The following is a 61,574-nucleotide window of genomic DNA, read 5'->3' as shown; positions in this document are numbered from 1 at the left end:
TTTTTCTGTGGAGGAAAATAAATACGAATGGATATTCAAATCTGAAATGATTCATCAAGGGTTTTAATTAATACTTGTGGAAATGTGATACAGAAACCAAAAGGATAAAGATTCGGGGGAAGAAGGAAAAAAGGACTCAAAAAGATACAATCAAATAGAGTAGACAGTTATAGTCAGACAACAGGCAAGGATGCAAGTGGTTTAGATACTGTATCACTAATGGGTTCAGGACACTGTAATACCGCCCAGCCCTTCTCCATGCCTCTGTCACTTCTGACATCAGTATTTTCATTTCCCTATTTGGGGCAAAAGAATGGCAGTGTTCCTCATAGGAGATTTCTGTATTTTATTTATATATGGAGCCCATTTTTCTTTTTTGAAAACCCCCTTTCAATTTTTTTTTTCATTTCATGTTATGCCATTTGATCGATAGGCTTAAATTCTGAATGACAACAGAACTGGTCTGTAGCAGTGGTTTCAGCTATCCATATTTTAAAGCTGAATTTAAATTACAAATGTTAAAATATTAAGTGAGAAACATATAATTAAAATACATTTTGTAAATCAAGATCAAATATCCACTTGATAGCTACTACTTTACTCAAGTGAAATTCAAATAATTCTTAATCTGTTAGTTTTCTTCATTTATTAATGTAAGACATAAAAAAGGGCCCAGTGTTTTTTATGCCAACGTGAATGGACCTAGAGATTATCATACTAATTGAAGTAAGTCAGAGAAAGGCAAATATCATATGATATCATTCTATGTGGAATCTAAAAAAATTGATACAAATAAACTCATTTACAGAACAGAAACAGACTCACAGACATAGAAAACAAACTTATGGTTACCAAAGGGGAAAGGTGGGAAGGAGAGATAAATTTGGAATTTGAGAGGAACATATACATACTACTATATATAAAATAGACAAACGGCAGGGGTCTGCAGTATAGCATGGGGAACTATATGCAATATTTTGTAATTACCTATATGGGAAAGAAATCTGAAAAAGAATGTAAATATTCTTTTATATATATCATATATAAAACTGAATCACTTTGCTATACACCTGAAACTAATACAACATTGCAAATCAACTATATACTTCAATGAAAAACGTTTTTAAAAGAACCCAATGTTTCATTTCCCTAAAACATTTTTGAAGTAACTATTCAAAGTATAAAACATATGTTAACTATTCCAATCTATTTAGATTGTTTAAAATATTGATAAAAGTATAAATAGAGAAGACTGTGTGCAGAAAAGATATTGTTAAAAATTTATCCTGGGCCAACCTATAGTAGTTACTGAAATAGGAATAAACTAATCAGAAGACTATATTCTGCAAGATAACTTGATCTCAAATATGTCCAGCCCTAAACACCAAATACATTAATAGGAATATATTATACTTTGTTCATTATAATGAAGTTAAAATATCTATAATAATACAAATTTTATAGATGAAAAGTGGTATTTTCTTTACAGATATTGTGACTTTGATGGTTGTAATATATATCAAAGAATATATAGTGTTTAATATATCTAACGGATTGACTTTATAACTATAAAACAGTGTTAAAGCTAAAAATAAACCTGAAATATATCTCATCAAACACATTAAGGATGTGAAACCCAGACCTAAAAAAGTTAAGTGATTGCCACATGTCTTGTGTGTGTGTGTGTGTGTGTGTTAGTTGTTCAGTCATGTCTGACTCTTTGTGACCTCATGGACTGTAGCCCACGGTAGGCTCCTCTGTCCATGGAATTCTCCAGACAAGAATATTGGAGTGGGTAGCCATTCTCTTCACTAGAGGATCTTCCTGATTCAGGGATTTAACCAAGGTCTCCTGCATTGCGGGCAGATTCTTTATGTCTGAGCCACCAGGGAAGCCCATGTCTAGCATCAGTCTTCTATTTTAAAAATTCAGTGTTTGGAAGATGGAATCCAAGACCCTTCTCAGTGGGGTCCCATCTATATACATTTAACAGATTTTCTCCTTTCCTTTTTGTAACCCTCCTCCTTAGTCTAATCTCATAGCACAACAGTATACTGTTCACCAAACACACTTTGAACTACGGTATGTCTCTGGCTTTGCTTGTGCTTTGTTCAAAATTTTATTCTATTACCACCCTCCACCCTCCTAGTAAACAATCTCCACCTCTAGGATGCCATCCTGAATTCTGCCATCTTCTCCAAAATTCATCATACTCTTCTGTGTTCTCAGAACATCTTACCACTGAAATATTTATCACATATTATTGTTATATTATTTCACAAGTGTCTCTCTTCTTCTGTTAGACTCAACAGGAATAAGGTAATTCTTGTCTTTTTAATCCCTAGAGTTTAGTGCAGTCTTGAGTTGTAGACACTTTGTAAGAATTTGTTGAAGAGTGAATTAATGGACTGATGGGTAGATTTATCCATCTATGCATAAACTTATATATGTGAACTATTTGATGAATGAACTGACAAACCAACAAAGGAGTGAACAAATAGGTCATTTTTTTATCTTAGCACTATCAATATTTAGGAGAGGATAATTCTTGTGCATTGTAGAGTGTCTAGCAGCATCCTTGACCTCTCCCCACTAGATGCCAGCAGCAGCAAACCCCTCAAGTTGTGACAATCAAAAATGCCTCTAGTCTTTGCCAAAGGTAAAATTGCCCTTGTTAGGAACAGCAGGAGTAGATGGAATGATGGCTGGAGGTGGCAATTCAAATCAAAGGCAGAGATTAGAACTCTGGTCTCTCTTTCATTCCAGTACTTTTCCTATTAAGACTTATCCCTGCTGAGATCCAAGTTCAATTCTTAGTCCTCTCCAAAATATTCTTAAAACCCGAGATCAATAACAGAGTTAACGGAAGTATAATCTATGGGATAAATTATTAAAAAGCAATATGAGGAGTAAAAGTATGCCTTTCTTATATCAATGGATCTGGTTTTGCTTTTTTTAAAAACAGTATATTATCTCTAGTGGATGTTATTAAATGGTACTTATTTGGCCTTGCCTAAAAATTGCTCCTAGAAGGCATATGGTTTTTAAAATTTTTCTAAATGCCGCTTCATAGCACCATCTTGTGGATTTTAGAGGAATTCACTGATTTCAGTTTGAAATGTCTAGTTATAAATATTTCTCTAGATAGGGAGAAAAAGCAAATAGAGACACTATTTTAAAAATTTCAGACATTTTGTGCTTATTGAAATGCTCTACTGAACTCTGAATTAGAGACGTAGTTGAAATTTGACTTCGACTTTTGATATCTGGCCAAAATTTCTATTTGGCTTCAATTACATCCTGCTCTTTGGCTTTTGGAAAGTCAAATAGCCATATACCTACGTCATCATTGTCATATCTGCATCTGAACAGTCAGCAAAGGAGTGCACAAGGTCAACAAGGAAGGACATTCTAACACACTGGTTAATATCTGAATATTAACTTTGAATGTACAGCTACAACTGGCATTAAAAGTTCCTTGTATGCTGGAAGTACTGGAAGAGCAAAGTGTTACAAAATTTGGGAAGATTGTAGAAGCAGATGACCTTATGTTAAAAAAAAAAAAACTTTTAAGTTGTTAAATGGAGAAATGGGGACTAGATTGATGATAATATGAATATTTGTTCCTATACCATGATGTCAAATTTATAAAATTTTATTACTGAGATTTTTTATTGTAAAAGGGTAATTGCAAGTACACTTCACATTTCTTCTTCTATCCAAGAAGTTTATTCTATGATGATATCCAGCTTCAGCCTCTGAAAATTGTTGATATAATACTAAGTCATTGGGCATTTGAACTAAATATGTACTTATATGGCTCTATTCTAAATCTAAAAAGAGTGCAAAATTGAAAGATGACACAATAGACTTAAAGTTTCTTCCTCTTTTTCAAACATGTGAACTTTTCTCCTCTGACTTGAAAAAAAATATTCAAGCACAAACTGTGAGGCGCATCAAATGCTAAGGGCAGTACTGGGAACCTACATGAGATTATTGATGTAGAAAAAGCATTTCTACTAACAGATGTAATTAAAATCTAATCTTATAGACAAAATGTTTAATTGGCTATAATTCTTATTCGTTTTTCCCATCCCAATACACAATCTTCTTCTCTTCTCCATGAGACAAACTTAGCATAGCCACATACTAAAAGATTCCGTTACTTGATCATCTCCTTTGTTCACCTCTTCAGATGTAAGAATTGTCAGTGGGGTTCAGCCCAGGACAATTGGATACCCAAGCTCCTTTCTTCCTAAGAAAAGGTATTATTACCTTGGGAAATGGGAGAAGGCAAGGTGTTAAAAAGGGAAGAAATTCTCCTGCAGGAAATTTCACATAACTGTTTTGATCCCAAAGTAATTATTTTATCATTCAGGACAGTGGACTGCTTTGCCTGTCTGTGTAGCTTAAAATAGAGCCCCAGCAGGTGGATCAGGAAGTGAAATCTAACAACCACAACGACAATAATTGCAGTGGCATTTAGCTCTCTTTAACCCACATTATCTCTGTAAGTAGGGAGCCAATGCTATGAATAACACGTTTTTGGCTTTGAGTAGATACAGAGATTAGTCAGTATTGCATAGTGGAACAAACTGCAGACCAGAGATCAAGTAGCCATAGTTTTATTCCCTTCTGCCACCAATGGTATGAATTAGACAAATGACTCAGATTTTCTGCACCTGGGTTTCCATATCTGTAAGTTGAAAGAGCTGGATGAGGTGTTCTGTAATGTCATTTCCAGCCTAACAGGTTGATTCTATGAATTATCCAATTGGGTAGGAGCACAACCTCACTTCCATATTCTCTTTCTAGGAATAGTACTGAGGGATGATTTGAATAGTGTTGCCTGGCACCATTTAGGGATCTAACAAGACCATCTCTAACTTCTCCTCATAGTCACCAAAGGTAGAAGATGTTACATTTAAAGCTTAATACTATTTATTTTTTATATGTAACACATCTCCATAGGAAGAATTCATTTTACTTGTAAATATTTTCTTCAAATTTCATAGGATAGCACCTACTTCTAACTATTCAAAAATCTAGGTTTCAAATTTCTGAACCTTTCTATAGATCACATATCTTTTAAACAGTCTTTTCCTGAAGAGGACCTACAGAATATATCTTCCTTGAGATGCTAAGTTTTCCACAAAGAAAATGAGTTTGGATCTCACCACATGGTATATTGTTTTCTGGGATATTCACCATGCCCATTATAATTTTAATGATTATGAAATCCACTTCTATCTTTATTTTCTGCTTGTTTTTATTTAGTTTATTTTGGTTTGGTTAATCTGGCAGAACTTTTGGTGGGGGGGGGGGGTTGGGGAAAGCTATTGTTGAGGGAAATGGCTTTATCTTTCTAGACCAACTTCAGCCTGATCCAACACAAAAGCCATTCCTGGCAAAACATGTTGCTTCTAGATAGACTTTCCAGTTTTTTTGTTTTTTATTGTATTTAATTATTTCTTTATAGAAACAAGAATTCCTGAACTTTCTCTTTAACATGAGGATGACCTTTTGGTAGAGTACATGAACTACTTAAGTCCAATATTTCAGTTCAGTTCAGTTCAGTTCAGTCGCTCAGTCGTGTCCGACTCTCCGCGACCCCATGAATCACAGCACGCCAGGCCTCCCTGTCCATCACCAACTCCTGGAGTTCACTCAAACTCATGTCCACAGAGTCGGTGATGCCATCCAGACATCTCATTCTCTGTCGTCCCCTTCTCCTCCCACCCCCAACCTTTCCCAGGATCAGAGTCTTTTCCAGTGAGTCAACTCCTCGCATGAGGTGGCCAAAGTATTGGAGTTTCAGCTTTAGCATCAGTCCTTCCAATGAACACCCAGGATTGATCTCCTTTAGAATGGACTGGTTGGATCTCCTTGCAGTCCAAGGGACTCTCAAGAGTCTTCTCCAACACCACAGTTCAAAAGCATCGATTCTTCGGCGATCAGCTTTCTTCACAGTCCAACTCTCACATCCATACATGACCACGGGAAAAACCATAGCCTTGACTAGATGGACCTTTGTTGGCAAAGTAATGTCTCTGCTTTTTAATATACTATCAAGGTTGGTCATAACTTTCCTTCCAAGGAGTAAGCGTCTTTTAATTTCGTGGCTGCTATCAGCATGTAGGTACTATCAAAGATTCAGATATCTCTGCTTACTGAAACTATCCCTGCAGGTAATTCAGAACTAAGGTAATACAGGTAACTAACAACATGCATGTGTGTGCGTGTTCAGTCAATAAATTGTGTCCAACTCTCTGCGACCCTGTGGACTGTAGAACACCAGGCTCCTCTGTCCGAGGGATTTCCCAGGCAAGAATACTGGAGTAGGTTGCCATTTTCTCCTCCAGGGGATCTTCCTGACCCAGGAATTGAATCGGAGTCTCCTGCATTGGCAGGTGAATTCTTTACCTCTGAGCCACCTGGGAAGCCCAAACTAAGAATATTTGAAACATATTTGGTGGGTTCCGTCATGTTCCTTGTTCAAACATGGTTTTGGTCATGAAAATCCATGTCTGATATTCACTGGAATAAAAAGTACTTGTAGTGTGAGAATTTCTAAAGAATATACGTACATACAGAAAAGTTACATATTTACAAGAATGAGATCAGTTAAGGACTTGGAATCTGCCACAATAAGAAGTAAGAAGGGATAACATTTCTATTTAATGCTAATTTCCTACGCTAAACCCTCATCTACTGAAATAACATACTAACTCAGTGAAACCAGAATCCTGACCTGATTTATGTTGAACATTATGCAACAGTTGTAGCAAAGGTGAAGAGTGACTCAGTTAATCTCAAAGTCAGGCATGGTTTTAAATTTAACCTATAAACACATGATGATAAGCAGTGTTGGGAAAACTAATATTATTTATTGTCATTGTACATGATGTTATCAAATATTTTGATTAAAATAACCAATCAAAATAGTTTTGGTAAATGAATTTTATACCATTTCTGTATCTTAATTAATGCCATAATATGGTCCCACATATTTTAGTATCTTATGACAATTGTCACTGTGCTTATCATTAGTATCATATCATTACTAATGATAATTTTGCTTCTATTTAATATTTCAAGAAAAGATTTTTATGTTTTTCTCTTAAAGTTATACACATTCATATTATTTTTACCTTATTTACAAATTAAGCACATTTAAATTACTAATCTACTTATACTTTTAAATGAGAAATGCTTTTTTAAAAAAGCAACAGGAATTAGAGTGCCCAAAATATTGAAAACATAATCCCTTTAAAAATATCCACCATCCCTCTCCTCTTTCTCTTTCTAATTCAAACTAGTTTCCTTTGAAGACGTCTTTTGCCAACATTTCTGCAAACTATTTTTGTTTGAAAATTTCAGGGTGGAATAGTTTTTAAGATGAAGGAAACTGTATTTGCAATTACAGCTTATAAAGAAAACCATGAACTCCTTTTGGCATCAATTTGACTGAAGGTCAAAATTAGATTTCCTCTTCCTATATTATTTGAATTATAAACCTCTCTTCTTGTAAGGAGATTTGAGGGATCAGCTGGAAACTGCAATATATTGTGTGAATACTAGAGTTAAGGTACCATTTAAAGGGAACAGCTCGCTTAATTTTGACCTTGTTCTGTTACAGTAATGATTTTTCACTTTTAGTACAGATGCCATTGTGCGTGCATGCTAAGTCACTCCAGTCATGTCTGATTCTTTGCGATCCTATAGACTTGTAGCTTACCAGGCTCCTCTGTCCATGGGATTCTCGGGACAAGAATACTGGAGTGGATTGCCATTCCCTCCTCCAGGGGATCTTCCCAACCCAGAGACTGAACCCGCATCTCTTTAGTCTCCTGTATTGGCAGGCGAATTCTTTACCACTAGTGCCAGCTGGGAAGCCCATGCCATTATATATTTTCTTAATTCAATAATAAGACTGGCTTTTAAAATTTCAGATTAATACTATTAAAGATTGGAATCATTTCATGTCAGGCTATATGTTGATAGTGTTGGTAATAATTGCAAAGAAAGGTGTTGGGATCTATCATTTAGCAGAATTATTTATTAGGTGCTATGAGAAAATGAAAAAGGTACTTATGGAGAGATAATTCCTGCCCCTTGGAGTATGTAATAAATAGCTGGGTTGTTTTTTATTTTTTAATTTCTATGCCAAACACTTCAAATCAATCTTAGTGAAAATGTCCTTTGAGTAGGAAAAAAAGTCACCTCATTTCCTCTCATCAACTCTTATTTGAATGCATCACCTCACTTGTGATGGTGCCAAAAGATAAACTGAAAATTCACATTTATTTTACCTTAATTACTTAATATCTATTAGGCTGTTTGTTTATGAAGTCCTAAATCACTGAGGTGAATAGACATGAAAAAACCCTCTGAAGAGGCAGGAATATGCGTGTGTCACTTGTTAAGCAGTTAGATTTTAAGAGAAATGGTAAATCACTGAAGGGTTTACCGTGGTCTGAATATTTGTGTGCCCCAAAAATTCATATGTTGAAAACCTAGAGCCCAAGATAATAGTATTAGGAGGTGGGGCCTTCCAGAGGTGATTAAGTCTTGAAGATGGAGGCCTCCTGAATATGATTAGTGCTTTTATAAGAGGAAACAGAGAGCAATCTGCAGTCTGCAGCCTGGAAGAGGACCTTTCCTAGAATCCAAACACACAGGCACTCTGATGTCAGACTTCCAGTCTCCAGAACTGCGAGAAATAAGTTTCTGTTCTGTATAAGCTACCCACTCGATGGTATTTTGTTGCAACAGCCTCAATGGCTTAAGACTGAGTCCAGCACCTGATTCTCTTAGGCCACACTTAAGTCTTTTCTGCGGATGGCCAACAGCAGATGGGTTATCAAGGTTACCGTTATTTAGTTACTTTTCCAATAACTTAAGTTATTGGATTTCCTCAGCCCTCATCCAAGTGAATGTGAAGTTGTGCTGAGGATGACTTGAAATTCGTGTAAAATAAGCCTATGCATAGCTCTTTAACTTTCCCCCAAGATTATTAAAAATCTGATATTAGCAATATAGTAACAATTAGTGGGGCTTCCCTGGTGGCTTAGACGGTAAACAATCTGCCTGCAATGCAGGAGACACAGGTCTGATCCCTGGGTTGGGAGGATCCCCTGGAGAAGGGAATGGTTACCCACTCCAGTATTCTAGACTGGAGAATCCCAGGGACAGAGGAGCTTGGTGGACTACAGTCCATGGGGTCACAAAGAGTCAGACACAACTAAGCAACTAACACACACATCTTTGCCTGTGCAGTGGAAGCATGGAATCCTCACACCTGGACCGACAGAGAATTCCTTTATCTATAATTTTAAGAGGAGGTTTTTGATGTCAGTAGATCACTGGTCTTTCCATGACTTATACCTGCTTTTCCCTCAAGAATCCCCGATCCCATTCATGGTTCTGTTCTCTCAAATATTTTCAGTGTGTGTACTTTCTGTCCCACACACCAATCAATGGGATTACCTTCAATTTACCCATGACTATTAATGTTAATTTGGTAATTTGACACCAGAATGGAAATGGCTACCCACTCCAATATTCCTGCCTGGAGAATCCCATGGACAGAGGAGCCTGGTGGGCTAAAGTCCATGTCGTCGCAAAAAGTCAGGCACAACTAAGCCACTTAGTGAAGTGGTACAGTACTGAGCAAATTAGACAAAGAACTGCCCTCTGAACTTATTTTTTAGAGTTCTGAAAAAGAGGCAACCACTGCTTGGAAGACTACCCCTTTGCATGGGCATTGGTGTTCCCGATTCTACTTTCTTTTCCCTCTGGGAAACTCTTTATACCCTCACAACAAGCCCACACCTTTCATATACAGGTTAACAAGCTTGACCTGTGTTTAATATCACCCCAGCCCCCAACTCCCGCCCCTGGCCCTGCATATTGCTCCAGGAAGCTCTGGGAAAAAATGTGAATGGTCACATTTTCATCTCAAGATAAAGTATTAATAGAAAAAAATAAAATAACCTGTGTCCCAAACTCATGGTTTTGAGAATACAGTTTCTAAATAATTATATGACAGCATGCAAAAAAAAGTATGTCTTTACATAAAACTACTGTATAATTTAGTAACTATAATGTATTATTTTAAAATGAGTGATTATGCAAAATTAGTTCCCTTATATATCAATCTCTAATTTAAAACTTGTGTTTAAAGCTATAAAAGTTATCATAGCTTTTTGCAACATTGAATACTATCTAATTTGAATCCCTTTAGAAAGCCATCTGTAGTATTTTGAGTTTTGGCTGTTTCAAAATGGACTTTCTTTCTTGACAGGTACCTGATAGAGAAAAACTCAATATTTAAGCACACAATCTATGTTGTGAAAAGAAGTGAAGTAATAAACTGTCACATAAAAGTTTTCTCCCTTTTTAAATTAAACTGGGTTCAGCTATTTATTTTTATTTCCTCAATCAAAAAAATTAAATTGTAATATGTTATAGTATAAGGTACTTTCTGTTGTTGCTTTTTTGGAGAAAGAAAATGGAAATGATTTTTAATTTTAAAGATTGAAAAGATTTAATAATTGGATGAATTATATTTTTAAATCCCCATTAATTTATTTTCAAATGAGGAAAACCCATAACTTTGAGAAACTGATTATTATGGGGAAAAAACCTTGATTTGCAATTGTACCCAAATATGAAAGCCTACATTTTGTAAGCATAAAGATTACATTCTCTTCAAAAGATTTGCAATTCTCATAGGCCCATAACTTAAGAGAATGAGAGGATTGTAATTTGAAAAATTACAGATTTCATTGTTTTTTTGATGTGTGAAACCTATAAACAAATATCAAGAGATTGTATTGCAAGACTGAAAATCCCTTGTTTAGTTTTATAAGGGACAGTGCCCTGTGTGGCTTATAACCCTGACTTAAAAGAAAAATGCAGAGTAATGCAAAAGACACTCTAATCATTGCATCTAATTACAAAGAAGAATAACTCTGTAAAAAATATAAGTATCCTTGGGCAGGCATGTGGTCTGGTGGTCAGAGCATGGGATTTCAAGTCAGTAGTCTAAATTTCTATTTTAAACACCAGTTCTAAATTTCTCCATGATTTTGGGGATGACATTAACTTTATTTTTAAATACAAATTTGAGATTTGTGCTTGATAATTACAAAGTAGCTTTTAATCCTATATCAGAGGTATAAGTCTAATCCTATAGAAAAACTGACAGGTGTTTTCTTGATTTCTTGGTGGTAAAAAACTTACTTGACAAAAATAAAGGTCGGGTAAATATAAATGAATTCAGAATTTTTTCTTTACCATTTGCCAGTAGCATTGCTATACCCTGTGCTATTTCAAAGTTAGCTCAGGTCATTATTTAACAATCAACCTACTGATAATGGGGATATTTTGTACAGTTTTCCTCCAAACTGCTCCTTTGTTTTTGAGGAAATGGTAGTCCTCAGTGGAGCCAACACTGCTCTTTTTATACTAATTGTTATTATTACTCTAAGGAACTTGTACTCCACAGTGAGGAGTCTGCTTTGTATTTTTGTTTATGTGTAGTGTTTTTTAAGTGTTCCTCCAAGTGTAATAAGTACAGATAAATTACCATGTAAGTTTTATTTAAATTACTGATAGATTTCTAGGGATAAATGTAGGTAAGTAATTCAAATTTTAACACACCTCTATAAATCAATTACCACAGTAATTTTCACTGGGAATAATTAACATGTGAATTCAAGGAATGTGACCTGACTTACAGGGTTGTTCTATTTCTTTCTGTTTTAAAAACAGTTTGAGTACTCTGTGGATTTTTTTGAGTATGATAATATTCTTCTATGCATTTTAGTCCTTAGTTTAGCTAAAGATTATGCTTAATTGTTTGGAGAATACACCCAGTCTAATTTGCTAATAGTCAATGTACAAATTAGAAACAAAGAGCCAAATCAGATATAGCGTGGAGTATTGCTACAGCAGGCAGGGAGGTTGCAAAACATGTGGCCAAAATCTCAACCCCAACAAGAACCTTCAGTGCCTGATCTATTGCACACTTTCCAGGCAAAGAGTGATCTTTAAAAATAGCAATTTATCAAGATAATGCCTCATGAAAGGAAATGGAAACCATTATAAGGCAAAGTAAAGCAGCTTAAGGACAGATCTTGTTTTATGTTTCTCTGATTAGAAATGCAGTGTAAGAATGCCTTGTTAAAGTACTTAAAGCACTATTAAATGGTCCAAATCTCAGGTAAGAAATCATGGAGTCAAAGGATCAAATCCCAACAGGGTCAGTTTGGTCTCCTGCTTTTACACAGGAGGAAAATTAGAATTGAGCTTTCCTTAAATTTGTCCTCTAGGGGAGATCTCAGAATGGAATCCTTGTGTGGTGGTTTGCAGTAGCTCTAATAGCTTCATGGAGTGCCTGTAGGTTCCATCTGAACTTCTGTTAAATAAAAAAGGGAAAAATCCAACTTCTTAAGTTCATAAAATTAAAGTTATACCTATTAAAAAAAAAGAAAACTCTAACATGTAGGGAAATAATAGTATCTACGCAAAATACCAAAATTTTGTCCTGTATTAAGTCCACTTCTCAATTCCCTACATGGGTTGTTCAATGCATCTTACATTCAAAAATAATAGCAAGAAAGGGAAGATTCTTTAAAATTTGTTACTTTAGTTATAAAATACTAGATTTCCCCTTTTTAAATCAAACTCTGAGTATGTTCTCTATGGTTTCCCAAATCAACCCCACTTTACTTCCCCATTGCCTAAAGATACAGTAGAAATAAGTTGAAAACAACAACATTTCCTATACATGTGATGCTGCACCTCTGAAAAGGGAAAAAAGAAAAAAAAAAAAACACAACAATATTTAAACCATTGGATAAAAGTCTACCATAACAGAGTTAGATACAATGGGTCAATTTCTAGTACTGAACATACATGACTTTGACCTTCATTCCTCAAATATCCTTCATATCCAACAAATAATGTTGGGAAGACATTTGTCTAAGTACCAATTATAATGATAAACTGTAATTCTTGACTAGTTTAGCTGATACTTGAACTTTCTCCAAGAGTTCAGACTTCCTCCCATTAGCACATTTTACCCAGTATTACAATGTACTTTTTGCATTCCAATCCGAAATCTGTTAGAGTACTTTATATGGATATGGGACATTTGGCTTGGTGTAACAGAGCCAGAAACCTGGTTGGAAACTTTGGAAAAAGAGAGAGTCCCTCTGTTGTCCCAATGTATACTTCATCCTATAAAACTCAAATTTTATTTTTGACGTAGCAAAGCTGTCTCTAAAAGGTTACCATAGAATCAGAAATAATCGCTAAACAATGGATTTATATCACTTTTATCTGAGTTTATTTTAAACTGAAGTGTGCTATGAACAATTCTTATGTTGGATTGCTAATTACAAAACATACTTTTAATGACTGTAACTGAGAACCTATAAAAATGGCAACGTGTATTAATCGCCATTAAAATACCACATTCTTATTGTTGGGTTAGACTTTTGAAATGGTATCAGATACAACTTTACTAACTTTTACAGTCATTATTTATAACAGTTTTTTTAAAATAATAAATATAATAAAATAACAGTTTTTCATGATAGAATTTTATAACAGAAGTAATTACTGTTTAGGATTAGGTTCAACTGTGAGAGACAGAAACCCCAAATTACCAGGTTTAAATAAGAGAAAAGTTTCTATCTCTTATAAAATCCAGAAAGCAGTTCAGGGCTGGTATTATGGATGCACATTCAGACTCAGGCGCTTCATACCATCCTCAATATTCACTTTCCAAGTGATTCAAGGTGATTGCTCTACCTCATTATTGTATTCATGGTCCAGGTAGTAAGAGACAAAAAGGGAGCATGTTCTACCCAGAACACTGCTTTGTCATTTTTATGACTAGTACATGATTCTATATTGTATCAAGTATGACTAGCACAGATTCTATAGTGTAATTAGCAACTTTGTAACTTTTAATTCTTTCATCATTATGTTTAATTATACATTTCTTACATTAGATGATAAATTTTAGGAAAAGCTAAAATAATGACTCACAGCAAAGCAGTCTTGAGAAAGAGGAACAAAGTTGTAGGCATCATGTGTCCTTATTTCAAACTATATTACAAGGCTATAGTCATAAAAACAATATGATATTGGCATAAAAACAGACACATAGATCAATGGAACAGAACAACAAGCTCAGAAATAAACCCATGCATCAGTTAATTAATGATGAAGAAGCCAACAATATACAATGGGGAAATAATGGTCTTTTCAACAAATGATGTTGGGAAAACTGAATAGCCACATGCAAAAGAATGAAAGTGGACCACTATCTTACACCATACACAAAAACCAACTCAAAATGCATTAAAGACTTGAACACAAGACCTGAACCATAAAGCTCCCAAAGAAAACACAGGCAGTAAGTTCCTTAACATCAGTCTTTATGATATTTTGTTTGGATTTGACAGTAAAAGCAAAGGCAACAAAAGCAAATACAAATAAGTGGGACTATATCAAACTAAAAAACTTCTGCTCAGCAAATGACATCATCAATAAAATCAAAAGGCAACCTACTGTGTGGGAGAAAATATTTGCAAAACATTTTTCTGACAAGGGCTCAAAAGATAAAATATATAAAGAACTCACACAACTCAATAGCAAATAAATTCATTTGAAAAGTGGATCTGAATAGACATTTTTCCAAAGACAAATAGATGGCCAACTAGAACATAAAAACATGCTTAACATGACTAATGATCAGGGAAATGGAAATGAAAACCACAATGAGATATCATACTTGTTAGAATAACTATTATCAAAAAGATAAATAATAAGTGTTGGGGAGGATATGGAGAAAAGGGAACCCTTGTGTACTGCTGGTAGGAATGTAATTAGTGCAGCCATTATGGAAAGCAGTATAGCGGTGCCTCAAAAAACTAAAAACAGAACTACCATATGATCTAGCAACTCCACTTCTGTGTATTTATCTTAATGAGATGAAAGCACTAACTCAAGAAAGATACACACACCTCCATATTCACTGCAGCATCATTTACAACAGCCAAGATATATGGAAGCAACCTAAATATTCATCGATAGATGAATGCATAAAAAATGTGATATATGTAATATTCTATTATACAAATACATATGTATGAATATTATTCAACCATAAAAAAGGAAGTCTGCCATTTATAGCAACATGAATGAACCGTGAGGTCATTATGCTAAGTGAAGTAAGTCAGTCAGAGAAAAACTAATATCTCACTTGTATGTAGAATCTAAAAAAAAACCGTTAAACTCATAGATACAGGGAACAGATTGGTGGCTGCCAGAGGTGGGGGGGGATGTGGATGGGTGAAATGGGTGAAAGTGGCCAAAAGGTACAAAATTCTCATTATAAAGTAAATAAGTCCCGGGAATGTAATATATAGCATGGTGACTTTAGTTAAGAATACTGTAATGTATATCTGAAAGCTGCTAAGAGAGTAGATCTTAAAAGTTTTCATTATGAGAAAAAAAAAAATTTAACTATGATGATAGATGTTAACTAAACTTATTGTGGTAGTCATTTTATAATATATACAAATTGATTTCCCGGTGGCTCTGACAGTTAACGATCTGCCTGCAATGCGGGAGACCTGGGTTCAATCCCTGGGTTGAGAAGATACCCTGGAGGAGGGCATGGCAACCCACCCCAGCGTTCTTGCGTGGAGAATCCCCATGGACAGAGGAGCCTGGCGGGTTACAGTCCATGGGGTCGCAAAGAGTCAGACATGACTGAGCGACCAAGCACACACAAATATTGAATCATTACGTTGTATACCTGAAACTAATGAAGTTATATATCAATTATGTCTTAATGAAAAAACAAATTTGAATGTGCTTAATCAGTTTGTCTGTTTTATTGTTTGCTGCATACTATGAGATTAATATAATCCTATATACATCTGGTAACATTTATTATATCTAATAGCTATTTATGCTAAATTTAAAACATGTGTCACGTCATAGTTCCTAAAATCCAGGGTAATGAAGTCAGATGTGGACTCTTCTAGACTGCCTCTTCCAGTTACCAGCTAAGTAGCCTTGGGCAGTTTCCTAATTCAAATCCCAGTTTCTCTCCTATAAAGTAGATATTAGAAAACCTACCTCAAAGGGTTTTTATAGGAGTAAATCAACTAATGGCATGTGTATGTAAAATTAGAGCATAGCATCAGACACATAGTATGTGCACATAAATGATTAATTCCCTCACTATTTTTAGGTAGCAGAGCCAGAGTTGTGGCTTTTTTAAATTTTACCTTGCGTAAGAAGACCTTGGGAGTTGTTAAAATGGAGATTCCTGGGCCATGTCTCCTTAATCTGTGAATCCTCAGTTTGGAGAAGAAAAGCAGCAAGAATGCAGATGGTTCTTAGGTCCCCTCTTGAAAAAAATATAAAGGTTCAGGTGATAAGGGCACCAGGTGGTGGTAGATGTGAGGACAATTGCTCTCTAACCTAGTTTGGCTTTCTAACAGACTTAACACATGGTTTAAGGCAAGATATTTTCCTTTCTCTCCTTCTTTTAGCCATTTGTAAAATGTGGATAATAACTACTTCTTCACGACAAAATACTAAATGAGAATTTTGAGATCAAATCTATTGCTTTTATCCCAGGTGAAGCCTTTGTAAATAGTGACTAAGAAAAGGAGAATTAAAGTTTAAAAAGGAATAAAAGAAAATGTCTTTGGTAAAGGGCATAAAATTTGTTTGGAATGAGGAGGGAGATGAAGAAACAAACTGAAAAGGGACTGGAGACAAGCAGCAGAACACGGGGCAAATCAGCAGCAAAAACTAAGATTTGTATGTTTCTTTTGGGAATTGGGAAATGGATAGTTAAACTCTCAGAAAAGGGAAGGAGTTAAGAGGAAAAGTGACAAAACGTATAGAGAGAAAAGGAATGAATACACAGGGGAGGAAAACTGAAGGTCCAATGCAAGAAAAACAAGGAAAAGTGGTTCTGGAATGTATATCTTGCCTAATTGTTCCCTTAAGATCCATGAGAAAAGAGAATTCTAGTGAAGGGAAAGAACTAAGCAGAATTTCTGAAGGGAAGAGCACAGAACCCATAACCTAAAAGCCAATTTGTAGTTGGGAGATTTTTCTTTTAAGCCAGCAAATACCCACACAAGGATTTCATTGAAGGAAATTTGATTATGAAGTCACTAAGGATGATTTATGGTTTTTTCATTGACTCAGATGCCAGGATGGAAGACTGAATTTCAGGAATAGACCAATTTGAAATAAACTTTAAAAAGTATTTGGGAGGGAAAAAAAAATCTTCTGGCTATTAATGCTGTTTAAATAGGATATAGAGTTTTTAAATGAATATTATTTATAATAAACTGATGGGAAGGAATCAGTTTGGTTAAATATTCTGAAAAACATTGAATATGGAATGACAAATTATATAAAAGTGTAACAGAACATCTATAACAAGGTAATTTAAGTTCTTAATTTACGCTTGTCCTCTTCATATTTCCCTATATTATTCTCTCCCTCATTTCAAGCAGACAGCTATGTTTTAGATTCCCCTTGTCAGGGGAGTTTTGTAGCTGGTTTAGTTTAAAACCAAAAGTTGTTCTTTCCATCTTTGGTAAAAGCCAAGATTCATCAAGATATTATGTTAGGAATGCCATTGGAAAGGGGAGAAAGGGCAGCTAGAAAGAGAGGTTATCAACTGTACCAACTGAGTTTTGAAACGTTCTAAAGGACTTTGATGGTTGAAAAGGAATGCAGTACTTAACTGTTGTACTTTCAATAGCACCCAATGTCTTCAAGTTGTAAGTATAAAACTAGTTTTTCTTAAGACTTGAAACACAACTTAGAACTCTAATAAATTCACTTTAATCTGCGGATTTGTTAAAATTATAAATTATCTCATATTTATAAAAGAATGTGTGCATATATGTGTGTATACACACATACAATGAGATATAAAATAATATACATGGCTCAAAGAATAATAAAATACATATCCATGGAGCCACAACCCAGCTCAAGGATAAGATTATCACCCTTGAAGCTTTTTGAACCTCTCCCTGATCAAATCCTCTTCCCCTACCATCTCTTCCAGAAACAACTAGCTATTTTGTATTTACAATCCTCTCACTTTCCATAATAGTTTTATCTACAAATGAGTGTGCATATGCTGAAATCATATTGTTTAGCTTTATGTTTTTGAACATAGATGACAGCATGCTTTCTCTGTGATTTGCTTTTTTTCTTTATTTCAATTAATTTATTTTTTAACTGAAGAATAATTGCTTTAGAGAATTGTGTTGGTATGATTAGAGTTTTTGCTCAACACTATATTTCTTAGATTTATTGCCACTCATTTTCACTGCTGTATAATATTCCATAATTTGAAAAACCAATAATTTACATACCCATTTGCAGTCAATGTACATTGCGTTGTTTTCAGTTTTTCTTCTGTTTTATTTTGCTATTATGATCAAGGCTGCTATGAACATTCTTGAAACATATCTCTTAGTGTATACATGTAAGAACCATTCTAGGATAAATACCTAGGTATAGAATCATTGAATTGTGAGGAATGTCAAATTGTGTCTCAAAGGATACCATCACTTTGCATTCCCTCAAGCAAAGAGAACTTCATCTTTCCAATACTTGATATGGTTAGATTTTTCATCATTATCAATACTGTGGGACATAAAAATACATTATAAATCACTTTTATTCATTCTTTGCTGAATGTTTAATTAATACGTAAGTTCAACAGATTAACATTCCTTAAAAAGTTAACTCTCCATTTACAAGGGAATGCACTGGTCATAGCAAACACCCTCTTCCAACAACACAAGAGAAGACTCTACACATGGACATCACCAGATGGTCAACACCAAAATCAGATTGATTATATTCTTTGCGGCCAAAGATGGAGAAGCTCTATACAGTTAGCAAAAACAAGACCAGGAGCTGACTGTGGCTCAGATCATGAACTCCTTATTGCCAAATTCAGACTTAAATTGAAGAAAGTAGGGAAAACCACTAGACCATTCAGATATGACCTAAATCAAATCCCTTATGATTATACAGTGGAAGTGAGAAAGATTTAAGGGACTAGATCTGATAGATAGAGTGCCTGATGAACTATGGATGGAGGTTCGTGACATTGTACAGGAGACAGGGACCAAGACCATCCCCATGGAAAAGAAATGCAAAAAAGCAAAATGGCTGTCTGAGGAGGCCTTACAAACAGCTGTGAAAAGAAGAGACGTGAAAAGCAAAGGAGAAAAGGAAATATATAAGCATCTGAATGCAGAGTTCCAAAGAATAGCAAGGAGAGATAAGAAAGCCTTCTTCAGTGATCAATGCAAAGAAATAGAGGAAAACAACAGAACAGGAAAAACAAGAGATCTCTTCAAGAAAATTAGAGATACTAAGGGAACATTTCATGCAAAGATGGGCTCGATAAAGGACAGAAATAGTATGGTCATAACAGAAGCAGAAGATATTAAGAAGAGGTGGCAAGAATACACAGAAGAACTGTACAAAAAAAGATCTTCACGACCAAGATAATCATGATGGCGAGATCACTCACCTGGAGCCAGACATCTTGGAATGTGAAGTCAAGTGGTCCTTAGAGAGCATCACTATGAACAAAGCTAGTGGAGGTGATGGACTTCCAGTTGAGCTATTTCAAATCCTGAAAGATGATGCTGTGAAAGGGCTGCACTCAATATGCCAGCAAATTTGGAAAACTCAGCAGTGGCCACAGGACTGGAAAAGGTCAGTCTTCATTCCAATCCCAAAGAAAGGCAATGCCAAAGAATGCTCAAACTACCACACAATTGCACCCATCTCACACGCTAGTAAAGTCATGCTCAAAGTTCTCCAAGCCAGGCTTCAGCAATACGTGAATCGTGAACTTCCAGATGTCCAAGCAGGTTTTAGAAAAGGCAGAGGAACCAGAGATCAAATTGCCAACATCCGCTGGATCATGGAAAAAGCAAGAGAGTTCCAGAAAAACATCTATTTCTGCTTCATTGACTATGCCAAAGCCTTTGACTGTGTGGATCACAATAAACTGTGGAACATTCTGAAAGAGATGGGAATCCCAGACCACCTGACCTGCCTCTTGAGAAACCTGTATGCAGGTCAGGAAGCAACAGTCAGAACTGTACATGGAACAACAGACTGGTTCCAAATAGGAAAAGGAGTACGTCAAGGTTGTACATTGTCACCCTGCTTATTTAACTTATATACAGAGTACATCATGAGGAACGCTGGGCTGGAAGAAGCACAAGCTGGAATCAAGATTGCCTGGAGAAATATCAATAACCTCAGACATGCAGATGACACCACCCTTATGGCAGAAAGTGAAGAGGAACTCAAAAGCCTCTTGATGAAAGTGAAAGAGGAGAGTGAAAAGGTTGGCTTGAAGCTCAACATTCAGAAAACTAAGATCATGGCATCTGGTCCCATCACCTCATTGGAAATAGATGGAAAAACAGTGGAAACAGTGTCAGATTTTATTTTTGGGGGCTCCAAAATCACTGCAGATGCTGATTGCAGCCATGAAATTAAAAGACGCTTACTCCTTGGAAGGAAAGTTATGACCAACCTAGATAGCAGATTAAAAAGCAGAGACATTACTTTGCCAACAAAGGTCCTTCTAGTCAAGGCTATGGTTTTTCCCGTGGTCATGTATGGATGTGAGAGTTGGACTGTGAAGAAAGCTGATCGCCGAGGAGTTGATGCTTTTGAACTGTGGTGTTGGAGAAGACTCTCGAGAGTCCCTTGGACTGCAAGGAAATCCAACCAGTCCATTCAAAAGGAGATCAATCCTGGGTGTTCATTGTAAGGACTGATGCTAAAGCTGAAACTCCAATACTTTGGCCACCTCATGCAACGAGTTGACTCACTGGAAAAGACTGATGCTGGGAGGGATTGGGGGTGGGAGGAGAAGGGGACGACAGAGAATGAGATGGCTGGATGGCATCACCGACTCAATGGACATGAGTTTGAGTGAACTCCGGGAGTTGGTAATGGACAGGGAGGCCTGGCGTGCTGTGATTCATGGGGTCGCAGAGAGTCGGACACGACTGAGTGACTGAACTGAACTATATAGTTTATATTTATACTCACAGGCAGACTAGATAAGAGATTCCAAACTGCTATATGGATCAGTGCATTGGGATACTCCAGTGTTCTAATGTTCACTCCAATGTTCACTGCAGCACTATTTACAATAGCCAAGACAGAAGCAATCTGAATGTCTATCAACAAATGAATGGATAAAGATGTGGTATATATAGTTGAATATTATTCAGCCATAAAAAAGAATGAAATAATGCCATTTGCAGCATCATGGATGGACCTAGAGATGACCATACTAAGTGAATTAAGTCCAACAGAAAAAGATAAATATCGTAAGTTATCAATCATATGTGTAATCTAAAACAATGATACAAATGAATTTATTTACAAAACTGAAACAGAATCACAGACATAGGAAACAAACTTATTTTTACCAAAGGAGATGGGGAGGGGGAGATAAACTAGGAGTTTGGGATTAACATATACACACTACTATATATAAAATATGTAAGCAACAAGGACCTGCTGTGTAGCACATGGAACTATATTCAATACCTTTGAATAAATATAATGGAAAAGAATATGAAAAAGAGTGTATATATATTATATATATACATATATCTGAATCATTTTGCTGTATGCCAGAAACTAATACAACATTGTAAATCAACTTATAAGTCAATAAATAAATAAATAAAACCCTTAAGGAGAAAAGGAAATATTCCTAACTTTCCACAATTTACTGCACAAAAGCCAAGTCAAATTTTAGAAATTACTACTTGTTTTGGCCATCATAAAATTTTAGATAAAGGCCACCTTCCTTCTCAGGCTGCAACTTGTGGGCAGCGTCTTTGTTCCTCCAGTCACATACATAAAATCCAGAAGGATGGAGCTGGTTCATAATTTTTGAATGACAGACAATTTGAGAAACTGATGAAGGTATACATACCTTCACCCCAGAAAAATGCACTTTTTTTTTTTTTTGCTTCGTTTCAGAGATTCACAGATCCCCTGAAGTCCAAACATGGGCCCAGGTTTAAAATCCCAGTTTGAAATAGAAGCTATTAGAGATGATTCAAAAGTTTCCTTTTTGTTCACCTTTATATTTTCCAAATTGAAAATGGATTTAAAACACACAAATGTTTTCTAGAAAATCACTTCATGTCATATGATAGTTAAAAGATCTTGCAAAATCAATTCATTTTGTGGTAAACTTATCGAAGACTGACATACTTTGAATTAGAAATGTTTGTCATATCAGGCACTCAGTTTTCTCATCTGGAAAATGGAGTAATTAATATTAATCAGTCATCATGTTATATGTTAATACTTGCAAAATTCTGACAATTGTGATTTATCTCTGTTCCGTCAGAAAAGTCTCTGTTATTTAGGTTGCAGTTCCCTTTCCTCTTGAAGCAGATAGAATGCCACAGCTGTTTTCTTCTGCTATTCTGTTTTCTGTGAAGGAACACCTGCTTAGAATGTACCTAATGAGTTCTTTCTTTGTTTTTTGATAATTAAAGCACTGCTGTGGTGATGACTGACATCTGGATTCGCTTTTAAAGACTTCACTGTGTTTTTCTGGCTCCTGGGAGATTCATAAACCATAATGCATTAGATGGAAATGTGTTGATGTGCTTCATTTTGCAACAACAATTTTACTCTTGCTTTGTTACTTCCCCACTGCAGTGAGTGAGAGCTGCCACTCTGTACTGCTGCTAAGAGATTAAGGGAAATAAGTTGAGCTCCAGAAATTTAATATGCCATATAATGCCTGATTTATTTTGATTCTGGCTTTGACATGAATTGATGAACTCACCTGAGACTGCTTTGCAGAATCAATATCCAGGGATTACATTTTCTTTATAAACTGGTTCTGAAAGAATTTCTTTGGGGGGACACGAAAGCCTAAGTTCTCTTATCTATTTCCAAGAGCTACAGAGAAAAACATTTGACAAAAGTATTCTAATATTATATGCAATTTCCTCAAAAGCTATATTCCTTAATCTCTAATTATAGCTCACCAAACTCTTCTGGGATATACTTTCCAGAATTATGTACTTTTATTTAAGGTGATTATAAATTACACTACTGCCTCTACCTTGACATTCTGCTTAGCCTGCTACTCAAAGGAAGCAATACTAATGATGAAATACATATCAGTTAAGGCTCACTGTGGCAAGTAACATATGCTAATTTTTACTGAATGAGCAGAAAGGAAGTTTAACTGGCCAAATGAGGAAGTCAGAGTACTACATACTTTTGCTGCAACAAACACTAAAAGCAACTGCTGCCACTCCCACTCCCACCAAAGTGACTTCTGCCCTAGGAATTTAGCCTAATAAGCACTGCCAGCCCCAAATGTCAGAGGCCTTTATCAGCAAATTGATTTCCAAGCAGAATCTTAGCTTCCTCAAAGCTACTAACTTCCAAATCAAAGTTTATGTAGGTGTGCTGAATGTTGAAGCATAGGTCACATGTCTGTCCATTTACTATTAGAGTCTAGAAATTTCATTTTCAGAGCTTACCTTGGGGAAGCAGCATTTTAACGTTAAGACTGGAAATTCCTTAAACATAAAAAATATATTCAAAATATCTTGGGAAACTATAAAATATAAAAATATGAGAGAATTAATATTTGTTGAGAATATTTGCTAAGTGTCAGATACTTTAAATACATTATTCCCCCAGTAGCTCAGCTATAAAGAATCTGCCAGCAATACAGCAGACCCAGGTTTGATCCCTGGGTTGGGAAGATCCCGAGGAGGAGGAAATGGCAATCTACTCCAGTATTCTTGCTGGGAAAATCCCATGGAAAGGAGTCTGGTGGAGTACAGTAACCATAGGGTTACAAAGAGTCAGACACGACTTAGCACAGAAAGTTTACATTATTTAATTCACAACAAAATAGGTATTTTAACCTTGTTTTAATAATGGGAAAACTGAAGCTCAGAGAAGTTGTTATCAGCCCAGATCATTTTGTTGGTGAAATGGAGAATATAAATTTACGTCCTAGTTTCTTTCCTTCAGGAATTTTCCCTGTCTCACAATGTATCTCCGATTTCCATTCCACAACTTCTAATGTAGGCAGTGGTGTACCAACTGGGGCAGAGGGGAGAGAGGAAACTATCAGCTCTGAGAGTATGCAATATGGGATGCATTAGCTGCAAGAAAAATTTAAAGACAATAACAAAACCAACTAAAAATAGGTCTACTTTTTTATTACCATTGTCATTATGTGACAGCAGTTCTCAAGAATGTCAGCAATAAAATATTACTCCGTTATTCAACAGTATATATAAGAAGACTTCAACCGAATTTGAAGTTTTCTTAAAAGAGAAGGATGTTTAGAACTTGTCACTGAAGTGGCATAAACAGTTTTATGTTCCTAGAGTAGAATATAAAAGGGACATTTAACACATGATATATCTAAGTACCTATCTTTCACCATTATTTCAAAAAAAGATAAGTTCTAATTTTCATTTTCAGAGTATATCTCGCTCAAGTTTGGCAGTGTGAGCGGGAGCTCTTTTATCTTCTAGAAGTGGGCTCTGATAATAAGGTAGAACCTCCTCGGCAAGTTCCTTTGGCAACAGAGGCTCTTTTGGCCAGGAGGCTGTTGGTGATGAGGAGGGAGATGGATTCTAGTAATTTATACAGTAGACTAGGAAGGAGTATCTTTTCAAAGTATCTGGACAAAAATACTGTTTAGATGAATCCCCAGGTATAGAGAACTTGCAATCTTAAAGAATTACACTATCCCATCACCAAGTCTTATACATTCCACACTTGATTTTAGCCAAAGGCCGAGAAGCAATATAAATTCTATCTCCTACACATCTCTCAAATTAAGTCCTCTTTTCTCCTTGGACTACTCAGATCCAAATACTATATAGCCTAGATTACTGTAACATTCTGCTAGCTGGTCTTCTTTCCTGCCGTTCAGTTCAGTTCAGTCGCTCAGTCGTGTCCGACTCTTTGCGACCCCATGAATCACAGCACGCCAGGTCTCCCTGTCCATCACCAACTCCCGGAGTACACTCAAACTCATGTCCATCAAGTCGGTGATGCCATCCAGCCATCTCATTCTCTGTCGTCCCCGTCTCCTCCCACCCCCAATCCCTCCTAGCATCAGACTCTTTCCTGTCATTAGTCTCAGCCAATTCCAATTTATTATCCACATAACTGTCAGCATGATCCATCTGCATGAATGAGATCATGACAATTCTGAAACCTTATACTAATTTGATGTCCTTCATGATTCCTCTTTTGCAAGACTCAGACACTTCCTTAGCATGTAGCCCTTCTCTGTTTCTTTGGCGTCATTCTTTGCCATTCTCTAATTCAATCACTATGGTATAGCTAATCTGAACAACATGCACACCAAACTTGTTATGATCTCTTAGGCCTTTCTGCTATCCCACATATTGTTAGTCAGGATCCTAACTCTTATCTGTTATCCTCTGATAAGTATTCTCTCCTTCCCAAACTCAAACTGTATTAAGTACTCCACACTCCATACTCCGTCCCACAGTATGAGAGGCTTACGTTCACAACAGAACTTAAATTACAGAAAAGTAACTGCTTCCCTGGTGGCTCAGAAGGTAAAGAATCCACCTGCAATGTGGAAGACCTGGGTTCAATCCCTGGGTTGGGAAGATCCCCTGGAGAAGGGAAAGGCTACACACTCCAGTATTCTGGCCTGGAGAATACCATGGACTATAGTCCATGGGGTCACAAAGAGTCAGAAACAACTGAGCACCTTTCACTTTCAACTGCCTTCTGATCTGGCTTCTACTACTCTGTACTTTTTTTATTTTTTATTTTTTTAAGGCAGTGGTCGTGTCTTTTATCTTTGCCACTCCAGCATTCAGTGCAATTCTTGGTATAGATATTCTATACTCAAAGAAATTTTTTAAATGATTGCCAGGTTCTATATACTAGACAAGCTGTCAAGGAGGTGGCGGTCTAGTAGTAACAATAAATTAAATTCACATAACTAAACACAAGGCATATAGATGTGCCACAAGTGAGGTTTAAATGAAATGCTTTGGTTATTTTAAGGAGAAAGTTCTCAATTCCAGTTTTAGTGTGAAGTTGGGATACAAAATGGAGAAGGGTCAAGGGAGAAGAGGCATTTGAGATGAATTTTGACAAAAGGAATTTTAATACTTGGAGATGTAGCAAGTATAGGAATAGGTTAGGTCACATACTGACATTAAAGCAGAGAGGGTAATATAAAATCATAGAGCAGTCCAACTGAGCAAGTAAGAATACTGGGGAAAAAAAGCTGGAGAAGTAGGTCAGGCTTTAAATGCTGGCTGAGAACTCAGTATTTAATTTAGAAGACAACTTTAGTCTAATTGGGCTTCCCAGTTAAAGGCAGTAATTAGCAGAAGAGAGACTATTAGAGCAGTTGTAATAGTCTGAGTAAGGAGTAACAAGGTCATCTTTGACAGATAATACAATATAGACAGGCAGACAGAGTCTGGATCACTTATAAGTGGTATGATTTTGAACATGTTACTTAAACTGGCAAACTCCAAGTTTCCTCGTTTATTTCAAAAGACTGCTGTGGTTAAATTTATGTAAAGAGATTAGCACAGTGCTTGGCATGTACCAAGTGTTTGAATTAATCAGTGATATTTCAGCAGGAACTGATAAAAATTCAACTCAAATCAGCATAAGAAATTAAGGGAAATTATTAAAAAGCTATTGACAAGCTCAAGAAAATGGAATAAAGAGCCCAGAAATAGAACAAATCAAATATAGTCAAAATATTCTTTGACAAAGGATCAAGGCAATACAATGGAGAAAAGATAATCTTTTCAACAAATGGTCCTGGCACAACTGTATATCCATATATAAAAAAATAAATTTACACACAGATCTTATACCTGACACAAAAATTAACTCAAAAGATATCATAGTCATAAATTTAAAATGTAAAACAGTAAAATTCCTCAAAGATAACATACAAGAAAGTCTAGGTGACCTTGGGTTTGGCAATGACTTTTTAGAAGCAGTTCATGAAAGAAAAAATTGATAAGTTGGATTTCACTAAAATTTAAAACTTCTTCATTGTGAAAGACACTATTAAGAGAATGAAAGACAATCCATAGGCTGGGAGAAAATCTTTGCCAAATACATATCTGGTAAAGGACTTGTATCCAAAATGTATATAGAACTCTTACAACTCAGCAATAAGAAGAAAAAAAAAACCATGGCAAGTAAGCATATGGAAAGACACTCAACATATGTCATCAGAGAATTGCAAAATGAAACAATGAGATGCCATTACACATCTATTAGAATGGCTAAAGGCCAAAATACCGATGATACCAAACGCTGATGAGCAACAGGAATTCTTATTCACTGCTAGTAGGAATGCAAAAACAGTAGTCATTTTGGAAGACAGTTGGCAGTTCCTTACAAAACTAAACATACTCTAAGCATATGATCCATCAACCCTATATGCCTTTGTATTTACCGAAATGACTTAGAAAATTGACGTCCATACAAAAATCTCTGCACAAGTATTTATAGTAGTTTTATTCATAAATGCCAAAACTTGGAAGCAACCAAGATATTCAATAGGTGAATGGATAAAGAAACTGTGGTACAGCAATGCAATGGATGAGACAGCAATAAAAAGAAATGAGCTATTAAGCCACAAAAAACATGGAGGAAACTTAAATACATATTGCTAACTTAAAAAGCAGAGACATTACTTTGCCAACCAAGGTCCATCTAGTCAAGGCTATGGTTTTTCCCGTGGTCATGTATGGATGTGAGAGTTGGACTGTGAAGAAAGCTGATCGCCAAAGGATTGATGCTTTTGAATTGTGGTGTTGGAGAAGACTCTTGAGAGTCCCTTGGACTGCAAGGAGATCCAACCAGTCCATTCTAAAGGAGATCAATCCTGGGTGTTCATTGGAAGGATTGATGCTAAAGTTGAAACTGCAATACTGTGGCCACCTCATGCGATGAGTTGACTCACTGGAAAAGACTCTGATGCTGAGAAAGGTTGGGGGTGGGAGGAGAAGGGGATGACAGAGAATGAGATGGCTGGATGGCATCAGCGACTCGATGGACATGAGTTTGAGTGAACTCCAGGAGTTGGTGATGGACAGGAAGGCGTGGCGTGCTGTGATGCATGGGGTCGCAGAGAGTCGGACACAACTGAGCAACTGAACTGAACTGAAAGAAGTTAATCTGAAAAGCCTACATACTAGATGATTTCCACTACATGACATACTGGAAAAGGAAAAACTATGGAGACAACAGAAAGAACAGAGATTTCCAATCGTTCTGGGGGAGGGAGGAAAGGAAGGATAGAATAACTGGAGTACAGGAGGTATTTAGAGTAGTGAAACTAAACAGTTCGTTACTATAATGGTGGACACATGACATTATATATTTGACAAAATCCACAAAATACGACATAAAAGTTGAACCATAATAAAACTATAGACACAAGTAATTAACACGATTGGCTCATCAATTGTAATAAATGTACCATAGTAATGGAAGATGTAATTATTAACATAATAGGAAAACTAGAGTTGGGCGGAGGGGGAATATGGGAACTTTCTATACTTTCCATTCATTTTTCCTGTAAATATATAAAACTTCTCTAAAAATTAAGTTATAAATTTAAAAATTCACTAAGCAGGGACTTTCTCGGCAAGACTCCACACTCCCAATGTAGGGGGCAAGCGTTTGAGATCCCTGGTTGGGGAAGATCCTGTATGCCATGCAGTAAAAAAAAAAAAAAAAAAAAAAAATTCGCTAAATAATATATATGAAATTCATGCATTTTAATAAAATATGAAAAAATTTTTCTTAAAAGAGGCTAGTGAGGTAATTCCCTGAAGCAAAGGTGGCTCAGGACCTCAGGGACTAAAACTAAGATGTGATTCTCTTTGGTTTCTTTTGCTTTCATTCTCTGGTAAGTAAGGTCTTTCTTCACATAAGAGGAAAAATGACATTCCTTTCCTTGGCAAAAAAAGGCCTAGATTGATTTCAGAGGCTGGTGGCAGTGTGGGGAATCCAGAATATTAATTCAATTATAAGTATATTGAACCCTTGAACTTATGTTATGCGATACTTATGTGATAGCAAACGACTGGCAAAACTGTTGCCGGCAGTAAGATGAAAAATAAGCCCAATGAAATTTTTTTTTAAATTGAACTTATATCCAAATAACTGTAGATTCATATGCAGTTGTAGAAGTAATAACAGAATGATCCCATGTATCATTTGCTCAGATTCCCCTAAAGATAAGTAAAGGTGATATCTTGTAGAACTATTCTTTGTCCTAAAGTCTATTTTACTTGATATTCATACTGCCTTTATTGCTTTAACACCCAAAAAAGATGTCCTTTCCATTATGAGAGAGTCATTTCCTAGGCAGGTTGATAAGAAGTCTAGGGGTCCCCAAGGAGAGAGGGTTCGGAATTCTCAAGGAGGAAGAAAGGACAAACTTTTTTTCCCTCTACATTCCTTAGGATTATATAACAATAATGTATCCTGCCTGAGGACAGTCTCTGGATTAAACCTTCTGGCTAATCCTGTTATGTAAATTATGGGAGTAGGTCTGGTGAGGTCTTTACAACCTCCAGACATTGATTCATTGGAGAGTATATAACTCCCCTGCTAACACTAGCAAGGGGGTACTCTTTCTGCCCCCCTTCTGATGCCTATGTCAGAAGCTTTCTCCATCTCCTTTAGACTTTAATAAAACTTTATTACACAAAAGCCCTGAGTGATCAAACCTCGTCTCCGGCCCCAGATTGAATTCTTCTTAAGAGGCCAAGAATCCCAGTATCCTTTTGTGGTTCAGCAACAACCTTTCAATTATAGGGGACTGGAATGCAAAAGCAGGAAGTCAAGATATACCTGAGTAACAGGCAAATTTGGCCTTGGAGTACAGAATGAAGCAGGGCAAAGGCTAATAGAGTTTTGCCAAGAGAATGCACTGGTGATAGCAAACACCCTCTTCCAACAACACAAGAGAAGACTCTACACACAGACATCACCAGATGGTCAACACTGAAATCAGATTGATTATATTCATTACAGCCAAAGATGGAGAAGCTCTATACAGTCAGCAAAAACAAGACCAGGAGCTGACCGTGGCTCAGATCATGAACTCCTTATTGCAAAAGCGTTAGTCGCTCAGCCAATGGACTGCAGCCCACCAGGTTCCTCTGTCCATGAGATTTTCCAGGCAAGGATACTGGAGTGGGATGCCATTTCCTCCTCCAGGGGATCTTCCTAACACAGGGATCGAATCTGGGTCTCCTACACTGCAGGCAGCTTCTTTACCTACCGAGCTACAAGGGAAGCCCAAATTCAAACTTAAATTGAAGAAAGTGGGGAAAACCACTAGACCATTCAGGTATGACCTAATCAAATCCCTTATAATTATACAGTGGAAGTGACATATAGACTTAAGGGACTAGATCTGATAGAATGCCTGATGAACTATGGATGGAAGTTCGTGACATTGTACAAGAGACAGGGATCAAGACCATCCCCAAGAAAAAGAAATGCAAAAAAGCAAAATGGCTGTTTGAGGAGGCCTTACAAATAGTTGTGAAAAGAAGAGAAGCAAAAAGCAAAGGAGAGAAGGAAAGATATACCCATTTGAATGCAGAGTTCCAAAGAATAGCAAGGAGAGATAAGAAAGCCTTCCTCAGTGATTAGCGCAAAGAAATAGAGAAAAATAATAGAATAGGAAAGACTAGAGATCTCTTCAAGAAAATTAGAGATACCAAGGGAACATTTCATGCAAAGATGATCTCAATAAAGGACAAAAATGGTATGGACCTAACAGAAGCTGAAGATATTAAGAAGAGGTGGCAAGAATACACAGAACTATGCAAAAAAGATCTTCACAAGCCAGATAATCACCATGGTGTGATCACTCACCTAGAGCCAGACATTCTGGAACGTGAAGTCTAGTGGGCCTTAGGAAGCATCACTACGAACAAAGCTAGTGGAAGTGTTAGAATTCCAGGTGACCTATTTCAAATCCTGAAAGATGATGCTGTGAAAGTGCTACACTCAAGATGTCAGCAAATTTGGAAAACTCAGCAGTGGCCACAGGACTGCAAAAGGTCAGTTTTCATTCCAATCCCAAAGAAAGGCAATGCCAAAGAATGCTCAAACTACCACACAATTGCACTCATCTCACACACTAATAAAGTCATGCTCAAAATTCTCCAAGCCAGGCTTCAGCAATGCATGAACCGTGAACTTCCAGATGTTCGAGCTGGTTTTAGAAAAGGCAGAGGCACCAGAGATCAAATTGCCAGCATTCGCTGGATCATGGAAAAAGCAAGAGAGTTCCAGAAAAAGATCTATTTCTGCTTTATTGACTATGCCAAAGCCTTTGACTGTATGGATCACAATAAACTGTGGAAAATTCTGAAAGATACGCGAATACCAGACCACCTGACCTGCCTCTTGAGAAATCTGTATACAGGTCAGGAAGCAACAGAACTGGACATGGAAAAACAGACTGGTTCCAAATAGGAAAAGGAGTGCGTTAAGGCTGTATATTGTCACCCTGCTTATTTAACTTAGATGCAGAGTACATCATGAGAAACACTGGGCTGGAGGAAGCACAAACTGGAATAAAGATTGCCTGGAGAAATATCAATAACCTCAGATATGCAGATGACACCACCCTTATGGCAGAAAGTGAAGAACTAAAGAGCCTTTTGATGAAAGTGAAAGAGGAGAGTGAAAAAGTTGGCTTAAAGCTCAACATTCAGAAAACTAAGATCATGGCATCTGGTCCCATCAGTTCATGGAAAATAGACGGGGAAACAGTGGCTGACTTTCTTTTTGGGGGCTCCAAAATCACTGCAGATAGTGACTGCAGCCATGAAATTAAAAGACACTTGCTCCTTGGAAGGAAAGTTATGACAAACCAAGACAGCATATTAAAAAGCAGAGATATTACTTTGCCAACCAAGGTCCGTCTAGTCAAGGCTATGGTTTTTCCAGTGGTCATATATGGATGTGAGAGTTGGACTATAAAGAAAGCTGAGTGCTGAAGAATTGATGCTTTTGAACTGTGGTGTTGGAGAAGACTCTTGAGAGTCCCTTGGACTGCAAGAGATCCAACCAGTCCATTCTAACTAAAGGAGATCAGTCCTGGGTGTTCACTGGAAGGACTGATGTTGAAGCTGAAACTCCAATATTCTGCCCACCTGATGAGAAGAGCTGACTCATTTGAAATGACCCTGATGTTGGGAAAAATTGAAGGCAGGAGGAGAAGGGGACAACAGAGGATGAGATGGTTGGGTGGCATCACTGACTCAATGGACATGAGTAAACTCCAGGAGTTGGTGATGGACAGGGAGGCCTGGTGTGCTGCAGTTCATGGGGTCGCAAAGAGTTGGACACGACTGAGCGACTAAACTGAACTGAACTGAATGTTTGCATATTATATCTTTTTCTATCTTTTAACTTTCTACTTGACTATATGATTATATTTGACGTTTGTTGCTTGTGGACCCAAAGGTGTGTTTTTTAACCACTTCTGTCAATCTCTGTCATTGAATTAGTGTACTCAAACTGTTTGCTTTTAACATAATTATTTACATGTTTAGGCTTCAGTCTGTCATTTTAAATCTTGTTTGTGTTGTTCCCCAGCACCACCTCTTCCCCAAGTTGTCTCATTTTTCCTGCCTTCCTGAGTTACTTGAGCATTATGAGAATTCCAGTTTGATTTATCTATCGTGTTTTTTAAGTGTACATATTTATATACATTTTCAAGTATTTGGATCTAGATATTGTATCTCCATCACTTAAAACAGCTTACTGGTGTCATCATCTTAGTAGTTTGAGTGAACTATAGAAACCATACCTTCCTTTGCCCTTCCCCATTTATCATAAAACTGTCTTAAATATTTCCTCTATATATTTATATATGTATGCAAAAGAAAAATTACAGCTTTGAACAGTGTTATAATTTTTTGCTTCATTATCAAACATAACTTAGAAAACTCAAGAGGAAAATGAAGGTCTGTTGTATTTAATCATATTTTTGCTGTTCTTTCTTTTTTCCTGATATTACAAAGTTCTATCTTTTGCTGTCCCCTTCCAGTTTAGAGAATTTTCTTCAGTTATTCTTTTAAGATAAGTCTGCTTGTTAAAAATATTTTTAGTTTTCTTTCATCTGAAAATGTCTTCATTTTCCCTTCATTTCTAAAGGGTATTTTCACTAAGGTATAGGATTCTGGGTTGACAGTTCCTTTTTTGTCAGCAGTTGAAAAACATTTTTACTTCCTCCTGGCCTCCACAATTTCTGATAGGAAATTTGATGTCATTTGGATTGTTCTCCTCCTACAGGAAAGATGTCAGTTTTCTCTGGATGCTTTCAAGATCTTTTTGTATTTAGTTTAACTATGATGGATATTGGTATAGATTTCTTTAGGTTTATCCTGTTCGAGATTCACTCACAATCTTAAATCTATTGGTTATTTAAGTCTCTTGCTAAATTTGGGTACTTTTCAGCCATTATTTATTTAATACTTTTTCAACCTTACTCTTTTTCTTCTCATCTCCAAAAGTCTAATGACATGAATGTTAGGTGTTTTGTGATAGCTCCTAATATTCTGGGTTATTTTTGCCAGTCTGTTTTCTCTCTGTTCTTCAGATTGCGTATCTTCTGTTACTCTGTCTTCAGATTCACTTATTCTTTCCTCTATTCCCTACATTCTGCTTTTGAGTCCACCCATTATGCTTTTATTTATGTTTTTCTTTGTATCTTACATTTCATTCTTGAGAGATTCAGTTTCTTTCTTGAGGCTACTTGTTTCCAGTGTGTTTGCTTGCTGAAACATGTTTTTCAATGCTGCTTTAAAATCTTCGTCAGATTACCCTAACACCTCAGGCATCTCACTTTTGGAGCATATCGGTTGCTGTTTTACAGTCAGCTTGAGACTTACCTCATTCTTGTTGTAATAAGTGGTTCTCAAATGAAAACTAGAATTTTTCATACTATGTTATATGATTCTATATCCTATTTAAACATTTGGTTCTAACTTACTTTCTCTGACACCACTCTAGCTGAGAAGTGTTGCTGCCTTACTACTACCAGCTGGAGAGAGAAGTCCAGATTCCATACTTGGCTGTCTTGACACTGGATAGGAGGGGACAGTTTCTCATTACTGCTGGATGCAGATGTTCTGACTCCACACATGGCCTATGATGACACTGTGGCTAGAGGAGATCTCATTAATGCTGGGTGATGGTGAAAGTCCTGACTCTCCACAAAGTAGCCATTGCACTGGGATTGGGGGGATGGTAGAGAATGCTTGTTACTAGTGATGGAGTCCAGGCTCTTTACTTAGCCTTCTCTGACAAGGGAATACCCTGGCAAGGGTATTCAGTTCACTTCAGTTCAGTTCAGTCACTCAGTCATGTCCGACTCTTTGTGACCCCATGAATCACAGCACGCCAGGCCTCCCTGTCCATCACCAAATCCTGGAGTTCACTCAAACTCATGTCCATCGAGTCGGTCATGCCATCCAGCCATCTCATCCTCTGTCCTCCCCTTCTCCTCCTGCCCTTAATCTTTCCCAGTGTCAGGGTCTTTTCAAATGAGTCAGCTCTCTGCATCAGGTGGCCAAAATATTGGAGTTTCAGCTTCAGCATCAGTCCTTCCAATGAACACCCAGGACTGATCTCCTTTAGTTAGAATGGACTGGTTGGATCTCTTGCAGTCCAAGGGACTCTCAAGAGTCTTCTCCAACACCACAGTTCAAAAGCATCACCTCTTTGGCACTCAGCTTTCTTTATAGTCCAATTCTCCCATCCATACATGATTACTAGAAAAGCCATAGCCTTGACTGCTGCTGCTGCTGCTAAGTCACTTCAGTCGTGTCCGACTCTGTGTGACCCCATTGACGGCAGGCCACCAGGCTCCCCCGTCCCTGGGATTCTCCAGGCAAGAACACTGGAGTGGGTTGCCATTTCCTTCTCCATAGCCTTGACTAGAAGGATCTTTATTGGCAAAGTAATATCTCTGTTTTTTAATATGCTGTCTAGGTTGGTTATAACTTTCCTTCCAAGGAGCAAGTGTCTTTAATTTCATGACTGCAGCATCTCTGTTCAGTATATGTATGCCTGGCGGCTTTGGTGGGAGAGCTGGACCTGAAGTGAGCACTGATCACATCTTCTCCTAGGGTGTGCTGGTGATAGCTTACGATGGCAGATTTGTGATCTCCGAAGAAGATTTAGCTTCGGGACCAGGCAGCAGGCTTGATCACTGAGTTTTGTTTGGCAGAAGTTTTATTATAGTGAGAAAGGACAGAGAAAGCTTCGGACATAGACATCAGAAGGGGGACAGAGTGCCCCTCTCACCAGTCTTATCAAGGCCTTATAGCCTTTTACCAGACCCACTCCCACAACATACATCTTAAATTAACAAGATTAGACCTAACAATAGAAAGGTCTTACCAGACCCAATCCCACAACATGTCTTAGGATAACAAGGTTAGTCAGAAGGTTCCTGTGAAGGAAAACCATATCCTCAAGCAAGAAACATTGTTGTAATATAATCATTAGTACAGAGCTTAAGCAAAAACATACCCTTGAGAAAAATGAGCTATTTTGTTGTATAATCATTAGCTCTGGGCTTAAAGAAAGTTAGTCTTAAAGATGGTTGTCATAATAACTCAGACTTTAAGAAAAAACATCTGATGTAATTAAGCTAGGACAAAGCAATGTAGAAAAAAAACATTTGTCCCTTTTACCTTGAGAACAATGGACCTGTTTTTCTTCTCCTTGAGGGCTCTGGACTCCTTATCAACCTACCTAAGAACTTCCAGATGTTCAAGCAGGTTTTAGAAAAGGCAGAGGAACCAGAGATCAAATTGCCAACATCCGCTGGATCATGGAAAAAGCAAGAGAGTTCCAGAAAAACATCTATTTCTGCTTCATTGACTATGCCAAAGCCTTTGACTGTGTGGATCACAATAAACTGTGGAAAATTCGGAAAGAGGTGGGAATACCAGACCACCTGACCAGCCTCTTGAGAAACCTGTATGCAGGTCAGGAAGCAACAGTTAGAACTGGAAATGAAACAACAGACTGGTTCCAAATAGGAAAAGGAGTACGTCAAGGTTGTACATTGTCACCCTGCTTATTTAACTTCTATGCAGAGTACATCATGAGGAACGCTGGGCTGGAAGAAGCACAAGCTGGAATCAAGATTGCCTGGAGAAATATCAATAACCTCAGATATGCAGATGACACCACTCTTATGGCAGAAAGTGAAGAGGAACTCAAAAGCCTCTTGATGAAAGTGAAAGAGGAGAGTGAAAAAGTTGGCTTGAAGCTCAACATTCAGAAAACTAAGATCATGGCATCTGGTCCCATCACTTCATGGGAAATAGATGGGGAAACAGTGGAAACAGTGTCAGACTTTTATTTTTTGGGGCTCCAAAATCACTGCAGATGCTGACTGCAGCCAGCAAAGACGCTTATTCCTTGGAAGGAAAGTTATGACCAACCTAGATAGTATGTTAAAAAGCAGAGACATTGCTTTGCCAACAAAGGTCCGTCTAGTCAAGGCTATGGTTTTTCCTGTGGTCATGTATGGATGTGAGAGTTGGACTGTGAAGAAAGCTGATCGCCAAAGAATTGATGCTTTTGAACTGTGGTGCTGGAGAAGACTCTTGAGAGTCCCTTGGACTGCAAGGAGGTCCAACCAGTCCATTCTAAAGGAGATCAGTCCTGGGTGTTCATTGGAAGGACTGATGCTGAAGCTGAAACTCCAATATTTTGGCCACCTCATGTGACGAGAGGCAGGTCAGGTGGTCTGGGATTCCCATCTCTTTCAGAATGTTCCACAGTTTATTGTGATCCACACAGTCAAAGGCTTTGGCATAGTCAATAAAGCAGAAATAGATGTTTTTCTGAAACTCTCTTGCTTTCTCCATGATCCAGCGGATGTTGGCAATTTGATCTCTGGTGCCTCTGCCTTTTCTAAAACCTGCTTGAACATCTGGGAGTTCACGGTTTACATACTGCTGAAGCCTGGCTTGGAGAATTTTGAGCATGACTTTACTAGCGTGTGAGATGAGTGCAATTGTGCGGTAGTTTGAGCATTCTTTGGCATTGTCTTTCTTTGGGATTGGAATGAAGATTGACCTCTTCCAGTCCTGTGGCCACTGCTGAGTTTTCCAAATCTGCTGGCATATTGAGTGCAGCACTTTCACAGCATCATCTTTCAAGACTTGAAATAGCTCAACTGGAATTCCATCACCTCCACTAGCTTTGTTCGTAGTGATGCTTTCTAAGGCCCACTTGACTTCACATTCCAAGATGTCTGGCTCTAGGTCAGTGATCACGTTATCGTGACTATCTTGGTCGTGAAGATCTTTTTTGTACAGTTCTTCTGTGTATTCCTGCCACCTCTTCTTAATATCTTCTGCTTCTGTTAGGTCCATACCATTTCTGTCCTTTATCGAGCCCATCTTTGCATGAAATGTTCCTTTGGAATCTCTAATTTTCTTGAAGAGCTCTCTTGTTTTTCCTATTCTGTTGTTTTCCTCTATCTCTTGAGAAACCTGTATGCAGGTCAGGAAGCAACAGTTAGAACTGGACATGGAACAACAGACTGGTTCCAAATAGGAAAAGGAGTACGTCAAGGTTGTATATTGTCACCCTGCTTATTTAACTTATATGCAGAGTACATCATGAGGAACTCTGGGCTGGAAGAAGCACAAGCTGGAATCAAGATTGCCGGGAGAAATATCAATAACCTCAGATATGCAGATGACACTACCCTTATGGCAGAAAGTGAAGAGGAACTCAAAAGCCTCTTGATGAAAGTGAAAGAGGAGAGTGAAAAGGTTGGCTTGAAGCTCAACATTCAGAAAACAAAGATCATGGCATCTGGTCCCATCACTTCATGGGAAATAGATGGAAAAACAGTGGAAACAGTGTCAGACTTTGTTTTTTTGGGCTCCAAAATCACTGCAGATGCTGATTGCAGCCATGAAATTAAAAGACGCTTGCTCCTTGGAAGGAAAGTTATGACCAACCTTGATAGTATATTAAAAAGCAGAGACATTACTTTGCCAACCAAGGTCCGTCTAGTCAAGGCAATGGTTTTTCCCGTGGTCATGTATGGATGTGAGAGTTGGACTGTGAAGAAGGCTGACCGCCGAAAAATCGATGCTTTTGAACTGTGGTGTTGGAGAAGACTCTTGAGAGTCCCTTATACTGCAAGGAGATCCAACCAGTCCATTCTAGAGGAGATCAATCCTGGATGTTCATTGGAGGGACTGATGCTAAAGCTGAAACTGCAATACTTTGGCCACCTCATGCGACGAGTTGACTCACTGGAAAAGACTCTGATGCTGGGAAAGGTTGGGGGTGGGAGGAGAAGGGGACGACGGAGAATGAGATGGCTGGATGGCATCACCGACTCTGTGGACATGAGTTTGAGTGAACTCCGGGAGTTGGTGATGGACAGGGAGGCCTGGCGTGCTGTGATTCATGGGGTCGCGGAGAGTCGGACACGACCGAGCGACTGAACTGAACTGAACATGTGACGAGTTGACTCACTGGAAAAGAGTGTGATGCTAGGAAGGACTGGGGGTGGGAGGAGACAGGCACGACAGAGAATGTGATGGCTGGATGGCATCACCGACTCAATGGACATGAGTTTGAGTGAACTCCAGGAGTTGGTTATGGACAGGGAGGCCTGGTGGTGTGCTGTGATTCATGGGGTCGCAAGGAGTCGGACACGACTGAGCGACTGAACTGAACTGAGAGCTCGGCGGAGTTACTTCTGAAAAAAGGGACACGGACAGCCTTCTGGAGACTGACAATTTGCTTTATTCTTCAGGCGTTATTATACAGTTTTACAAGGAAGTAGAACTTCAGAAACCATAGCAACATGAGGAAAACCAGAACATCTGAGGAATGTTGATAACATCAGGTTTACTAGACATGCTGTCTCCACCTCTAAGCTTAATCAGTTTCCCAAGCCCTCAGGTTAGCTATAATCATGGCATAGTTTTTGGTTATCTCAAGGACTATAGGCACAGGGAATGATCCTTCGGCTAAATGGAAAGAGCAGGGAGTGTTCCTTAAGCTAAATGGAAAGAATTGTTAAGGGTCAAGGGATGAGATGTTTATGAGAACGTTGGAGACATGCTGATTGAGGCCAGCCCTCCACCAAGGCCTCTGGTGAGGACCTTCTCCTCAGGCAACCTCTTCCTCAGTTTCTCAACAGATGTTAGTTATGGTTTTTTCACAGATGTCCTTTATCAGGTGGAAGAACCTATTGAGGTTCTATTTTGTTGAGTTCTTTCAAATGCTGTCTCTGTGTCTATTAATATAATCAAGTAATTTTTGCTTTTTATTCTATTGATATGGATTATAATGTTAATTAAACTTCAAATGTGAAACCAATCTTGCATTCCTGGGACAAATCCTACTTTGTCAAGGTGTTTAATTCTTTTTTGTATGTTGCTGGATTTGGCTTCCAAGTATTTTGTTGAGGATTTATTATGTTTCTAACTGATATTTCCCATCCTCTTCATAGTGGGTAAAGTACAATGCATGCAAATATGGTCAGCCAAATCATTGCATTTGAGAGTTCACTGTGTGTTAAAAGATCATTTTTAAGGTCCTGACATGTAGCAATTTGTATTTTGCTAAAGCTTGGATTTTGCTATGCACATCTTTAAATCATGTTACAAGTGTCACTTAACTAGCGAGATTAGTCAAAAAATAAGCTTTCAAATTCCCAAATAGCTTTATCCTCTAATCTTGTTTTATCAGGCATTTGGGAGGGCAAAACTATATGCTAGAGTTCCACACCTCATATGAAGTTCATCCCTCTCAATGTCGTTTTGGTAGAAGCTTATTAAAACACACCAAAAAACACCTGTCCAAAACCAAGAAAAATAGAAAAGAATTAAAACATTTATTGGAATCTCTCAAAAAATATCAGATGGCACACAATTCAAATGCCAACAACAACAAAAAAACTTCTTAAAATCATCACCCCTCTCCCATTCTTTTCCATTAAATTCCTCACCAGAACCAATTTTAAGATCTCCAGTCTCCATTCATTTTACATTTAAGTAGAGAAATAGCACTTATGTGGCCCACAGGCCAAATCTGGCCTATGCATACATTTGATTTGATACATGCTTTAAAAATAAATTTAATTTGCTGTCAATATTGGTAAATTGAGAAATGATACATAAAAATCTGATGTATCAGATGTCCTTTGAAAAATCTCAAAGTTTGGCTAATGTTGCCTTCATTTAACTGGCTGGTGGTAAACAGCGGCTGCCTCCTTCAAATGACATGTCCTTTCAATCTGCTACGGTCTTTACCAATCTCTATTATATTCAGTCAGTTCAGTCACTCAGTCGTGTCCAACTCCTTGTGACCCCATGAATCACAGCACGCCAGGCCTCCCTGTCCATCACCAACTCTTGGAGTTCACTCAAACTCATGTCCATTGAGTCGGTGATGCCATCCAGCCATCTCATTCTCTGTCGTCCCCTTCTCCTCCCGCCCCCAATCCCTCCCAGCATCAGAGTCTTTGCCAGTGAGTCAACTCGTCGCATGAGGTGGCCAAAGTATTGCAGTTTCAGCTTTAGCATCAGTCCTTCCAATGAACACCCAGGACTGATCTCCTTTAGAATGGACTGGTTGGATCTCCTTGCAGTCCAAGGGACTCTCAAGAGTCTTCTCCAGCACCACAGTTCAAAAGCATCAATTCTTTGGCCATCAGTTTTCTTCACAGTCCAACTCTCACATCCATACATGACCACGGGAAAAACCATAGCCTTGACTAGACGGACCTTGGTTGGCAAAGTAATGTCTCTGCTTTTAATATGCTATCTAGGCTGGTCATAACTTTCCTTCCAAGGAGTAAACGTCTTTTAATTTCATGGCTGCAATCAGCATCTGCAGTGATTTTGGAGCCCCCAACAAATTAAGTCTGACACTGTTTCCACTGTTTCCCCATCTATTTCCCATGAAGTGATGGGACCAGATGCCATGATCTTAGTTTTCTGAATGTTGAGCTTCAAGCCAACTTTTTCACTCTCCTCTTTCACTTTCATCAAGAGGCTTTTGAGTTCCTCTTCACTTTCTGCCATAAGGGTGGTGTCATCTGCATATCTGAGGTTATTGATATTTCTCCAGGCAATCTTGATTCCAGCTTGTGCTTCTTCCAGCCCAGAGTTCCTCATGATGTACTCTGCATATAAGTTAAATAAGCAGGGTGACAATATGCAGCCTTGACGTACTCCTTTTCCTATTTGGAACCAGTCTGTTGTTCCATGTCCAATTCTAACAGTTGCTTCCTGACCTGCATATAGGTTTCTCAAGAGGCAGGTCAGGTGGTCTGGTATTCCCACCTCTTTCCGAATTTTCCACAGTTTATTGTGATTCACACAGTCAAAGGCTTTGACATAGTCAATGAAGCAGAAATAGATGTTTTTCTGGAACTCTCTTGCTTTTTCCATGATCCAGCAGATGTTGGCAATTTGATCTCTGGTGCCTCTGCCTTTTCTAAAACCAGCTTGAACATCTGAAGTTCACGGTTCACGTATTGCTGAAGCCTGGCTTGGACAATTTTAAGCATGACTTTACTAGCATGTGAGATGAGTACAATTGTGCGGTAGTTTGAGCATTCTTTGGCATTGCCTTTCTTTGGGATTGGAATGAAAACTGACCTTTTCCAGTCCTGTGGCCACTGCTGAGTTTTCCAAATTTGCTGGCATATTGAGTGCAGCCCTTTCACAGCATCATCTTTCAGGATTTGAAATAGCTCAACTGGAATTCCATCACCTCCACTAGCTTTGTTTATAGTGATGCTTTCTAAGGCCCACTTGACTTCACATTCCAAGATGTCTGGCTCTAGGTGAGTGATCACACCATCATGATTATCTTGGTCGTGAAGATCTTTTTTGTACAGAGGGCCAATTTTATTATTTATGATGTAGGCCTATCCTCTGTAGACACAGGAGTTTGTGACCTTTTAATGCTGTCATTTTCAATGTAAATTAGTCTTTCTAGGATTCCTTTCAATTTTTCAATTTTTTCTATTTCTTATATTAAGTTGTAAAACAAAAGTTCTGAGAGCCCCAAGGACCACTTGAAAATTGTCAAGAGTCCAGAGATGAGCCATGGCTTTCTGGGCACTATAAGCATGATAAAATCCTTATAGAGATCTCTATCTGTTAGAAAGGAGGGGTAAACTCAAACAACTGGTTACAGTAGCTTTGTATATGTAAGACCTCTAGCGAAAAAGGATAGTGCAGCTCTCAGAAAGAATACAGAGAAAGTCTGTGCCCATGACTGTTAAAGAAGTTGTTGTTGTTTAGTCGCTAAGTTGTCGGAGGAGGCAATGGCAAGCCACTCCAGTACTCTTGCCTAGAAAATCCCATGGATGGAGGAGCCTGGTAGGCTGCAGTCCATGGGGTCGCTAAGGGTTGGACTCGACTGACCGACTTCACTTTCACTTTTCACACATTGGAGAAGGAAATGGCAACCCACTCCAGTGCTCTTGCCTGGAGAATCCCAGGGACGGGGGAGCCTGGTGGGCTTCCGTCTGTGGGGTCACACAGAGTCGGACACGACTGAAGTGACTTAGCAGCAGTAGCAGCAGTCGCTAAGTTGTAACCAACTCTTTTGAGATCCCATGGACTGTTGCATGCCAGGGTCCTCTGTGCCATAGGATTTCCTAGGCAAGAATACTGGAATAGGTTGCCATTTCCCTCTCCAGGGGATCTTCCCAACCCAGGGATTGAACCACATCTCCTGCATTGGTAGGTAGATTCTTGACTACCAAGCCACCTGGGTAGCCCCTGTTAGAAAAGTACATGTGTGCTAAGTCACTTCAATTGTTTTTAACTCTTTGCGATCCCATGGACTGTAGCCTGCCAGGCTCCTCTGTCCATGGGATTTTCCAGGCAAGAATACTGGAGTGGGTTCCCATTTCCTAGACCCAGGGACCCCAGGGAACAACTCAAGACTCTTATGTCTCCTGCAATGGCAGACAGGTTCTTTACCACTAGTGCCACCTGGTTAGAAAAGTAGTGATTTACAAAATAGGAAAAAAGAAGAGGGGATGGAGAAAGAAAACAGGTATGACAGTAATATTAATGGGACCTATGAAAAGGAATTACAATGTTAATGACTTATCATAAATGACACAATTCATACAGACATATGAATTGAGAATTACTACTTTTTCCAGAAGTGGCTCCTGTAGGGTTGTGTAAATTTTTGACTGTGGGGGGAAAACCTTGTGCTTACTTCAGTCTGTTTCTTTACTTTGCCCTTTAAATCTTTATTTGTATTTCTCATAGACTTAGAGTTACTGAAACAACTGTATATTTAATGGTTACTACAATTAATATTCTTTCTAAAACATAAGATCTCCCCATCCCTATCAATAATGACACACAATTAAAAGGTCAATCTAAAAATAAGAGCACAAAAGTCAAAATCTGCATTTGCAGTACATGAACATGTTTGGGCTTTTGGATTACATTTCAGTAACCTTCTACCTAACAAGAGACAGTAACATAATTCACAGAATAGGATGAATGCTGATGGTCAAAATATGGTTGTCTATTCATTATTATATAATTAGCCTCTGCTTCTTTTTAACAAGTTATTTTTAGAAAGCAGTAGATAGATTTATTTAGTAATAATAAATAATTTTGATTGGTCACACTATTATGATGTCTTGTGGAACTCAATAATTTAGAATAGGCTAGCATATTACACCACTATGAAGTCACTTACACATATAAGTATAAGAAAATTACATTTTATCATTTGCTCATTTGTGCTATTTAAAAGCTATTAATACTTGATATAGGCAAGCCACTCCAGTACTCTTGCCTAGAAAATCCCATGGACAGAGGAGCCTGGTAGGCTGCAGTCCATGGGGTCGCTACAAGTCAGACATGACTGAGCAACTTCACTTTCACACATTGGAGAAGGAAATGGTAACCCACTCCAGTGTTCTTGCCTGGAGAATCCCAGGGACGGGGGAGCCTGGCGGGCTGGCGTCTATGGGGTCGCACAGAGTCGGACACGACTGAAGTGACTTAGCAGCATATGGCGTAAAGAAAACAGTACGTGTGCTCAAGCACACACATATATAGACTCAGAACAGTTAATATATGAAGTGACTAGTTCAATCCCTGGCCTATAGTATGCCTCAATAAGTGTTGGCCATAATATTTTAAATTCTCACTAATATTCTCTCCCACAAGATTCTTTAGAGTTCCTGGCCTCACAAGCACTTGAGTTTAGAATACTGGCCGCTCCCTTCCCTTCTCTGTCTTTAGCATACATTTGGCCAAATCTTATTCATACATAGAGCTTTCCTGGTGGCTCAGTAGTAAAGAATCCGCCTGCCAATGAAAGAGACACTGGTTCGATCCCTGAGTCAGGAAGATGACCTGGAGAAGAAAATGGCAAACCACCCCAGGATTCTTGTCTGTAAAATCCCATGGGCAGAGGAGGCTGGTGGGTTACAGTCCATGGTGTCCCAAAGAGTTGGACACAACTTAGTGACTAAACGACAACAGCAATGTATTTATACACAACTGGCCACAGATTGTTGATGGACATCTACCACATTCCTATTGTTCACGCTGGTTTTTGAAAATCCTAAATAGCAAATCTCGTTGGCGGCAAACACCAACGACAGCAAACGTGTAACAATTAACACCTTTCCTGTGTCCTGCTCCCTGATGCCAATCAGAGATGCATTAGACTTCATATCTAAATTCCGAAGAACTTAGAAATATGTGTGTACCGACATAGAAACTCGAGGGTGTGAGAAAAGGGCATGTAGAAGGGGATGGCAGAAGATGAACTGATTAGATGGTATCACCAACTCAATCAACATGAGTTTGAGCAAACTCCAGCCGATGGTGAAGGAAAACCTGGAGTGCTGCAGTGCATGGGATCACAAAGAGTGGACACGACCGAGAGACTGAACAACAACAAGACTTCCCACAGATTTCTCTAAGAGGACAGAATTACTCTATTATCTTTGGGGTTGTGTCTCTTTCAAGGCTTAAAGGACTAGAAAAACCTCACCTGAAAGTTGAGCCTAGTGAAAGGGGAGCATGGTTTCCTCCAAACTCTCTACCCCATTACTGGAAGCGACCTTCGGGCAGCCCCTGCGGCAGCGCTGGTATCACAACTGTTACCCTTTTTGCCGGGGGTTCTGGGTTCATTCCCTCTTCTTTGCTCTTCTCAGGCCTTTCCTCAGACTTCCGTTCAAACTTCCCGGCCGGGGCAGAACCCACCAATCACAAACGTCCTTCCTCGGACCACGCCCCCTCATGGCCCCCTCCGGGAACCCGAGTCGTATTTCGCGCACACCCCTCCTCCGCTTACGCACGCAGCGCGCGGACGTCGGCCTCTGACGCCGCCGTTTTCCCTGGGCCGGCTCCCGCCCAGGCCGGTCCTGCCGACCGTTGGCGCCAGGCTGAAGTTCCTCCCTCAGGCCCACCCCCCCCACCCTCCGAACCGCTACGGCGGCGGCGACCCATGTTGGGGTTCAGGCTCCTGCGGTCGCCGCCGCTGCTTCTTCTGCTGCCGCAGCTCGGAATCGGAATCGCCGCGTCCAGCTCTCACGCCGGAACCATGAACCTGGGCGGCAACAGCGGTAGCGGCGCGCCCTGCTCCCCTTCGGCCGAGCGGCGCCGGCAGCAATGCGTGCAGCTGTCCACGGTGCCGGGAGCCGACCCTCAGCGCTGCAACGAGTTGCTCCTGCTGGCGGCTGCGACGGCCGGGGAGGGACCAGGACGCCGGGACCTCTCTGGGGACCCGGCGAAGGAGGAGGTGCAACCGCCGCCCCAGCATCACGTTCTCTATTTCCCCGGAGATGTGCAGGTAACCCGCGGCCTGCCTGGCACCTGTTCCTTCCTCTTGTGCACATGCGAATTCTCTAGATTCTTTCCTCGTAGCTGGTGCCCGGTTCCTTGCCTCGCCTGAACACACCCACACATGCGCTTCCAGGTCTGGCTCCACGCAATCCAAAACCGCCTCTTCCACGCCCTGACCCCCTCCTCAAAGAGCCTTAGAGGGTAGGTGTCCTTGGAGGGCCGCGACGTCGGAAGAGCCAGCTGTCAGTCCAGGTTTCAAGGGAGTGGTATTCAAGACATGGTTATGAGACAGTGTATATTTATTCTATAACTTGGTTTCTCAGAAGGGTGTTGGGGGATCTGGAGACGGAGAAATGGCTTTTAAATTAGTATGTAGTGTTCAAAAAACGCTGGCAGTAACTAAAAAGCAAACAGAAAAACTAGTACTATGGTGTGACTCTTAGTAACACTAAGAAAGGGAGAGTGGATGGCAGAAAAGGACAGTAATCGCTAAGCATGTCAATATTTTGATGCTCACCTAAATTCTGTGCTTTTGTTTTTGTGTGTGATTCTGGTTTTGTTATTAATTTTGCGGCTGCAGGTAAATATCCATGGATATGTTGTGTCTTAATCTAGATCTTTATCTAGAACTGCTTTGTCTTGAGTGGGTAGCCATTATATGTGACTATTTATATGCTCTTCAAGATTTCTAACTTGAACAACTAAGTAGGAAGAGCTTCCATTAGTTGAGAGACAAGATAATGAAGACTACAGGAAGAGCAAGTTTAGTGGCACAGATCCAGAGATTTTAGGTTTGTGGTATCATTAAATGTTCAAAAGGAAATGCATATTGTGTAACTAGCAAGTCTAAAGTTGCAGGAATAAGTCTAGGCTAGAACCCAAATGTTGAAGGTTGTCAGAATATAGGTAGTATGTAAAGCCAAGAGACCAAGAGAGAGATCACAAAGGGAATAGTCAGGAAAAATCTTAAGAACTGAGTGCTACAGTACTCCCCAGTAATTAAGTTTATCAGAAAGATAAGAAAGGAGTGTAACTCATTGGGTATTCACATATTTAATCCTTATTGATATTATACATCATTATTCCCATTTTGTAGTTGAGCTGGCTGCAACACAGATTTAACAACTGGCCAGATATTTCATAGCTAAAATGTGCAGAATAAGGGATTAAACTTAGGCGATCTGGCCTCAGAGCTTTTGATGCATTATTCTCTATTTCTTCTCTAAGAGACCTGTGTTTTTGGAGGACTTCATATTCTGCATAAATCAACAGTATATCACTGTCCAAAAAGCTAATGGAATCTCCAGCTATGTAAAGAAATGGATGAGGTCAAAATGAAAGGAGATATTAGTCTAACTATATTTAGCACTTTATAGACTTCATCTGAAGATATGTGCTATATTCTGATTGGCAGTCTTTAAAAACATTTAGTGGGCATGCAGTGAAGGTTCGTTACCATTATTATCATCATCATTATTATTATAGATGCACGCTGCAGCTGGCCCACAAAACTTAGGAAGTCACTGTCAGCAATGCCATGCTGATTTCCCAAACTGAGCAAAAAGGCATCAACTGAGTAAATTAAGTTCCTTCTCTTAAACTGAAATACTCGTTTTTTTTTTCATAGTTTTGATTAGCAGCCAACTCGACCAGTAAATTATTTGGAGCGCAAGAGAAAAAACTATATATACCTTCATCATCATCGGACTCCAGGAATAGTTTGTTAGCATATTGTTTTAAAGCATTAATTTCAGAAACAATAAACTAATTGTTTCACGGTTTACAAAACACATCCAGCCTTATTTTAGCTTTACCTGTGTATACTAGCACTACCCAAGAGAACTTTCTGTGATGGTGGGAATGTTCCATGGAAATGCTCTGTATTTGCATCATGACAGCATACAAAAACCTTAGGGGCTACTGAGGACTTGAAATGCAGCTAGTGCAATTCAAAAATTGGACTTTTTAATTCTGATTTTAATTAAATAGCCACATATAATTATCCTTTTGTTCACTCAATAATCAGCATATAAAGTGTCTTTACCTTCTAAATGTATCTAGAAGTGACAAGAATAATTCCTTAGAAATCTTAAGCCATATCATACCACACCAATGCTGAAAACTCTCCACAGCTTCCCATGGCACTTAGAGTAAAAGTCAGAGTCCTCATGATGGCCTGCAAGGTACTTCACTATACCTCTCCCACCCTGTAGCTTCTTTTTTTATTAGGCGCCTCACTTAGGCATGCAGGATCTAAGTTCCTTGACCAAAGCTCCAACCTGTGGGACCCCCACAGTGGAAACGCTAAGTCCTAACCACTGAACTGCCAGGGGATTCCCATCCTGTTGCTTTTTTGACTGTCTCCCCAGAAGGCTCAGCCACACTGACCTTATTGCTCATGTTAGGCACACTTGACCCCAAATGCTTTGCCCATACTGCCTGGAACACTCTTTCTGCGAATGTCTGTAAGGATTCCTTACTTCCCCTTTCTCAAAAGGTTGCTCAAAAGCTGCCTTCACAGGGAGGCCTTTTCTGACCATCCTATTTAATAATCATATATGTGCACAGGATCTCTGTCAACTTTCTCTTTTGTTTTTATCCATTTCATTTACTATATTAGTTATTCATCTTGTTTTTCGTCTGTCTTCCACTAATATGATAAAAGCTTCATGTATGTTTTCTTCACTGTTATATCTGTGATGCTTAGAGAGTATTCAGTAGATCGCTTCCTGAATGAATAGATGTATATAAGTTCCTTTGAGCAATGCCTTAAGTGCTACTTGGTTGGTATTATCTGAAGTGCTTTTAGGCTCAGATTTCCTTATCTGTGCACTTGATTCTTTTAAGTCTAATGTTTATCCTTATGAAATTTACCCTGTTCATACAGCTCATCTTTTTAGTGTATGGATCCTTTCAGAACTCTTACTTCCATTTATATCATATATAGATTAAGTAAGCATTCTTTCCGGAGAAGGCAATGGCAAGCCACTCCAGTACTATTGCCTAGAAAATCCCATGGATGGAGGAGCCTGGTAGGCTGCAGTCCGTGGGGTCGCTAAGGGTCGGACACGACTGAGCGACTTCACTTTCACTTTTCACTTTCCACTTTCACACATTGGAGAAGGAAATGGCAACCCACTCCAGTGTTCTTGCCTGGAGAATCCCAGGAATGGGGGAGCCTGGTGGGCTTCTGTCTGTGGGGTCACACAGAGTCGGGCACGACTGAAGTGACTTAGCAGCAGCAAGCATTCTTTGTATGTCTTTATTTTTAATTTGGATAAATATTGAACAGAATAGGGCCAAACAGAACTTTGTAGGATACTTTTAGAAGTTTTGCCTTATCTTAACACAAGATTCATTATTTGGTGTTAATTGGATCTGGTTGACAATGTAATTTTAAATCCTAATTACTATTACCTTTTTGATGTTCTTGCAGTTATCTTTTATTGTATATCCTTTTTTATGCCATACTTGTCCTTTTATCATTTGAATTACAGGAAAGTTGAGGCCATAGTAATTAACTTTTCTTTAGGTACCTCTTGATGTGTTTCTTATCAGTAATGATTTTGGAGTGGGATCAGAATTTTTGTAAGTAGGTATTTTCCAATTTTCTTGGGTTTCTTGCTTTTTAAATCCTCAGGATATAGAATTGTACTTAGCTCTTTTTTTTAAGTTTAAGTTTACAGTTTGATTAATTTTGACAAGTACAGTTATGTAACCATCAAAACAAACATGTAACCCAACATCTTCATTACCCCTAAAGAGACCCCTGTGCCCTACTTCAATCAGTTTTCTCAGCCACAGGCAATCACTGATCTGCTTTCTTTCACTATAGTTTTGCCTTTCTAGATTTTCATTAGTTAGGAATCATGTAGTATGTAGTCTTGTCTTTCTGGCTTCTTTCACTTAGTCTAATGCTTTTGAAATTCATTCTTCTGTTGTCTGTATCAGGAGATTATTTCTTTTTGATACCAAGCAGTTTTCTGTGTATGGGCGTATGATACAGTTACCCATTTGGTAGTTCATAAACATTTGGGTCATTTCCAATTTTAGCTTTTAAAAACTTTTGCTTTCCTAAACAGTAGGATATATAGATGAGCATGTCCTAAGTGTATGTCCTGGTGGGTAGGAAAAGACTCACTTCTCCTGTGTGATTCTTTTTTACTTCTTACACTGTTACCACACTCAGAACATTTCTAACAACAGACCCCCCAGACAAAACAATTCTCTACACCACCAGTTAGGTATCCTAGAATTCAGTTCAATTCTGGAGTTATCCAGTCTCCACTATCTTCCTACAGTTACTATCAGATTCCACATCTTAAGGCCTCAGTCCCACAGGTCTGTTCCCCTCCCCACTTCATATGCCAGTCACAAGTCCCAGGTTGTCACCTGAACTCATGACTGACCAGCTATAGATTGGGGTTTAAACAGTCCCCTCCTTGGGTTCAGTTAGTTGCTAGAATGGCTCACAGAACTTTGGAAAACAATTTACACACTATTTACCCATTTATTCTGAATGGATATGATAAAGGATACAGGTGAACATTCAGGTGGTAGAGATGCATAGGGAAAGGTATGAGAGAAGAGGTGCAGAGCTTCCATGTGCTCTCTGAGTGCACCGCTCTCCGAGCACCTTCATGTGTCACCAGCCTGGAAGCTTTGTGAACCTGTACTTTGGAGATTTTTATGGAGGCTTCACTGCATGTGTATGACCAGTCATTAACTTTATTTCCAGCCCCTCTTGGGAGAATGGGAAGTGGAGTTGAAAGTTTCAAACTTCTAATCATTTCTTGGTCTTTCTGGTGACCATCCTCTGTCACCCATGAAGTTTCAAGGGTTTTGGGAGCTCTGTGCCAGGACCCATGGGCAGACACACATACACATTGCATTCTACTTTTCTCATCTGATTGATGAGAAACCCTGGGGTTTCATGTGCTTGTCAAGCAGCCTTCTCAGGCTGGTTCCTGTTAACGGTCCTTCTAGCTTGCTTCAACATGGGATGTCTGCTTTATGCTCAGCGAAGATAACCCATTGACCCATTTTTTTATGCAAATATAGCTTATAACTTATATAGCTTGCCTCACCCTGGTATAAGAGTAGTCCACCTAGATTAAGTCTTCATCATGGTGATACATGTCAAGTTTTCCTGAAAATCCTTGGTACCAGTACTTCAGTAGCAGTATGAGGTGGGCCTTTACATTTTTGTAGGTCAGCCAGCATCATTCTTTGGAGTAAGCACTCGGTAGCCTCTCCAGGAGATTCTCTGGCCACCCGCCTCACTGGGGATGAAGAGAATCAAGCTGCCTACCCTTTTAACCCCTACAAGGAGAGTAAGTGCATTCCATTCCCAACTGGGTGAAAGCTCTCTCAGAAGAATCTTCCTGCATTCTTCCACCTCTTCTGTAGATTGGCCTTGGGTAGTAGCCTGGATTGCAGAACTGGTTTTGACAACCTTAGGGGCTGTCTGGTCTCTTTTTAGAAATGCTTATCCATTGTTCTTGGATCTGGGCTTCTTAGATACAAGAGTAACAATTTTATTTTTACACTTTAGTACACACAGTTACTAAGTTTGAGCATTTTCCTCCTCTGATCATGTAATGTGGGACTAATCAAAGAAAACACTAAGTTTTTAGGTTTACCATCTCCTGTGGTAGAGACTAAACAAAGTCATAGAATCTTGTTCATTTTAGCTCATTTACTAAATAACGATATATAATAAAAACAGCTGTATGATTGGTAGGACCTCATTTTCCTTAGCTATAGTTTAGGTATTTGTGCTTTCTTTTGTATTTGACATTTATATCTAATTTGGAATTCATAGAATAGTTCAGTGTTGGCTCTGTTCTTCCCAACTAATATTTGGGTATCTTTATGAAGACTTGACTAATATTCCTTCTACTTCAGACATAATAGGAATTCCACTTCATAATTCTGGAATTTCTAACTAATATTGCAAAACTGAACTCAGATATTTATGGAGCTTTCCCTAATTTCCCAGAACATGGTTAGAGTCTCCCTTCCTCTGTGTCCTCTCACAGATATCCCTGCTTTACAGCAATAACTATATTACCTTGTAATTGTTTATCTGTCTCTCCCACTGGACTTTGTTCTTGAGGGACTATGCCTTACTCATCTTTGCATTCCCAGAACTGTGCTTAGTGCCCCCCAAATGTCTGTTGATGAATATATGAAGAGATGGAAATCAAAGTTTAACAGGCAAAGTTTTTAGTTTGTGTTGGAAACATGTTGCTTTTCTTTTTGATGATACCCCTGTGTGTGTATGCATGCCCACCTACACTCCTCCTCTAGGGATATTTCCTTTCATGTCCATCCCTCTTTTCTTACATTGGTGCCTGAATTGCAAATTGTTTAATTCTTTGGAAGATAGGGTTCTATACAGAAAAAGAGTGTAGATTTCTTATAGGTAGGGACAAAGGAAAGGGCCCAAATTTGCTTTCTCACTGAAATTAAGTATTTAGCCAAAAAACAGGATTTAGATGAGCCCTTTCAGATCTAAGCTCCTATGATAATTTTATATCTCACAAATCTGGATGTGCAGAAGGCAGTAGCAGAATCCGTAAAAAATGAAATGATAGCCTTCTGGGAATAGATATTTTTTTAACATATATGACAAGCTTAATATTAATGAGATACAAACTGTTAAGAACTTGAGCATCCTGTTGGGAAAGTTATTAAAGAATATGAACAGAGAATTAACAAAAAAATGAAAATTGCCAGCAAGCATAGAAAAATATTCAACCTACTTAGGAATGAAAATATGCAAATTAAATCAAAAGTAAGACATCATTTTATCTTAGTAGCAGAGATTTTTTTAAAAAATTAATGCTAATAACCAGTGTAGGTAAGGATATGAGAAAATAAGCTCTTGTATACTTCTAGGGGAGTAGAAATTGGTATTAATCTTCTTGACAGGAAGTCTAAAAATTATACAAATCTATACTTATTGATGAGGAATTATGCCTATACCATTTTAAAGTGAAAACTATATGTATAATCTTGTTGAGGGAAGAAATAAACTCATATACATTCTTGTATATGTGTATGTATACTAAAGAACAATGGAATTCTAGACACCAAAATTTTAATAGTGATTGTTTCTAATGATGGTTTTATGGATCGGTGGTTTTTCTCTCTTCCTTATACTTTTATATATAGACTAAATTTTTGTAGTATTACTTTTATTAGTCTTAATTTTTTAACAGAAAAATGTGTGTATTGCTAAAAATTCAGTTTATTCAAGATTATACATTGAAAAGTAAGTCTCCTTTTCATCCCTTTGAATGACTGAAGGCAGTTTCTGATTTTCCATTCCTATGGCTAACCATTGTTGGGGAATTCCCTGGTGGTCCAGTGGTTAGGAGTGTATGCTTTCACAACCGGGGGCCTTTGTTCTATATTTGGTCATGGAACTAAGATCCCGCAAGACTTCCCAGGTGGCGCTAGTGGTAAAGAACCTGCCTGCCAATGCAGGAGATATAAGAGATATGGATTTGATCCCTCGGTTGGAAAGATACCCTGGAGAAGGAAATGGTAGTCTACTCCAGTAATTCTTGCCTGGAGAATTCCATGGACAGAGGAGCCTGGCAGACTACAGTCCATGGGGTCACAAAGAGCCGTACATGACTGAAGTGACTTAGCACACATGGAGGGCTGACCATTGTTACTGATTTATATGTCCTTCCAGAGACAGTCTATGCTGATGCAAACTTTTTTTCTTTAAACACAAATGATAGCTTATCAATTCAGGGGTTTTTTAGCCCTTATATTACAACACATATGAGTACTCATAGAGCTGCCTCATTCTTCTGGAGCAGGAATCAATGTCCTTATATAGATTTGTTTATGCATATGTGCAAGTATAGCCCTGAGATAAATTCCTAGAAGTAGAATAACTAGGTCAAAAGAAAAGTGCATTTAAAAATGTTTGGTGTATGATTGATTGTTATAAATAAGGAAAAGTTAAAGTTCTCTTTTTTCTTATATCAAGTCCATTAGCAAGTGCTGTTGCTGACTTGAAAAAATGCACAACATGAGTTGCGAGTTAAGTTTTATTAGGGGCAAAATGAGGACTACAGCCCAGGACAGCATTTCAGATAGCTCTGAGGCACTGCTCCAAAGAGGCAGAAGGAAGGTCAGTATATATGTGGTTTTGGTGAAAGGGAAGTACATGCAATCAATCACATATTTTCTGCAGAAGGTTTCTGCTAGTCACTAAGATCAGTCATCACCATGAAGGATTTTCGTGCTTTTGTAGATATGAGGAGATGCAAGAATTGGGCTCATAAAATCAGCTCCTAAAAATACCTAACTATCTGAAGACCCATTCTGCCAGTTTTTCCCAAAGCACAGTGTTTCATTTCCACTTTCCACCCTGAACTCTTTCCAGGGGATGTTAAAGTCAGCAGCTGCAGTGGCACCTGAGTTAATCCTTATAGAGGTAGATGGCAAGTGCCAATTTGTAGTTGACACTGTTGATTCTGCCTTCAATATATATTCAGAATCTGACTGGTTCTTACCACCTTTTACTTCTAATACCACTGTGGTTCAAGCCACATTCTCTAATTGGGGTTATACTTCAGTAGCCACCCAATGCTCTCCCTGCTTCAAACTGTTGCCCCTTCACACATAGGAGTCAGTGTATTACTTGCAAGGCAGATTATATTAGCCATTTACCTCACACCCTATCAGAGCAAAGACCTCAGGGTATCTTACAAGGCATGATTAGCACCTCCCCTCTTCCCCAACAGGGGCTTTCCTGATAGCTTAGTTGGTAAAGAATCCACCTGCAATGCAGGAGACTACAGTTCAATTCATGGGTCAGGAAGATCTTCTGGAGAAGGGATAGGCTACCCACCCCAGTATTTTGAGGCTTCCCTTGTGGCTCATCTGGTAAAGAATCTGCCTGCAATGCAGGAGACCTGCCTTCAGTCCCTGGGTTGGGCAGATCCCCTGGAGAAAGGAAAGGCTACCCACTCCAGTATTCTGGCCTGGAGAATCTCATGGTCCATATAGTCTATTGGGTCACAAAGAGTCAGACACGACTGAGCGACTTTCTCTTCCCCAACAATCTCTGTAACCCTCGTGATCACTTTTGTGCCTTCACTTCACTGACGGAACACTGGTTTCACTGCTGTATCTTGGTTATGTCAACCATGGTTCCACTTCAGGTCATTAGGTCCTTTTGCAGTTCCTTATGCCTGAAATAATCATGACTCACTCCCTCAGCTCCTTCAGGTCCTTCTCAACTGTTGCCTTATGGAGACTACCCTGTGTTTTAAATATAATCTTTCACCCTCTCCAAAACTTTGCAGTTCTTTTCCCCTACTTTTGTTACATTCCATTGCACTTACCACCTTAAAATACCTTGTGCTGTCTAGCTAGTTGCTACTTGCAGCTGTTGTCCATTTGAAATTTAGTCTAATCAAAGAAATATATTTTAAATTGCATTTAATTTAAATTTAAATCTAAAAACTATTAGTTCAGTTCCTAGGAAATTTTTTTAAGTGTATTTGAGCAACTTGGGTATGTGAATTTACTTCTGCAGCTATAAATCTTATGAAATCTAAATTCAGATCAAGTATTTCCGATGAAAATTTAGCACCCAAATTGAGATGTGTTATAAGTGTAAAATATACACTGGATTTCAGAAACTTAGAAAGAAAAAGAAATGTAATAATTTCAGTACTTTTTATGTTGGTTACATGTGAAAATAATATGTTACATATGGATGTATGGGGCTTGATAAAATATATTTAAAAATAATTTGGGATTTTCCTAGTGGACTCTGTGCTTCCACTGCAGGGAGTATGGATTTAATCCCTGGCTGGAAACTAAGATCCTGCATGCCGGAGGACACAGCCCCCTCAAAAAGAAAAAAATTCATCTGTTAACTTTATACTTTTTAATGTAGCTACTAGAAAATTTTACACGTGGTTCACTGTATTTCCTTTGGAGGGTGCTGCTCTGTTGATTTACAGAGTTGTTTATTAAGTATCTCTGTACTAGAATGTACACTCCCTGTGGGCAGGGGTTTTATCTGTTCTAATCCATGACTGTCCAGGAGGTATCCAGTACATTTTATAGAATAAATGAATTTGAATGAATTTCCCTTTTTTAAGGATATTATGAATAAAAGTTAAAAGGAAAACCAAGTTTACATGCATGTCCTAGAATGTAAACAGAAAGTTATTAATATATCTAGAGTATTTATAAATAAATAGGATGCAAATTTAAAAAGGCAAAAGATATGAACAGGCACAGTAGGAATCCAGATAACTAATAAATATATGAACAAAATTTCAACTTCATTTAAATTTTTAATAAATTCAAATTAGAATAAGTTACCCTGTGCCAATGAAATTTAACAAAGATAAAAGAAAAACTATACATACTTCTCTGGAAGACACTATTGTGGTCTATATAATCAATCTTAAATGATGAATATTCTTGAACCTAGTTTTTCCACATCTAGGAATTTATTTTTAAGGATATAATCACAGTAATGTTCACTGCAACTCTGTAATACTAAAATCTTACAACCAGAAAGTAATAAATAGATTTATAGTTTTCATTTTGAGTACATTAACCATAGGTCATTATAACATACCAACTTCCTCCACAATAAAAATGGGAAACTAATTTTGTGGAAATAATTTTATATAAATGTGTATTTAATGTTTGTTTTATTTTTTTTACCTTTCAGAATTACCATGAAATTATGACTCGTCATCCTGAGAATTATCAGTGGGAAAACTGGAGTCTAGAAAATGTTGCCACCATCTTAGCCCACCGGTTCCCCAATAGTTATATTTGGGTGATAAAGTGTTCCCGAATGCATTTGCACAAATTCAGCTGCTATGACAATTTTGTGAAAAGCAATATGTTTGGTGCTCCAGAACATAGTACTGACTTTGGAGCTTTTAAGCACCTTTATACATTATTAGTTAATGCTTTTAACATAAGTCAGAAGAGTTTGCTATCAAAGAAGAATGTGAAAGATTTGAATAAGGACTCCAAAGCATCTAATTGTCGATCCACTTCTTCTCATACTACCAATGGTTGCCAGGGAGAAAAAGAGAGGACCTGTGAAAAATTGGATGAGTCTGCTATGAGTTTTTATCCACCATCATTAAATGGTGCTTTTTTTACTTTGATTGGATTCAGTAAAGGTTGTGTTGTTTTGAATCAGTTGCTTTTTGAATTGAAAGAAGCCAAGAAAGACAAGAACATTGATGCTTTTATCAAAAACATAAAAACAATGTACTGGTTGGATGGCGGTCATTCTGGAGGAAGCAACACTTGGATTACTTATCCAGAAGTCTTGAAAGAATTTGCACAAACAGGGATAATTGTTCACACCCATGTAACACCTTACCAAGTACATGATCCAATGAGATCTTGGATTGGAAAGGAGCACAAGAAATTTGTTCAGATACTTGGAGATTTTGGTATGCAGGTGACTAGCCAAATTCATTTTGCAAACGATGCTCCTTCCATAGAGAATCACTTCAGGGTTCATGAAGTATTTTAGACTATAATATTATTAATGTAGAAGAGCAGAAGCACTTTCCGAAAGTGTTATGAATTCAGATAATGAGGATGTAAATTCATAGATGCAGTGTCATTTCTTTTTTCCTGGGCATGGGGGAAGGAAGCACACATTCCTAAAATATGGGTGTAATGTGCAATAATGTTCCTTGTTTGTGAATGTGAATAGTTTTTAATTTGGACTGGGTTAGAATTATTTCATTTGAAATTTAAAAGGTGGTTTGTGATAATCCTACAAGGAGATTTAAGACCCTTAAAAAGGAAAAGTTACAATACAGTCCTTATAAAAGGCAGTTAAGATTGTTATTGTTGGAAATAGTTTATTTTCTGAGTAATGTTTAAAACTAATTTTGGTGATACTTTAACAGTAAATACCTATTTTGGACTCAAAACTTTTGAGTGGAAATATTATCTCTTCAAACAAAGTGAAGGCACACTGATGTTTTCCATCATTTTGCAAGAACTGTACCCTGCCTCTTATGTTTATAAACTCATGAAGTTATTCTTCAATGTGCCATCAAGTGTTTTTTCTTAAGAGTCAAAATGTATTTGTTTCCACATATCCAAGAATGTGCAGTAGTACAGAGTTGGTTTTAAAAATATTACACTTAAGCACTGTGGCTTAATTTTTAATTGACAACTTTTGGATAAGACATTTTGGAGTTTCTTAAATTTTGGCAAAAAAACAGTTCTTTTAGAAAATTGTTTCAGATTGAACATAATTGTGTATATTGGGTAAAAATACACTACAGATTTAAAATCATTTCATCCTATCAGTCTTTTGAAAGAGATCAACTTAGGTAAAATATAATCCTTTACTTGGTACAGCTCTATTAAAAAGGAGACCGATTCTATAGATTGAAGTCACTGTTTCTCCTGCAGCATGATTTTGTCTGCCAAAAGAAAGCAGTTCTCCTTGGCCAAAATGCAAAATTATATTGCTATAAGAAAAGTTAAAAGGGAAAGTTTGAAGATACAAATGATTTAATTTTGGCTCAAAAATGGAATTTGCTTAACACTGCTAGATAAATTGGGTGAGGTTTCCTTCTGCCCATTTTTCTTGACCTAGATAAATACATTTTGAGAAACCAAGATCTAATAAATGTCAACCAACACTGAAACATAGCTGTGTGATTACAATAAACGGTTAATGTTCTTTTAAAAATTGTTTATTAATAATTAGCTTTTATGGGTTGTGAAATAATTAAGCAGGGAAGTAACATGCTGCTTTCAGACTGAAAAAACAGACTGAAGCTTAATATCTTAATAACCCAGAGGGTCTCAATATATAAAACAATAATTAAAATGTTAATTTCTTGTTTTCTTCCCAGAATTATATTTTAATGACTTTTATAAGTACATTCCAAATATTTAGAGACTTATAAGAAAGGATTTTTGCTTAACAGATAAAGTAATATCCCCTAATTCTATGAATTGTAGAATAGTATCTCTCAATGGTTTTCTAAAAGGATAAAGTACAATAGTTTTATGTTGCTTTGGTTTCTTTTAAATACCTGCTGTTTCTTTTGAGACCAAAAATTCCCAGCAAGGAAACAAGTTAGTCTGATTCTAGCATTTTATTACCTTGTCTTAAAACACCTTTATTGATTGGATGGCTCCTTCCAATGTTTTAATAATCCTTGGTTAAATTTATGTGTATCTAGTGTAAATAGCTAAGTTACTAAGTATTTTAATGCAGGAGGAAGGAAAGGCATTTCTTTTTACAGAATTAACTAAAATGGAAAAGTATGACTTTTAGCAGAAGGATTCATTTAAAAATCTGAGGTATTTAAAGATCTGGTCCTTGTAGCTATCCCATCTTAACTATAATTGTTATATGTTGAATGGATATTAAGAATTACTCTCTGGGACACCTGGAATTGCCATTGCATCAAAATGAGACAGTGTTGAAAAGTAGAATTATTTTCTTGAATGAAAAGATATTCAAGTTGATCCATACTCAAATATTTTAATATTTAAAAATTTGTTCTTTTTCCACATTTGTTTAAAACTGTTACAAATGTTAGTGTTTTCTTTTCGATTGTGCTTTTGTGTTTGTGTCATGAGTCAATTGAGAAAAGTAGTCAATGTTAAAGTTGTTACCACCACAGCATGAATGTACAATTGTATTAAATTTAATCCACAGAAGTCTATTTGGATGTGTGCTGTATGTTAACTAGATTTGTTTAAAACTTTAGATTGTTATTTAGAAAGCAGCTATTTCTCTCCACTTTGCCAGTTTGGATTCGTTAATGTTTTCATTAATGTCCCTAATTTTTCATACAAGCAACTTTGAAACCTTCCCTATATAAATAGATCTTTCCTTTAAATTGCTCTACAAAAATTAGCATTATTTCCTTCTGTTGGATTTCCTAGAGAACAAAATCTCTCAAAAATAAGTACTTCCTTTTCTGAGCTAATCACCCCAGGTATCTGTATGTCTTTAGCTGTCATCGAGGGACCTGGTTAAAATATGGTGTAATCTGGTTTTCATTTCATTCATGCAATATATCTAAGCCCCATCGAGGGTAAAGAAGGTTTAGGCACAGGATACAGTGTAGACAAAACAGTCCCAGCATGTGAGTATGGAAATGTATAATAGATTAAGAGTGAAGAGTAATGTATGAAACAAAAGATACTATTCTTGAAAGCGCTATTATTCTGTTACACTTCATTTAAGGGCTTTTAAGAGAAACCTGCTTTAGAGGATAAGACCTCTGTGAATACAGGTTGCTCTTTATAAAAGCATAGAGGCCAAGGATCTCTTAGTGGGAGAGACAGCCAGAGTCACTTAGGATGGCCATTTTAGTATTCCATTTAATGGAACTTGAAAAAATAGAATATAACTTCAGTGTATTTAAGACACCCAAATAACCATGGCTTGTATGTGTCAAAAACGACTGTTAGGTAGCCCCGGCAGAGACATGTGTGAGTGCCCATCTGTGTTAGCTCCTGACTATCTGTTTTTCAGCACGGGGGCAGGAACGAGAACAGCACAGTTCGAACTCCATCTAGACGTGCATCCCTGCTTCCTGCATTTTTGGGGGTGGTCAGCTTATAAATAGATTAGACTTTGATGTCTGTTGGTAAATTTAGATGGGTGAGGAAAGCCTCATTACTAAGGTTCTTTTCAAATGTTTACATAGCTGCTGTTCAGAAGGAAGGAAATACAGGGAAAAAGCCGTGTTGACCTATAGTTTCCCTTGTTCAATATTTCATCACTGACAAGTTTGAAGTTACTGAATAATTAGAATTCAAATGTAATTATGTGCCATGACAAATACTATTGTTTGTAAAAAGATAATAATTACACTCTTCACCTGGGGTATTTTTAAATTTTATTTTGAAATAGTAATATATACCAGGCCCCCCCCCCCAAAAAAAAATCAGATAATAAATAACTGCAAATTCCAGTCAGCCCATCTACTTGTGTAACCTCAGAGGTGATCACTGGTTTCCTGTTATCATTGCAGACTTGGGGATTCCCAGGTGGCTCAGCGGTAAAGAACCTGCCTGCTAGTGCAGAAGACACAGGTTCCATCCCCCGCTGGAGGAGGAAATAGCAACCCAACTCCAGTATTCTTGCCTGGGAAATCCCATAGACAGAGGAGCCTGGCTGGTTACAGTCCATGGGGTTGAAAAAGAGGTGGACTTGATCTAGCAACTAAACACACACAATATTTACTTAAGCATACGTTTCTTTTATACAAATGGTATCATACCGTACCCATCGTTTCACACTTTTTTCCTCATTTAATTACCTTGGGAAAATACCTTGCCAGTACATACATATACCTGTGTCATTCTTTGACTGCATAGTATTTCACTTAGTCTTTCTTTGTATTCCTTGCCTATGTAGCAAGCAATGCAGTGAGAAGTTTCACTAGCAGAGAAAAAAATTCCTATCTGCCCCTTGAACTGTAACCAAAGAATATAATGTATTCCTAAGTATTTGAGATG

At 38.0% G+C, this 61,574-nt stretch overlaps 1 protein-coding gene across 1 annotated transcript; it reads left to right on the top strand.

The window, feature by feature from the left end:
* Window positions 1-45,590: 45,590 nt before the first annotated feature.
* On the top strand, window positions 45,591-59,767 carry C2H2orf69 (chromosome 2 C2orf69 homolog). Its single transcript, XM_055397356.2, has 2 exons — window positions 45,591-46,050; window positions 56,770-59,767. The coding sequence occupies exons 1-2, from the start codon at window positions 45,706-45,708 to the stop codon at window positions 57,595-57,597; spliced, it is 1,173 nt and encodes a 390-aa protein (XP_055253331.1). The 5' UTR covers window positions 45,591-45,705; the 3' UTR covers window positions 57,598-59,767.
* Window positions 59,768-61,574: the final 1,807 nt, after the last annotated feature.

The sequence above is a fragment of the Moschus berezovskii genome, chromosome 2 (assembly GCF_049115385.1).
Source record: "Moschus berezovskii isolate FMDL1 chromosome 2, NW_MosBer_1.0, whole genome shotgun sequence".
Classification (NCBI taxonomy): Eukaryota; Metazoa; Chordata; class Mammalia; order Artiodactyla; family Moschidae; genus Moschus; species Moschus berezovskii.
Note: the sequence above shows the minus strand (reverse complement) of the source record. Positions and strands in the feature narration are given on the sequence as shown.

Coding starts and splice junctions, on each gene's coding strand:
- C2H2orf69 (XM_055397356.2), top strand. CDS start 45,706: ATGTTGGGGTTCAGGCTCCTGCGGTCGCCGCCGCTGCTTCTTCTGCTG. Junction 46,051..56,769: donor ATTTCCCCGGAGATGTGCAG/GTAACCCGCGGC, acceptor TTTACCTTTCAG/AATTACCATGAAATTATGAC.